Source organism: Pelecanus crispus, chromosome 1, assembly GCF_030463565.1.
Source record: "Pelecanus crispus isolate bPelCri1 chromosome 1, bPelCri1.pri, whole genome shotgun sequence".
Classification (NCBI taxonomy): Eukaryota; Metazoa; Chordata; class Aves; order Pelecaniformes; family Pelecanidae; genus Pelecanus; species Pelecanus crispus.
In genome coordinates, this window is record NC_134643.1 from 77,053,653 (window position 1) to 77,125,741 (window position 72,089).

The following is a 72,089-nucleotide window of genomic DNA, read 5'->3' on the forward strand; positions in this document are numbered from 1 at the left end:
CCGCTTTCCCTATCTTGATATACACACAGATATCATTCCCTTCGTCTATGGCCCATCCCTCTAAAATGTCCATTGAGTTCATTTAGCCCATGACTTTGGGTTCCATCTGTCATCACAGTCTTTCAGAGCAGGAGAGGTGGTGTGCAGTGTTGGACTGTTGCATGCTGAAGTCAGTTCTCATTCCAACACGGTTTCATCAAAGTTCATTTTCATTAAGCTGGGCAATTCTTACTGCAATACCATTGATGTGGCATATAGCAATCATAATATACAGTATTATATACTTAATATTAACCTACTATATTATTACATTAACATGCAGTTAAGAGATAATATACAGTATTATAAAGCAATTAATATCATACAATTCAGTTCATTGGCTATTTTCACCCAAAATCAAATTCCCTTGAGGTACACATTGGGCTTCCCCATCCTTTCGCATCACCCACCAAGTGCACCGAGGTCCTTGAGCAAAAGCAATCCCACGAATGGGTTTGCCTTTGCCAGAGGGGGAAGTAACCCAGACTGTCTTCCCCAGCATATTTTTCATGTGCACTACAGGAACTTTATCTCCTTCTACAGTACGTAGAAGTTTTGATTGGGCAGGGCCAGCTCGATTGGCAGATCCCCTGGTGTTGACTAACCAGGTGGCTTTTGCTAAATGCGTATCCCAATGTTTAAATGTCCCACCACCCATTGCTCTCAGGGTAGTCTTTAACAATCCATTGTATCGCTCAATTTTCCCGGAGGCTGGTGCATGGTAAGGGATGTGATACACCCACTCAATGCCATGCTCTTTGGCCCAGGTGTCTATGAGGTTGTTTCGGAAATGAGTCCTGTTGTCTGACTCAATTCTTTCTGGGGTGCCATGTCGCCACAGGACTTGCTTTTCAAGGCCCAGGATGGTGTTCTGGGCGGTGGCATGGGGCACGGGATATGTTTCCAACCATCCAGTGGTTGCTTCCACCATGGTGAGCACATAGCGCTTGCTTTGGCGGGTCTGTGGGAGCGTGATGTAATCAATCTGCCAGGCCTCCCCATATTTATATTTCAGCCATCGTTCACTATACCCAAGGGGCTTGAACTGCTTGGCTTGCTTGATTGCAGCGCATGTTTCACACTCATGAATAACCTGTGCAATACTGTCCATAGTTAAGTCCACCCCTCGATCACGAGCCCATTTATACGTTGCATCCCTTCCTTGATGGCCTGAGGCGTCATGGGCCCACCGAGCTATAAATAATTCACCCTTATGTTGCCAGTCCAAATCCACCTGAGCCACTTCAATCTTAGCAGCCTGATCTACTTGCTGGTTGTTTTGATGTTCTTCAGTGGCCCGACTCTTAGGTACATGAGCATCTACATGACGAACTTTTACAACCAGGTTCTCTACCCGGGCAGCAATATCTTGCCACAATGCGGCAGCCCAGATTGGTTTGCCTCTGCGCTGCCAGTTGCTCTGCTTCCATTGCTGCAGCCACCCCCACAGGGCATTTGCCACCATCCCTGAGTCAGTATAGAGATAAAGGACTGGCCACTTTTCTCTTTCAGCAATATCTAAAGCCAGCTGGATGGCTTTCATCTCTGCAAACTGACTCGACTCCCCTTCTCCTTCAGCGGTTTCTGCGACTTGTCGTATAGGACTCCATACAGCAGCTTTCCACCTCCGATGCTTTCCCACAAGACGACAGGACCCATCAGTGAACAGGGCATATTGCTTTTCATTTTCTGGCAATTTATTATACAGTGGGGCCTCTTCAGCACGTGTCACCTCCTCCTCTGGTGATATTCGAAGGTTTTTTCCTTCTGGCCAGTCCATGATCACTTCCAAGATTCCTGGGTGACTGGGGTTTCCTATTCGAGCCCGTTGTGTGATCAATGCAACCCACTTACTCCATGTAGCATCAGTTGCATGATGTGTAGAGGGGACCCTCCCTTTGAACATCCAGCCCAACACCGGCAGTTGGGGTGCCAGCAGGAGCTGTGCTTCAGTACCAACCACTTCTGAAGCAGCTCGAACCCCTTCATATGCCGCCAGTATCTCTTTCTCAGTTGGAGTATAGCGGGCTTCGGATCCTCTGTATCCCCGACTCCAAAACCCTAGGGGTAGACCTCGAGTCTCCCCTGGTGCTTTCTGCCAGAGGCTCCAGGTAGGGCCATTCTCCGCGGCTGCAGTGTAGAGCACATTTTTAATATCCTGCCCTGCCCGGACTGGCCCAAGGGCTACTGCATGAACTATCTCACGTTTAATTTGTTCAAAGGCTTGTTGTTGCTCAGGGCCCCATTTGAATTCGTTCTTCTTCTGGGTCACTTGATAGAGAGGGCTTACGATCTGGCTGTAATTTGGAATATGCATTCTCCAAAAACCCACAATGCCTAAGAAAGGCACGGGTGCGTGAGTTGCAAGGAAAAACTATTAGAAAAGGTGGTTCTCCCACGAAAATTGCAGCTCCAGTTTCCAGTGAGCAGTTCCCCAGACAGAGTAAGAGGGCTAATTTTACTTCCGACCTTGATCAGGGGACTTTTGATTCACATTTACAGGAAGTGAACAGCGAATACTGTGACCAGTGTTAGAGGGGCCCTGCCTCCAGCCAGGTGGAGGAAAGGGACAACCGGGTTTACTGGACTGTGTGGATTCGATGGCCTGGAACGTCAGACCCACAGGAGTATAAGGCTCTAGTGGACACTGGTGCACAGTGCACGCTAATGCCATCAAACTATAGAGGGGCAGAACCCATTTGTATTTCTGGAGTGACAGGGGGATCCCAACAGCTAACTGTACTGGAAGCTGAAGTGAGCCTAACTGGGAATGAGTGGCAAAAGCACCCCATTGTGACTGGCCCAGACGCTCCATGCATCCTTGGCATAGACTACCTCAGGAGAGGGTATTTCAAGGACCCAAAAGGATACCGGTGGGCTTTTGGTATAGCTGCTTTGGAGACAGAGGAAATTAAACAGTTGTCCACCTTGCCCGGTCTCTCAGAGGACCCTTCGATTGCAGGGTTGCTGAAGGTTGAGGAACAACAAGTGCCGATTGCTACCACAACTGTGCACAGGCGGCAATATCGCACCAACCGAGACTCCCTGATTCCCATCCATAACCTGATTCGTCGACTGGAGAGCCAGGGAGTGATCAGCAAGACTCGCTCACCCTTTAACAGTCCCATATGGCCAGTGCGAAAGTCTAATGGGGAGTGGAGACTAACAGTGGACTATCGTGGCCTGAACGAAGTTACACCGCCGCTGAGTGCTGCCGTGCCAGACATGCTAGAACTTCAATATGAACTGGAGTCAAAGGCAGCTAAGTGGTATGCCACAATTGATATTGCTAATGCATTTTTCTCCATCCCTTTGGCAGCAGAGTGCAGGCCCCAGTTTGCTTTTACCTGGAGGGGTGTTCAGTACACCTGGAACCGACTGCCCCAGGGGTGGAAGCACAGCCCCACGTTGGGCGCCAAAAAGGACTGTCGTGATTTAGCCCCAGCCAGCAACTAAGCACCACGCAGCTGCTCGCTCACTCCCCCTACCCCGATGGGATGGGGGAGAGAATCGGAGGAGTAAGAGTGAGAAACACTCCTGGGTTGAGATAAGAACAGTTTAATAATTGAAATAAAGTAAAATAGTAATGCTAATAGTAACAGTATAATAATGATAATAGTAATAATGATACACGAAGCAAGCGATGCACAATGCAATTGCTCACCACCCGCCGACCGATACCCAGACAGTTCCCGAGCAGTGATCGCTGCTCCCTGGCCACCCCCCCCCAGTTTATATACTGAGCATGACGTCATATGGTATGGAATAGCCCTTTGGTCAGTTTGGATCAACTATTCTGGCTGTGCCCCCTCCCAGTTTCTTGTGCGCCTGGCAGAGCATGGGAAGCTGAAAGAGTCCTTGACTAGCATAAGCAGTACTCAGCAACAACTAAAAACATCAGCATGTTATCAACATTCTTCTCCTACTAAATCCAAAACACAGCACTATGCCTGCTGCTAGGAAGAAAATTAACTCTATCCCAGCCGAAACCAGGACACCAACACAGGAATAACACATAAGCATGTTTTTATTCTAGCCTGTAGAATAATTTGCACTAGTGATCCTGGCATGATGCTGCAGCCGGGAGAGTGAGGAGAAAGGAGGGGGGGCGGGCAGTTGCTGCTGCGTTGGCTGTGTGTAACGCAGTGTGATGCCTACTCAAATTAATGGGTTTAAGGGACCTCGGGAGCTTCACAGGTCTGACCAAAGGTCTCTGTTAGGCAGCTGGACCTTACAAAGAGGTGCAGGTCCCTTTCAGCGAAGGTGCCACAGTGTGAAGCTCGCCGTTGCCATTCTGCACACGGGAAGGCAGCCAGCAGCGAGGCTGCTGGGGGTTGAAGCAGCCAGTGTTAAAGGTAAGGGAACTCAGCAGTTGTAGAAGACAGGTTACTACGTTATCCATCATCCTTTGGGTAAAGAATGAGCACAGGGGTGTAAAATGGCATCAGGGGCTATCCTGAAGGAGTTAACTCGATCATCTTCCACGACCTGCTGTCTGTTCCCTTTGAGTATCGCATACTCACGGTACCACCACCACTAGTAACTCTCTTTTTAGTGAGCACGTGGCTTACTGTAAAAATTGTGAGTTTAACAGAAGCTAAAAGATCCCTCTAGATGAGCCAGCCTATGGAATAAAGAATTTAATGGCAACATTATATCATAATCACAAAGCAAAAAGTACTTGAAACTTGTGTTTATTGACTTCTATACAGCAATAACAGCCTGGCAAAACAAAAGGGAAGAAAAGCTGACAAACGCAAGGCTACAAATGCAGTGCAAAGCAAAGCACACAGCAAACAGGCATGGCTTTAGTGATGAGAGATGTGCTTTTCCTCCCTGGCTTATAGGTAATTGTATAGCTCCCTCTGTGCTATTGAAATGTAGCAGAGATTTTTTGACTTATCAGTTAAAGCAGCTTCCAAAACTGCGCTTTAAGTATCTCCATAGGTTTTGGGGTAAACCTCACTGTTCCCAGGTCTTTTCCCCTTCTCAGCTGCACATGTGTTAGATGCAGGATTTAAAGGCACTTCTCAAAATCCAGACCAAAAAAGCTGACTTTATTTTTGCAAATAAACAGCAATGAGAAGTTGAGCTCACTGACTCAAGACTGCTGCACTGTCATATCGGCTATAAGAGGCATCGCTTCTGCAGAACTGGGGTGGACAGGCTGTCTGGGAAGGAACAGAGAGCTCACCTGCTGCGCTGGTGCAATCCACACACACAAATTTTGGAGGAAAAACTCCAGAATTCCCTATTCACACATATTGCTCCAATTCACGCCTTAAAGGATCAGAGCAGGTCACCTGAATGGCGCTGCAGGGGTTAATGTTGGGGAAAGATTCAAATGCAGGCGGCCAAGGAGAAAGCTGGACTTCAGAGGCAGGAAATGGGAGTTGTTTTGCCTCCTCCTATATGACTTCAGCTGACTTTCTCCTCACATTTCGGGGTCATCGGTTGAAAGCTTTGAGCTTCTTTGGCTTTGTTGCTGCTATATGGGTCGTTCACTGGAATGTAAAAATCAGTGAGGTCAACAACGCACCTCTGGGGATGCAGACTGCAAGCCCGTGAAAGCTGTCTTCATCCTTCGCCACCGAGGAGAAGCGCAGGCATTTCTCCTGGTAGCATTTCTCCTCGTGGCAGGAGCCATGCACCTCTGTAGCCTCACCTCTGTAGCCTCCTGCTGGGCAACTGTTCTCTGTCACTCATGTAAGGCAGCGATATCAGAATCCAGAGAAGATGCTCAAAGTTAAGGGACTATTTTAATAAAGTCTGTGAAAAAAAAAATCTGTAAAGATCTGCGGAAAGAACTGCAGCAAGTTTTTCTTGCTGACAGCAGGACTGAGGCTGAACCATAGCTTTCCATGTCCAGAGAAAAACTAGGCATTTAGAGCTGGGACTTAAATTTCATAATGAGTGAAATCAAAAGGGCCTTTGGGATTTCAGCACTCCTAGGTTTACAGGGAGCTGGGATCTAAAAAAAATGGCTTCGAAAGCCCTAGACAGGATAAACATATTCCTGGGGACAGATCTGATTAGGTGAGTTCCTTTGAAGGGGAACCGTGATATATACATAGCTGTTATGATTCAGCTAATCTGATCGTTATCTCCCGCTGGCCTCGAGGACACCCCATCTGACCAGCTCTGCCTACCCATCTGAATGTGTGAGCAGCTTCAACGCCAGCGGATGGTTTGCCAGTAGCTTATAAGGCTGAAGCAGAAAGCAAAAGGTGACTGCAGGAGAGAGAGCACACTGCGAAATCTTTTCAATATCCCTTGCTTCTTCAGGCAAAATGGATGTTGCTTCTGAAGAGCTTTAGAGGTAAAATCACTGACCTATGGAGCAACGTTTCTTTCTTTTAAACATTACATACATGCATGTATACATATAAAGTTTGTAAACTTTACACACCTCAGTGTGCATCAGTACAAATATGGAATTACTATGAAATGCTAGTGATAAGAACCATTAAAGTAAACTTTATGGAACATGCCAGTCTGTACCAATAAGGTTGACAGTCTCTGGTGTCACCACAGAGCCAAGTCTCCTCATTTCTTGAAGCAAAAACCTGCACAACTGTTTTGCAAAGGATTTTTTTTTTTAAAAAAAGGCCCAGATAGATAATCTCTTCCTGCTCATGGAAGTGGTGCTGGAAGCTAGAGCAAGCGATGCGTCTGTAGCATGGAGCTGTAAGATGGAGTGACAAAGTACTTCTGGAGAGCAGTGCCAACCGGGGGGAGAGACCCTACATACATCACTCCACCAAAATTAGGCTGCAAGAAAAAAACAAGATCTCTTGTAAGTACTGGCAGTGCATACAGCATTCAATCAATAATTTTTAACGATATCCCTGCTGATTTAGTTTAGCTTTTCTTTCCTCTCAGTAATATAAATGCTCATGAGTGCTTCTGATTATTCAGTATTTGGCAGGTCAAGTGACAACAGAAATATCTCTTGTGCCACTCCTGCTGCCTCGGCCCTGACACCAAGGGTCCAACAAACTGGGGGGTTGGGGCAACCCCCAATATCTATACAGGCTGGGGGATGAAGGGATTGAGAGCAGCCCTGTGGAGAAGGACTTGGGGGTACTGGTGGATGAAAAGCTGGACATGAGCCGGCAATGTGCGCTTGCAGCCCAGAAAGCCAACCGTATCCTGGGCTGCATCAAAAGAAGCGTGGCCAGCAGGTCGAGGGAGGTGATTCTGCCCCTCTACTCCGTTCTGGTGAGACCTCACCTGGAGTACTGCACCCAGCTCTGGGGCCCTCAGCACAAGAAGGACATGGACCTGCTGGAGCGGGTCCAGAGTAGGGCCACCAAAATGATCCGAGGGCTGGAGCACCTCTCCTGTGAGGACAGGCTGAGAGAGTTGGGGTTGTTCAGCCTGGAGAAGAGAAGGCTGCAAGCAGACCTTATTGCAGCCTTTTAGTACTTAAAGGGGGCCTATAGGAGGGATGGGGCAATCTTTTTAGCAAGGCCTTTTGTGACAGGACAAGGAGTAATGGTTTTAAACTAAAGGAGGATAGATTTAGACTGGATATAAGGAAGAAATTTTTTACAGTGAGGGTGGTCAAGCACTGGAACAGGTTGCCCAGAGAGGTGGTAGAGGCCCCATCCCTGGAAACATTCCAGGTCAGGTTGGATGGGGCTCTGAGCAACCTGATCTAGTTAGAGCTGTCCCTGCTCACTGCAGGGGGGTTGGGCTTGATGATCTCTAAAGGTGCCTTCCTACCCAAAGCATTCTATGAGTCTATGAAATGTCCATTCTGTGTCTGGGTCCTTTTCCTGAGACTCCTATGGGGAGGCTCATTGGTGTCAGAGAAGATAGTGGTGTTATTTCCATTTGCATTCGTTCACTATTAACTGGACTGCACACGATTTTATATTTAACACTTCCCTCTCCCAGCTGTAAATTGACTACTACTTGTAAATCACACTGGGAAAAAAGTCATGTTGGGACCCTGGTAGTATAAACATCCCTACCTTCCCCAGTTCTCTGACCCATATTTGCTCTGCCTAGCTCCTTTCTGGAGTTTCATCAGAGCAAAAAATATCAAGCAAAAGGGTAAACTGAGATTTTCCAAGGGTACTTCTGACCATGGAGAATACAGATGGTATTATTGTAACAGGGCCTGGTTTTCAGTGAGTGATGAATATTCATTCACTTCTGGAAACATCAATGGTTTCTCAAGGTGGTCACCTAAATACCAAGGCATTGCAGATCACTGGTTCCTTTCCAGACAGAAGGGACCTGGACTGTTCAAAATAATGACATTCAGAAAATATTCTGAAGCTCAGAAGTTTACATTTTCCACTCTGCAGCTGGAAAAAAACGTGCGGCCCAATTTTAGCCACTGCACCCAAGAACTCATGCCAACAAATTGATAATTTCATTGCCTTGCAATCTTTAACTGTGTTCCTAAGGTCTGGTCAGTATGCAAGCAGCTGAGGAGAATGAGGCATTTTTAGACAGTTGCATAAAGCAGCATGATGGAAATGAAAAATGCAATTCTTGAACCACTGAAATGAGTATGAAGTCATTTCAGTGATGCTATTACTGATAAAGCACTCGAAGTGAAGAGCCAAAATACGGAGTTCATCAAGGTCAATAGGATCTTCCACTGGCTTGTATGGGCTTTTGCACCTGAGCAATACTTTGCTAAGCTATATAGCACTACTTCTTAAAGATGAAAATGCTGTGTTCTTTTTCTAAGTCAGCGGGGTTTCCATAAGGCATTTGTAAGGTTGAAGACAATGTTAAGTCACTGCAAGTCCCAGGTCTCTCTCCTATACTATGTTCAACCCAGCTGGAATTGTCCATTTACTTAGAAGATGAGGTGTAAGGCACAGGTGAGTTGACACATTTGTCAAAAAATCTTGGCCAAGAGTCGCTGGTATGCCAAGTATGATGCGAGATTGCAAGATGATTTTTGATGCTTGTGACGATTGCAGTGCTGTGACTGGAAATTCATAGAGCAGTAAGAAAGAGACTTTACTGTGGAAGGATGTGGGCTAGTGGCTAAAGAAGCAGCGTAGTTTTCAAGAGAAACTCAGAGATTTATCACTGGCAGAACTAGCTATTTACACTGTGACCTTGAAAAGGTTACATTAGGCATCAGTCTAATAATACCTAGGACGTAAGGGTAGTTGAGAGGCTTAATTAATCACAGTCTTGAAGTCTCAAATCTGCAGAAGGGAAGAGAAAAACAGTATTATAATCATTTGGGCCCTCTAGCTGGTTATGTTCAGGATCAGTTACCTAGAGTGATTTAAGAAAAATGTGTTGGCAGGTGCCACCCCTGCAGTTCATCTGTTACAATTCCCTGCAGAGTGGCAGTATTTTTAGCTATAAATGAACCTACAGTATAAATCAAAGGAGCACAAATATTTCCCAGTGTAAGGTTGTCCTGGTTTTGGCTGGGATAGAGTTAATTTTCTTCCTAGTAAGTGGCATAGTGCTGTGTTTTGGATTTAGTATGAGAATAATGTTGATAACACACTGATGTTTTAGCTGTTGCTAAGTAGTGCTTACACCAGTCAAGGACTTTTCAGCTTCCTATGCTCTGCCAGGTGCACAAAAGAACCGGGAGGGGGCACAGCCAGGAGAGTTGATCCAAACCAACCAAAGGGCTATTCCATACCATATGATGTCATTCTCAGGATATAAACTGGGGGAGTTGGCTGGGGGGCAGCGATCGCTGCTCGGGAACTGTCTGGGCATCAGTTGGTGGGTGCTGAGCATTTACAGAATTTGGTTTTCCTGGGTTTTGTTTCTCTCTCTCTCTCTCTCTCATTGTTTTCCTTTTCATTACAATTAATGTTGTTGTTGTTGTTGTTGTTATTATTATTATTATTATTATATTTCAATTATTAAACCATTCTTATCTCAACCCACACATTTTCTTGCTTCTGCCTTTCCGATTCTCTCCCCCATCCCACCGGGGGTGAGGGTGAGCGAGCGGCTGTGCGGTGCTTGGCTGCTGACTGGGGCTAAACCACGGCAAAGGTATAGGGGGCTGATGTTGAATTTAGGAATAGTGCAGTGTTAGTTGCTGGGCAGTGATTCACTTAGTTCAATACCCAGCCACTGAGAGTGGACAGGACCAAAAGTTCCCAGAGAAGAGGAAACCGAGGCAGAAGTGGGAGTTTACGGAGCAGCCTCCCCACAGGATGACTCCTGGGCTCAATTATACCTTGTAGCGAGATCTCATCATTAACCGTACATTGTGGAGGAGGGCCCTCTTTGATCTGTTTTAAATGCTCAGTTTAATTAAATTTCTTTTATTCTGCTTGAGAAGAAAGAATAAGCTGAAGTAAAAAAGCTCCCCTCTCTCTAGTGTTTTTTCTTTTATTTGTCTCTAGATGACAGCTCCAATCTTTTCAATTTCTCTTCCTATGAACACTTTTATCTAGTCTTTTCAACGTCCCATTTCTGGACCTTTCTATTTCCACAAAATACTTTCAAGAAAAAAATAACCAAGAATGAATACAGTATTTCAGATACGCCAATACGCTTGGTTTATAAAGCTGTGCTGTAATATTTACAGAGCCTGTTTTCCATCCTGAGCTGTGTGGTACTCACACAATTTGGGTTTTGGATGACTCTGCATTTTAAGTAGGGATTTTCACTGTCACCAATGATGACCCCCTTTTTTTTCTGAGTAATATTCAGCTTTTAAGAGTAGCTGACATTTGCATTTGTTTCTTTTTTCCCCAAAATCTGATTATTTTGTATTTATTCAAAACAGAAGATTCTGCTTGTTCTCGTATTTCTATCTCACCTTGCTTTCCTAGAGTCTTCTAAAAGTTTTCATAGCCATCCCTAGTCCTCAGTGGCCTTCAACCATTTTGTGTCATCTGCAAAATTTCTTACCTCACTGCTCACTCACTTTTCCAGACCATTAATAAAACCAGCAAAGAATACATCTGACAGTATGGATCATTAAGACACCTGCTGCTAATCCTTTGCCAATGTGAAAATGTATCATTTCTTTCAGATGTTATTTTCTGTCTTATCCAATTTCTAATACTGAGTAGTAATTTAACTGTTGCTTAAGATGTTTACAAGAAACCCAATAAATAACTCTCAGATATGGGCACTGTGAGATTAAATATGAAGCGTTTTGAATAAGAACTGCTGCATGAAAAGTTGTCTCTGATGATTCTTATCATGTTGATATTGCCTATTCTCCTTATGCTCCTAATGTCAAATTGCATTAGTCCTTAAAATGACAATGTCATGGGGGAATATAAAGACAGCCTGCTGATACTTTTGATCTCTATATTTCAATGCAATGTGGTCATCAAAACTGTTCAGATATTTTTTCTTTATTAAAACCTCAGTCTTAAATACATAGCTGGGAAGAATAAGTGTTTTTTGATGGAAAATAAATTCCATTATGTACAATGAGGGAAAACATGATTATCTTTACCTGATAAACCAGGAGATCTATCCTAGGAATAAATCTGCTGGGACTAATATTCTGAACAGATCGTTTCTGTATGTATGTGAAACCACTTTTAAAAACTGTCTGAAAAAAAAAAAAATCTGCTGTATGCTGAGGTTTAGTAAGGCTATAGATTCAAGAGGCTTCGACTACAGTGAATCTTTCTGAAATAATCTGATTTTAAGTATATCACCTCATTTCAAAGTGTTGAATTCCTTGCACGAAAGTAGAAGTAACTATACTAATACATGCAGGAGATGTGTTTGCAAGTAGAAGAAAGAGGGCAGCAAAAGGATACCTCATTCCCATCCACAGGCCCAAGTTAATTTCAGCTCAGGGTTATCTGTAATCAGTATAGACCCATGTGATGCAAAGCTTTTCTGTATGGGATACTGACCAAAATAACTCTCTGTGCTGACGCTGCATGCCACGCAAGAGATGCCTTTGCTCTGGAATAACGAGTGCGTTTCCAAAGCCAGAGTGATTAGTCTGGGATAAAGTCACCATTCTTCTAGAATCGTATTTTCTTGGGGAGGAAGTCTGATATGGCTAGTGATTAAAATGAAAATGTACAAATTCTGACACAACGTTGCATCCTACCTCTGGAAAATGCAGCAGAGGCAGTCGATACTCTGAGCTCTGCCAATGTGACCTACTGACTGTGGGAATATCTGCTGCGCAGTGATTCACTCCGGCAGCAGCGACTGCAGCTAATTGTCCCCAGGCAGACGAGCTTACAGAGCTGCTGAAGAGGTGCAGTAAAACTTCATGAAGTGTCTTTCTCTGAGCCAGAAATGCATCTTCATTCATGAAGGATGGTAATGTAAATGTTTAATGTTAAGAAGTTCCAACTTGCATGATTTATTTCCTCATCAATTTCTCTGTCACTTGCCCCGTTCTTGCACCTGGTATCATCAGAGGGATTAGGTGGTGATCTGAGGGAAACAGCACGGTCCTGGTGGCCTGGGTTACGCCCATATTAAAATGACAGAAATAGCCACTTGGCCTATTCTTCTATATGTGGGATGAATCAAAAAGAAGACATAAACATCAGCCTAATATATGGATCAGCTTAATTATTCTCCTGGCCTAGCAAAGGAGACTACCGATTAATGAGAGCAAAGGGGTTTTTACAGGAGTAATTGCTAAGTAGGACATTTAGAGGGTGGGTCATTCCACTTTAGTTTTAATTACTGATAAAAAGGGAGAAATTAGAGTATTTTTATAAAACTCCAGGTATCGAGAAGTCAGTGCAATAAATCGAATGTAGAAGATATCACTTTATGGTTACAATTTGTCATCTCAGAAGATCCAGTGGGAAACCACATCTTTCAGAGGCTCTGACAAGATCCAAAAACATGCTGCATGATAGCTCAGGTCCCACAAAACAATCGGCATCTCTGGAGTGGAGAGAGATGTCATCTGCACTAAGGCACTTGTGCTCCTTTTCATCCACACGTGCATCACTCAGTGCGTGCTTTATTGCAAGGCCAGCTCTTTTATACAGGGCCTTTTGTAAGAGAAGGTTGGGGCACACAACTGGATGCCAAATTGTAGAAAGACGTGAATGGGCACAGGTCCATTACACAAATTGCATCTACTCCTACTGACTGGGGAACAGGGCTGTGAATTCTGATGACTAGATCTTATCTTTACAACTTGCTTAATGTGACCACTCATGATGTGTTTGGCCCCAAGAAGTCTCAGTTCTGCAATTTATAATATGTGGAGGGTTTTTTGACAATTGATAGAAATCATATAGCTCAGTTCCGTATTTGTCGAACACACCCCCATTTCTCAATGGAGGGCAAAATTGTACCACAGTGCATATAGATATCACATTCCTTTGGTTTTTTTTTTTTTTCCTTGGGAATGAAATTATCTTTACTATCTACTTCTGTCAATTTTGCTACAACCTTATTAGAGCTCTAGCTAGGTCCAAAGCCTTGACTGTAATAGAGAAGCCACAAAGAAGGACTGTAACCAAATACCTTTCAGCACACCTTTCTCAAAATTATGTAGCCATCTAAAAGGCAGGCATCCTGTCCAAGTTAGTTATACTCATTCCCTCGCTGTATGGAGAGAGAAAGATACCTCCAGCCGGAAAATCATCCAGTCAGTCCTAGACACCTATTTTTGGATAGGATGAATCATCTTCTAGAAGCACCTCTCTTCACTGGCTATTGATAGAGCCCAGACTGAGACTAGACATCTAATTTTTTTATGCCTGAGGTTAAATGAAGGAAGTCTTACTCTAAATCACAGTATCATTATGTTTCAGTCCAAACAATTTGTTGTTCTATCTTCATGGTCTAAATCCAACAATTTGTCACACAAAGACAATCAAACAGAGATAATGATCATGATCCTGATAATAAAAAGTGAAGCGCTATTTATTCTAGAAATGCCAATTTAAAAGTAGGACTGATCAAGCTTAGGGCAATCTCAGGAAAACTAGGTGGCAATCTTAAACCTCAGTCAAGAAAGCCAGATGCTAGTGCCGTGCTTTCACTCTCTCCTTGCAAACACAGTGAAAGCTCTGGGTATACTTCATGCATTTCCTTGTTATTCCTCTTGCTTGGTACCTAGTACAGTAAACAAAAATAATCTTTAAGTACAAGATTTAAAGTTCTTAACATGCTGCATTTGTATAAGTTCTTGGTGCCCCTTCAGTATGTTGAATACATCAGTCCTGTGAACTTTTGGCTCCCCTCTGAATTGCCTTCTTATGCAAAAAAATAGAGTCAACATTGAGTTTGAGAGTGTCCCAAACAGGTGTACACAGTGAAGTCAAAGCAAAGCTTTTATAATTGACCACATCACCAGGCAGAAGGCTCTCTGCTCCATGGATACTGTAGCCAGAACAGATATCATCTGTGCATATGAGCACAGAGGGTATGGAAAAAGAAATGGCCTAAGCAGCTAATCACTGCTTGTTAGGGAATGTGTAGGTATCAACACACACAGACCACGCGCCTTGAGCCAGCTTTTAGAAGCTTTCCAAGCTTCTTGGCAGGAGCCCATCTGCACGTAGCCACTACATACCTCTCACCTTGTGGGTGGAGGCTGGTTTTCTGTCTGCAGCGTCTGCTGACTCTCTCTACCTCCCCTCTGAAGCAGCTGCATGAGCTGCCTTAAATCTTTGTATTGCTTCACAATAATACTAGTGCCAATGATTAAATAACCCACAGAAATGAAACAAAACACCTTGGCTCCAATCATTCATTTCACAGCCTCCTTCCCCCTCTTTCTGCCAAGTAAAGGCAACTTCAATGCAGCAGTGTTTTTCTTTCCTCTAAATAAGGTCCTTTCTTGCTGGAGTTCTAGCCACCTCCAGTGACTTCTTCCTGTCTACCTGCTCTTAAACTAATTAAAAAACAGTCTTTGCAAATGCCTTTGGAGGATCACCAAACTTAAAGTGAGTTTTCAAGAGAAGGAATACAGTAAAAAAATGTTCAGTGTATATTCCAGTAACAAATTCCCATTAATTCGGGTCAATTCCTTTGATGGAGTAACGTGGCAAGGTTCCTTTCTAACAACAGAGGTATGCTGGTTTATACCAGCTGAAGGTTTCATCCTGCCTTTGTTTACCAAATGAATGCTGAACTTCCAAAAAATAATGAGGTTAACAGGTCACGCAGCTGCAGCCTTCCGCTCCTGATAGAGAGGCGGAAGGGATGTCAATCCCACTTTCTTCCCTTCCAAAGGGAGTCCTGTCTCACTGGTGGTACAGAGATGGGGATCCTTGGGGAGCCTTCTACACTCATTAGCTTGTCTATAACTGGGGAATCATTAGATTTAAAACAAAAATGGGCAGGTCTTGTTCATTCAGCAGTAATTACACAAAAATAGGGACTGATATATTCATAGAAGATCAGTGCCAATGGTAACAACTCAGTGTTTAATAATACTTATAATGAGAATCGACAGGACTGAAGATAGACGATTTTTCTTCGAAATTAAAGAAACTCTGAAATTTGGACCAGATTAGAGAAAATATCCACCTGTTTCATCCAGATTCTCAAGTAGTCTGCTAAATTCTAGGAGAAAAAGTAAAGAAAGACTATACTGTGATTCCTCTGCTTCTTTTTAATTACATTTGCAAACAGAAGAGGGTCAAATAAGAGTCTAGCCTGTGATTTATTTATCTAGTTGAAACATGAACTCTGCTGCTTTGAAAAACTACTATATACAAGTTTGTTTCTAGCCAAGGATTTCTTTATAGCAGGAGATTCTTGGAATGGGAAGATTTATGTGCTTCACATCTCTTTGTACAATCCCACAGAGACGGAGAACATCTGAGCGTTGGAGAGTGTGTGTATGTGTGTGTATGGATGCAAAATCTCAGAGGATACCCTTTCAGAAGAGCCTAATATACACCATAGCATTAGTATACAACATATCTTGTTATTTTGGTCACAAATTAAAATGGGGACACAGAACTACTCCAGCCAGGTGTAGATATTCGCAGCCTTTGTTTACTACCTACTTGGCAGGAGATATATATGGAACCATCTATAAGACACAAGTAGACTATGCACCACAGTGCTCAATTCAGCCATAAAAATGCTCTAATTTATTGAAATAGTGCAGTTGGATGACACGAAAACTAATCAAGCTAGCGATGCTGTGACTTCCTAGAACAAATCACCCCCATGTTTCATTATACCTCTGTTCAGCCCATTCCTCCATCGTTTAAAAGTAAGCTCTTAAAATGTGCCAGATAAATAGCACTTGAAACTGAAGTTCTCTGTTCTTCCACAGAACAGATCTAACTAAGAAATGGCAACGTGTTCTCATCCTTGCAACGAGACTGTGTGTTATTCCTGCCAACAGAAACACATTACAGTCAACTCTCCCTTTTCTGTGGGCAGCCTATCTGGCACAGACAGGTCGTACCACGGACCCGGTGAAATCCAAGCTGTTTCTGGTTCATTGCAGAGCACAGTCATCATGAATGAAGCTATACTGAATGAAGCTACACTGCTTGCTCTAGAAGAAACACAGCTGTGCCAAGAGCTGAGACTGAGTAGTTTTGTCCCAAGAAACCTGAGCTGGCGTCACCTGGCATTAATGTGGGTGGCTCTGCCTTATGTACTTGGCTGAAGAGGACAGAGAGCAGGTACTGGAATGACCTGGGGACAAGCCCACCTGAGATGAGGAGAGCTCATGCACTAACGTGCAGCATCACTCTGGACAACCTGAGCTGGTTCCCTGCTGTGCTACTTGGGTATCTTTCCACTATGCTCCCCACCATAACCTGTCGTATGTGTAGAACCTCAATTAGTCTATTAGTTGGATCTTCCTAGACGTCCACTATCACAGATAATGAAGAAACAGCTGTCTTTAAATTAAAGTACTGCAGCCCTACAGATTGTTAGTATTATTTTAACAAGGCCTTTCAAGTGCTAGGAGATTCTGGCCATACCCACTGAAATCATGATTTGAAAGCTCCTTTTCCAGCTGCCTGCGCATATGCAGTGTCTTAAAAGGACATCAAACCTGAAAAACTGGACAATTGTAGGCCATTACTTCTGGGTGGAGGGAGGGAGTGGAGGAATGAAAGAAAGATCAGCCACTCTCACTGTAAGCCAGTGGCGTTCTTCTTCTTCTCTTCCAGAGGAGCCCATAGTAAGCACAGGGTATTTTGATCCCCAGATCTTCTCAGTCCTATGACATCTAAATTGTGCCAGCTGTGAGGATGTTTCCTGGCCTCCACCTGCCAACTCATCTCGCAGGGTGGTATCTTCATCATGCACTTCAACTGTAGTAATCAAGGTGAAATAACAGGCCAAGCAACTACTAGCCTTCATTCATTGCCAACCAGAAGCACATTTAAAACTGCTAGCTGGCAGGGCTAGCTGGCCCATGACCTCCACCAAGGCATGTGGTGTTTCAGTTCTGGGTGACCCGGAGTCCACTGCCACCACTTGGGAGGGCAGGAGGGAGCTGCCTAGGTTGCATTTGCAAGGGGGTTTACACTAGGCAGAAGTGCTGCCTATAGACATGTACCTTTAAAAGAGTTTGGGAATAAGCATTTGTAGAAATGTTCTACGGTGTATCCAGTTTAGCATTTCCTTTTGGTGAAACCGGCAGCAATGCCAAAGGGTATGGTTATGACAAAACCAGTGAAATCATGGAGACAATGTCAGTTCCCTGTGGTTTGCGGTTGTAGCAAGTGATGCCATCGTACAATCAGAGCAAACCACAGAGCATGTAATTTAGAGAAATGTGGCACAGTTATAAGGCAAATATATTTGTCGTGCAATAGAAATGGTTGAAACAATCATATGTCTTTTTGTGTGCTCAGGCTTCTTCGCAGCGCAGTACCCTGCTGCTGAATCAATTAACTCTGCGTCTGCAGGTTACTGCAGTAAAACCTCACTTTACAGGATGAACATGACTAGGTGTTTCTCAGTGCTGCACATTACTTTCCCATTTGCAATGTTTTTTTTATAGGCCCAGGCTTTGACTGAGGACACAGTGTTCTGGCCCAAAAGGACGTGCCTTCACAATACATTTAGAGTGAGACTGCATCTGCTCTTCTGGAGAGACACGAGTCTAATAGGCAATCTGCTTGATTTATGCACCATGAAGCATGATTAGAGTATGGGTAAGATTCTCATTCATTACATAATTTCTTTGAAATGATGAACCTGGTGTGTTTGTTATGAGATCCAAAACAAAGAGTAAAAGGACAGTTTCAAGGTTGGCTTTAAGCCTGTATTTAGCAAATCCTTTTTTGTTGTTCCTACAAAATATTTTTTTTCTAAACAAACACCTTTTTCTTCATTACTTAATCCTCTTTGTTTCAGCTACTTTAAAAACATTTAAACTTCTCAAAGGCATTATGCCCTGGATTCAAATGGGTAAACTGAGGCAAATGGGCAGCTAAGCAATTTCCTTGAGAGGCTGAGCTGAATCTACAAGTCCAACGTGTTAACTAGCACATTGCTGATCCTTAAGCATCGCCCATTTGTCTGGAGTGAAAAATCAATGCTGTCATCAAAATATACTATAAGAAAACACAGTATGTTCTTGACACAGACACATTGGCCAGAGATTTCAGTTTTATGAAGTTGCTCTGAAGAAAGGAAAACCAAGGTTTTAAGAGCACAGAGGCATACCTTTAAATAAGTAGTTTCCCAACTGGGGACAATCTTTGTGCAAGGAATGTTTAGGACCTGATCCAAAGTCTACTGAAATTTAACACTGCCTTAAATAAAGCTTGGATCAGGACCTAATCTCTATATTGTGCAGCTATTTCTCAAGTGTGAGAAGTGACAGATCATTCTGTGCACAGCTTAAATGAAAGAATAGGGGCAGCAAAGGGAAATAGTATCTGTAAAAACAGAGCAAGGAAATGGTGGAAGATCATTCAGTTGTCACTTTCCTTTTTAAAAGCAAACTATCAAAGAGGAAGGAGAAAGTAGTAATTGGGAAATGAGGTGCACTCCAGATCTAAAAAGGTAGTGTCCATAAAAGAAGAAAAATCTAATACAATATTAATTGAGAATTACTCTCTCTCACTCTCTCTCCTGCCAATTTCTAAGTATATCTTTATCGATGTAACAATAAATATATGTATTTTTATGCTATCAGGAGTTTTTAAAAAGTTTGACAGCTCCCGTGCAATTACTATTTGAATTTCTGATCTATTTATTAAAAATCTTCAAAATATACTCTACTGGCATCTATGCCTACTCCTCAACTGAAGTAAAACAGCATCTGTCCTCTGAAGCAAGAATGATATCACAGATTTACAAGGGGAAGAGATCTCATTATGTTGGGTTTGAAATGATACTGTGTGTACAGCTGCCGCGCTGTAGCATTCAGAGGTGCTTTAGAGCACAGAGTCAGTGTGCCACTGTCTGAAATACACTGCCCATGAGGAGGGACTGCAGCAACTGGAAAGCATCACGTGGCAAGGGAAGTCAGTGTGTTGTACATCTGGGTGGTCATCGTGGCAATTGCTTGGGACTATGGAAGAGAAAGATTGTAAAGCAGCACACTTTCTTAACTGCTTTCAAATTTTTAAGCCTCCACTGCCAAGATTTACCCAAACTTTTCCCGAAGTTTCAGTAATAAAATCCGAGATCAAGATATCTTCCTTAAAGGGAACATGGTCGATAGAAGCATGCCTTGATAAATGATGCTGCATGCCGTGGGGAGTTCTTTGCTTCTCCTTTAACTGATGCTACAGTCAAGGTCACTGTTTGGTTAGTTTATGGTTGTTTTTTATATATATTGAACATAAGGCAGAATACGTACAATGACAGAAGAAACAGCTTTTTTCAGAGATAGGCTGGAGCTGCTGAATTCAGAGCTCAGAGCCAGACTCCCAGCTGGCACACAGTGTACGTTGAAGTCAGTCTGTTTTCAGCCAAGAAACACAGCCTTGGGTTTTGCTTCCTTCAGGAAAGAGGAGGGGAAAGGAACTATATCTTGGTTTTACCACTACAAAGTATTAGCTATTGAGAATGAGTTTAAACTATCTGGAGGCTGCATGGCTTTATATAGATTATTAATGTAACTTACTATCTGTTGAGCATGGGTACTTACATGGGGAGACATGGAGGGCCATGCTTCCCCAGAAAACATAATTCTACTCTTTCCCCAGGCTTTGCAGGAAAAGCACAAAACGGGCATCAAGAGACCTAAGGTCTAGTTAAGGCGATGGCATACACTGTGCGGGAAGGGTTGCTTCTACTGTGTCTGATAGTGCATTGCTCACCTCATAAAGCGTGCAAGGAAATTGTTTGTTTGTGAATGTACAGTACACTGAGGTTGTCGCATACGATGTGATGTATCTGCTGCTGCCTGATCAGCTGGTCTGCTGCAGCCAACTTCAAATATGAGAAATCAGACTTGGACTGAATGAAACCGAAGTTACACAATTGCTGATGCACTGTTGTGCCTTTGCTCTGGGCTTTTCTTTATCGTATTCTGGCAACTGCACCTTCACACTGCCAGATGCAGAGCAGGATTTACTACACGTTAATACCCACAGAAGTGAGGAGTGGGAGGAGATGAGCTGAAGGTACCTTCTCAAGCTCCCCACCACCCTCCAGACCAGAGCTCAGATAGTACCCAGCTTGCCACCTCTATTTCTGTCCAGTCCCCAGCACTTTATGTTGCCAGTTCCAGCCCCCTGTAGCACCTCAATTCAGCGCTGCTTGCAGGACTGGAAAGCCTCCAGCCATGATTTACAGGGGACTGGGACAAGGCAGGGTCAGGGAGTCTGTCTAAATTACCCTGAGTTTGAATGGCTGCCCTGCAGACTGCAGTATTGCGTGGGCTCCCCAAAGCTTCATCAATGCTCACCACTTTTTATTAAAGGTTCAATCACAGCTTGAAACTCATGAAAAATCTGGGTCCCTAGAGGATAAAGAATAAAAGGGGCAAGCTCACAGACTGTCTATAAATCATACATGGTAATGTACCAGTGCCTTTGTACCGAGTACATTTGTAATATTCTCTTCATAACAAACATTGCAAACTCATCTGTGTGACTGACATATTTGTGAAAATTAGGGCCTGTTCTGAAATCAGCCAAGGCCAAAGTTTATTGGATAATTCACTCAAAACAAATAACTCACCCAGCACTAGGAAAATGTGATGCAATGTGCTTATTTGGTGACCTCTGTGAATGATTAGTTGCCCTTATCCCACTCTTACTGAGATATTGTTTACCCTCAATAAAATTACTACACAGCTGGCATTATTTTTTATCTCTTTTGACACTCTCAGCAGAGGCACTTACAAATGAAAGGGTGCAGAGGCTAAAGTAGCATGAACAGTTTTCAGCACACTGGCAAGACGATGAGGGGAAACTTGTCCTGCCATTTCTCGGGCTTCCTCTGTTTTGTGGATAGAAGTTAAGTCTCAAGGAGGATCAGCTTGGAAACTCTGAGGAGCCCTGGACTTCGCACATACTGAAGTTTAACGAATTTTGCAGATTAGAAAGGCAAACCCCATGATTAAAACAGTTGATGATATTGCACCACCAAAAGAATTTAGTTCATTTATTTTGAATTGTAAGTTTAGGTTTATGTATTGGTAATAACACTTCATAGAGGGCTGTTAAATGTTCTGTAGCAGTGTGTTGCGAAAGCAATGAAATGACAGGAGATCTGACCACAGCACTCTGAATTCATTACTGACTGTCTTTCCAGATGGAAATTATTGGGTCTGCAGAAGAGCTAACTGAGAATAATCAAGATTTTACTGTGGCTAGATGAACTCTGTTTAGATTGTAAGACTCAACATGTGTAAACAATAAACCAAAAAAGAAACCATAAGTGAGAAAAATTAAAGAATATTAAGTGTTATCAATTAAAAAAAAAAAATTCTTTTCAAAACCAGCTCTCAGGCTCTGTTCCTGTGCACAGACAGAGAGCATACTGCATCTCCGTTACGCCTCCTGCCTTGTGTCATGACAGGCTCACTCTGGTTTGCTGCTTGCACCTCTCACTTGTGTTCTTGCAATTCCACAAACTAAAGAAACAGCTGCTCACAATTTATTTAATCGTCATTAGCCATCATGATCACCTCACCACAGTCACCAGGCCAGTGACGCAATGTTGCAGGCTTATAAAGCATCTCCTGCCCTACGTGTCATTTTGAACGTGCACGCATTTACTGATCTTGTACAACTCTGCAAGAACTGTTTCCAAAGCCGAGATAGACTGGACCTATCTTTCCAAAATGTAATTCATAATTAAAGGAAGAAACTACCCTCTGTCTAGTTTCTATGTTGCAGCCGTTTGATATGCTTATATTCAGCGTACACTGTGAAATGGTCCAGCACACGCTACAACAGCTGCAAGGAAGGCAAATGACAACACAGCACCCTTACAACCTAATGTCAGCTAATGAAATAAAGCTATTTACATAGTGTATTTACCTGCCAGCTGTTTCACAGGCTGCAGTTCAGTTACTTTAGGACAAATGGAAACCAAAAATAAAGTTGCGTTATAATGGAAGAAGACACCAATGTAATCCTACTGCAAATGTCTGCTCAAGTCAGATAGAAAAGGCTGCAGACAACAAACAGATGAATACAAATCCCATGTTTTGAAAGTCAAAAGAGGCATGAAAAATAATATACTTCCTGTTGGTTGAGTCATAGTGATCCCCTTCAAGGGACTATGGAAAATAAACTAATAAAGCTTTCGGCAATTAATTTACCAAATCACCATAGAGTTTCAGAGGATTCCTATGTCTTTATCGTTAGCTAGTACAGTGACCTCTCAGTGGTTGCCAGTGACGATTGCAATGCACCTTGCATCATCAGTTTTCTGGGACCACACAGGATCACCAACGCACACACACGTACCGGCCTTGTACACCTTTGCATAAACTGTTTTCAGAGCCAATGCTCGTGAGAAGTGTGATGTAAATCAAAGTATTTTGAAGGCAGAAATTATGACAAAGAGTTGGAAGAGACCGAGATCCACACACTTGGGAAGGAGCCGGTAACTGCCCATAGGAGGATGGAAGGATGGAGTACTTGGATAAAGAGGTGGTAAGAAACAAGGAAGGGGAGCTAACTGGGGAATCTAGGACAGAGGCCAGCTAGCAGAAGTAGGAAGTGTCTGGTCAAAAATACTGGAAAACGTACCTGGACGATACTGGGCCTTGCTAGCAAAAGTTTCAGCCAGACGTAAACCACACAATGCATTGAGAGTAGAACAAGACAGGGTGGAGGGCAAAGCTGTAATTCCTCAGGGATCTAAACTGAGGTTGCACATGACGTCCTAATTCTGGCATTTCTAAGTTTTTGCTCACACAGTTTTGCAACATGAACAGTCTCTTAATGTAACTTTTTCTGTGTAATGTAATTTTTCAGTAAAGTCATGAATAAGATGTCATTTCTCCCTACTGAACTCAAAGGATTTGTTTCCATTTAAGGTTCTTTTACAAGCAGTTTTATGCACTTGCACCTCACTGGCCTAAGTAATGTTCCACTGTAACACTGGGAAGCCCTGGGCTTGCCTGGTGGGATGCATCAGAACATTTTGGCAATATAATCTGAACTGAATCCTTATTTTCCCCCTTAGCCACATCCCACTTAAAAACGCCACTGAAACTTAAAAACGGGCCCTGAGCTGAACAGATGAAGTTGGTAGTGCACTGCAAGCATGTACTTAGTTACAAAATACACGTATGGACTACTGTCAGGATAGTAGGATGACTACTAAACATCCTTTCAGTGTTTATGGCTTGAGCTTTGAAACTGTAGAGATGTACCCAATGACAATTTTTTTTTGGCTTTAAGTTTTGTTATGAAAGTTTCTCTCAGCACTGTGGGGAAGAAAAGGGGATTTGTCAAAAGTACAGCCCTTTCATAAGGTTTTGGGAATGCATTTTCTTTCAGAAAGGTTACAAAGTAGGTTTCTACAGTGTCCCAAGATTCACAGGAACCCCTGTTGACTTTCTAAGCTCTATTACATCTGCTGTCTTTCTAATAACTGTGATATAAATAGCATGTGATTCTACTTTGCTTTCAGAGCTCTATCTAAAGAAAATGTGCAGTGACACATGGACATGTACAAACTCTCTGGGATTACGCACAGTAATATCAACCTACAGACTGGGCAATAAATTTTTAAAACTCATATCAAGTTCATGGAGGAGTTCACTGTGTGTTACAGTGTCTCCTGAATGGAGCATGCAGCAAAAATGTGATCCACCAAGTATTTTAACAGAGAAAGTGGCAAACTAAAAGAAAACAGAGCACTCTCCATCCACCGTGTGTTGCCTGTGCACTCTTGTGACTGTGCAGTTATTCCAGAATGGAGTCGTGTCTGAGCTTCTGTTGTTTGGCACTTGCACTCCTGCAAAATGAAGTGCTTCGAGCCCAAACCCATGGGCAACCATGGCTGGTGCATGTGACATGATATCGGATGTAAGAACTGGTACCCGGATGCTGGGGAGGCCCCTGAACCTGTCTTACTGTGCACACACACCCTTCCATGCAAGAATACAACATCATCCAACAAGCGTATTTGCTAGTGACTTTTTAATACACTCATTTTCCAACCTACTAAAACGTTGTAATGAACAAAGCCAGCTTTCTCCTGTCTCCCATCAAAACAGTTTAGACAGAGCCTGAAATTCACTTCCAAGGGGAATAACTCTATTCTCTTAGCAAGATTCAAAAAACGCAAAATAGCCACTAGGTTCACCTTTTCCTTATTTCTGTCAAGTCCTGTATACAAGCCAGGGGACCTGTTTACAACTTGTCTGATCTCTCCTGAAGTCAGGGTGCAGTTTGTGCACAAACATCGCCTGGGACACCATCAGCTCTGTGCTGCCGTTTCTAAACACCGTGTAAGGAGGCTGACAGGCAGCTATATTGTAACCAGGTCAGATGTGCTGCCTGTAGCTGTAACATATATACATAGGATTAAGAATGAAATCGAGCTCTTCGCATGCTATCAGCTTGTTTTTCAGAACTACTTTTTTTCTCAGTTAATACTTAAGCTTTTTCTGAAACAATCTCCTTTATTGAAGAGTAAGACAGAATACGGAGTGGCCTTGCCCTACATTACCGTGCTGGTTTTGGCTGGGATAGAGTTAATTTTCTTCCTAGTAGCTGGCATAGTGCTGTGTTTTGGATTTAGTAGGAGAATAATGCTGATAACACACTGGTGTTTTAGTTGTTGCTAAGTACTGCTTATGCTAGTCAAGGACATTTTCAGCTTCCCATGCCACGTGCACAGGAAGCTGGGAGGGGGCACAGCCAGAATAGTTGATCCAAACTGACCAAAGGGCTATTCCATACCATATGACGTCATGCTCAGCATATAAACTGGGGGGGGGTGGCCAGGGAGCAGTGATCACTGCTCGGGAACTGTCTGGGTATCGGTCGGCGGGTGGTGAGCAATTGCATTGTGCATCACTTGCTTTGTATATCATTATTATTATTATCATTATTATACTGTTATTATTACTACTACTATTTTACTTTATTTTATTTCAATTATTAAACTGTTCTTATCTCAACCCAGGAGTTTTTCTCTCTCTTACTCCTCTGATTCTCTCCCCCATCCCACTGGGGCAGGGGGAGTGAGGGAATGGTTGCATGGTGCTTAGCTGCTGGCTGGGGCTAAACCACGACAGTCCTTTTTGGTGCCCAACCTGGGGCTCGAAGGGTTTGAGATAATAACAGATTAACCAGAGTGTATTAAGGAATCTTTTAACAGTTGCCGGTCATGATATTAGTTCATCTGATCGGTGCCATGTTCTTTTTTTCGCTGTGCATGTTAAAGCTTGGTATTGGTTTGTGCAGTGTGCTATGCTCTGCAGTGATTAATGATGTTTTGCTTGGGAGATTCCTTATTAGAACACTGACCTTGAGCATTATTTGGTATTTGAGTTTCGTACTTTGGGTATCACCTCATGGAGAGAATTAGCAGTTATACCTCTTCCTCTGAGAGGTTTGTTGTGGAGGAAATACCAAATGGCACTTCGCTACCTTCTTCCATGGTATTTCCTCCTTCATTACAATGACTTTTCAGTATCTTAAACATCCCTGGGCAGTTAAGATACTTCTATTGATACTTCTTGGGGATATTGTTTAGGTTTTGACAAAGGTTAGTAAGCAATTTAAGAATATCATCCAGAGATCTGCCCCAAGGCTGGATAGTTATGAGTGGCAGGGTGTGTGGGATAGTATGGGCAATTACCTAGGACAATTACTTAAATGGGATAAATCTGGATAGAGGATTTCCACACTATGAAAACTGTGAACTGTAGGGAATATGGGGATCAGAGATAAGGTGCAGATTTAATTTCCTTGTTTTGAAATACCCTGGTTTATCCTACAGCATCTAAAGAAGCCTCAGGTGGGTGTGAAGAACTGGATGGGATAACATTACACTAAGCCTATCTTCACAGATCTTTAGAAATGCCTGGGTCTATTTATGGCTGCTTGACACTCACTTAGCTTGTAAAAGAAGCAATATTGCTAACCTCAGAGACTAAACTTCATAAATTCATAAATCCACAACACAGGGTAAGTTGTAGAAAGAGTGCTTTTATGCTACCCATCTAATTTGTCTTAAAACCATCCCACAGGTTTGCTTCTTTTCTATGCCCATGCAGTCTCTGTCTTTGCTGTCAGGATTGCTACTAGCAGCACATAATGCAGTGGCTTCTCTACTACAGACTAAACTGAGACCTACGAACAGGTTGCAATCAGCTTGCGACAACAACTGGGTCATAACAATCCACACTGCTGACACACAGGTGAGAGAGCCTTTGCAATTAAAATCCAGTCATTAGCATCCCCACTGCCAGAGCCATTCAGTCTCAGCACTGAGCATGACTGCAGAGCTACCTAGAGTGCAGTGGAAGAAAACGAGAAAACAAAAGGGTACCAGGAGAGACTGCCTGCTCCATCTTCTCTCTAACAGTAATCTAGAGTGTCACTTGTTCCTGAGCTATTCCAGATGACCTGAAATGCAGTGAGGAGGATATCAACATTAATTCTGCACTAGTATTCTGACAATTGACTGTGTGCCTGCACCCAGCTTGTTTGGACTGTTTCTATTTCGTTGTTTAAAAAAATACCTTGGAACATAACAACAGTTACCACAGAAGAACCAAACCAAAAGGCAAAAGGATTGCTTATCAACTGTAGGATCTTGCTGATTTGAAATCTGGATTTTAAATGTATATGCACCAGTTCGCTAGGACTCCTCATGAGAAAAAATTGTGGAGACCACTACGGTGGAGAAAGGGCCAGGTCAGGTGGCATCTCCTTCTGCCCTGACTCCTGCAGTCCACGTGCAGGGTCACAGATAAGCCAGCCCCTTTTCCAGTCCTCTGGATTCCCACTGAGCCCCACAGAAGAGTTTGGAAGGCAGCCAGCCTTGTCCTCTCTATCCTGCTTTCTCTCACCCACAAAGCAGACACCTGCACTGGGACGGACAGCTACACTTCTGATCTGGCCTTGTCAAGGAATTGAATGTCACTTCTCAGATACCCTAAGCTTTCCCAATGCTTATTTGGTCGGGAAAGGGCCCATTTTCCATCTAGAAAAAAGGCACTTTTTGGTCAATTATCTTCAAGGGTAAACCCTCTTGATTATTGCAATCAGATTTTCCTTACATCAAATGCTATGAAAAACCCAATTCAAGAACAACCAAAATCACTCAGGAAGTGCTTAGTAGCAAAGGCAAAGGAGAAAGGAATGAATATTTTATAGGAATGTAATGCATACCAAGCAGCAGACTCATTTATCTTGGTATGGTTTGTTCTGGGTTTTTTTCTGCTTAGGAAACACCTGAACCAGATTGATGCCTCTTCTCCTGTCTTGAGAAGCTGAAGGTTTGAGGTCCAGCAAGTTACTCCTTTTTAAGCCAACCAGATGCCTTACAAGTTGCCGTGTCTCCTTCCTCCTAACAGCTGGTGACTGGATACCACACCCCAGGAAATCTTACTGTTCACTAGATATGCATTTCCTCCTCCTAGAGAAAAGTAAAATTGTAACACATATTAAGATGTGAATATCTCCCTGAGATGGGCTGAACTGGGGAGGCAGATGGGATCCTCATGTGCACTTTTTCTAAGTGAATTTTTAAAGCCTATGGTCATTGCAAGCTGCCTCACTCTATCCCAACATGGTACTTCCATCTTGCTTCAGAAATGCCTCCTCCTGGAGCCAGAGGGGCCAGATGTTAGTCCTTTCCCACTCCATTTTTTGCTTGTGTACTAAGAGAGCAAACCGAGGAAACACATTTATTATGTTGGCAAATACTGTCCACTGGGAATTGGAAAGAAGCTCATAGGTCCTCTCAATATCAGATAGCACTCAGTACCAACCTGAGATGCATTTTATTGGGAAACCAGGAGCTTAATGTCATTATTAAGTTATCTGAGCTCAGTTCATACTCACAGATATTCCTCTACAATTAATATATAGCAGAGAACATGTTGTCTATAGGATACTTTGTGAAGGTGTTTATTAAAGTGGTGTGTATGGGAAAACCTACAAGTATAGTTATACCACTGAGGTCACAGGGATTTAACTGCCTCTATAGATGTTCCATTCAAAATAAGAGGCATTTTTTTTTCTTGTTTACTTTATGTCATTTTGAAAGTGAAACAGATTAAGCCAGAAAAAGGGCATTCTAGTTTGTAATAAGACTATCTATATAGTACACATTCAGTTATTTGATTTTACCTGCTCCAGTTTCCCACGTGCAACTACCTTTATATGGGGACCAAAACTTTTCAGTCATCAGTCTCTGGTATCTCTCAGAATCGCCTGTCTACTCTGTGGTTTCATGACTGAGAAGTTAGGACTACATGAGCATTATGATTGTTTCAGTAAGAACGCAAGACCATAGCAAGTCAAAAGACCTTAACACCCAAATGTTGTCTTAATAATCATCATTTTTACAGCACTGTAAATGCATATAGCATTTGGGGAAATCATTAATAACTGTCTATAACAATCACTAGCAGTAAAATTTATAATTATCTTTGTTCTATAAGGCAATTAGCATGTGGATTGCTTGTGCATGAGAGGCCACACTGCAAAGCTACACTTGATTACTGTGTCTTCAGGGATACTGTATGCACCCCGCTTTCAGAAGCACATCCCACGGTCCTTTAAACTGCTGTAAACTGAGCTGCTCGATTGTTTCTTACCCTGTGCAAGAACTTCTAGATCTGCACCTCTCTGTCTCAGCTGGTTTGGACACCTCTTCATGGCAAAATGGGCAGCGGCCAGCCCAAATGAGAGCTTCTCTTGGGAGTTAAGCTAGTGCTCTTGACAATCTGGCTTGACTGAAAGCATAACTCTATCAGGTAAAAGGATTTTGTAAGGCATACCTGAATGAAAGCTTGACTTGGCTGTGAAACAGATATATATTTTTAGGGCTTTGCAGCACAGCTGTGACACCAGGGTTTAATGAGTTGCTACAAGTTAGCTACATTAGTGTCAAGCCAAACTTTTAACATACTGTAATCTGAAGTGTTCTTTTAAATGTCTTTTGCTGAAAATAAAGCAAGCATCCTTGTTTTCATTGGCTCTGAGAAAACTGTGTGCACAGAGTTAGTTACTGCTGATAACATTACAGGTCACAGGATGAGCTGTTTTCTGAGCTGTGAAATTTTCACAGTGTGAACCAGCATCAAGCCCATAGTGCTAAGGGCTTCCTCCCCATAAAGCTGTAAAATATCACATAGTTGTCTTTGGCTATTGCAATAGTTCCACTAAACCCTGACTATCATGTAGCAAACCTAGAGATTAGAAAGCAAGTTACTTGGTCATGGTTTTCTTGAGTGTTCAGGTCATTTTAATTCAGCAAGTTTCTCGGGAACTGTGGGATTCGTAATGAAAAAGCATTTAATCTAGTGTCACTGAGAAAAACACTAATTCATTGCACTCTAAAGGACCTCTCATCTAAAGATAGAAAAGCCTTTTTTCAAATACTGCTGACTCACACTGCCCCTGGGAGATACGTGTTATTACTATCATTTTACATAAGGCAAAACTGTAGCACTGATGTATTTATTTGCTTAAGTCTGTAGCTGGGCAAAGAGCCCCACTTCATGTATACAGTGAGCAGATAGGCACAAGCAATAATCCTCCAGTTTCTTTTCTTCTTTATTTCTACCTGATGAAGATAGGCTGACTAGTCTTTTTCTTACTATTACTTTTATATATATAAATGTGTATAGCACTTTGAAGAACCTTAACCATTATAAGTAACATAACATAACAAGGCCAAGGTCCTGCACTTGGCTCACAACAACCCCATGCAATGCTACCGGCTTGGGGAAGAGTGGCTGGAAAGCTGCCTGGCCAAAAAGGACCTGGGGGTGTTGGTTGACAGCCGGCTGAACATGAGCCAGCAGTGTGCCCAGGTGGCCAAGAAGGCCAACAGCATCCTGGCTTGTATCAGGAATACTGTGGCCAGCAGGAGCAGGGAGGTGATTGTCCCCCTGTATTCGGCACTGGTGAGGCCGCACCTGGAATACTGTGTCCAGTTTTGGGCCCCTCAATACAAGAAGGACATTGAGGTGCTGGAGCGTGTCCAGAGAAGGGCAATGAAGCTGGTGAAGGGTCTAGAGAACAAGTCTTATGAGGAGCAGCTGAGAGAACTGGGGTTGTTTAGCCCAGAGAAGAGGAGGCTGAGGGGAGACCTTATTGCTCTCTACAACAGCCTACAAAGGAGGTTGTAGTGAGGTGAGTGTTGGTCTCTTCTCCCACGTAGCTAGCGATAGGATGAGAGGACATGGGCTCAAGCTGTGTCAGGGGAGGTTTAGATTGGATATTAGGAAAAAGTTCTTCATGGAAAGGGTAGTCAAGCATTGGACCAGGCTGCCCAGAGAGGTGGTGGAGTCCCCATCCCTGGAGATGTTAAAAAATCCTGTAGGCATGGCACTTTGGGACATGGTTCAGTAGGCATGGTGGTGTTGGGTTGACGGTTGGACTGATAATCTTAGAGGTCCTTTCCAACCTTAGTCATTCCTAGTTTTACTTTCATTAAAAAATAATCCAGCCACCAAGCCAGGAACATGAAATTAATTATTACTCTACCCTTAACTGGTTTAGTGGTAGACTTGGTAGTGTTATGTTAATGGTTGGACTGGTTGATCTTAAAGGTCTTTTCCAACCTAAATGATTCTATGATTCTATGATAAATACATATTGCACAATTTAATAATTATGGCAATAATAGTAAGTTGTATATACAAGTTGATTGATGGACAAAATCCATCAATTCTTACAGCTTTTGTAACAGAACCTATGAAGTAGAGATAGGAAATTGGAATGATATTCAGCATGTCCGGGTTAGCTCAGTTGGTTAGAACATGGTGCTAATAACGCCAAGTTCACAGGTTCAACCCCTGCTTACTGCAGGGGGGTTGGGCTCGATGATCTCTCAAGGTCCCTTCCAACCCAAAGCATTCTATGATTCTATGATTCTATGTCACCAGACATTTCCAACATCTGCATATCTAACCATTATAACCTTAACCATTATAAGTAACATAACATAACAAGGCCAAGGTCCTGCACTTGGCTCACAACAACCCCATGCAACGCTACCGGCTTGGGGAAGAGTGGCTGGAAAGCTGCCTGGCCAAAAAGGACCTGGGGGTGTTGGTTGACAGCCGGCTGAACATGAGCCAGCAGTGTGCCCAGGTGGCCAAGAAGGCCAACAGCATCCTGGCTTGTATCAGGAATACTGTGGCCAGCAGGAGCAGGGAGGTGATTGTCCCCCAAATTTTTGTAGTACAAATAAAAATATAGAGAAAATATTCCGCATTACAATGAATCATGCATCTGATATTAAGTAAAATCAAACAATCAACTCCCGGGGACGAGTCTAGAAATCAAGAAGCTTGAAAGAGGAACTTGCAACAACTCAAGTTTGAAGGTCTATGTATTTACATATAAGGGCTTCATTACTGACCCCGGATTCTAGGACTTTAGGTAGGGTAGGCAAGCAAGAGAGTCTTCAAATAGATTAAAAAATATGTCTAGGTGTGCACTTACACCTTCTTTTTCCTAGAACAACTAGTGTAAATAGAGTCCAACTTAAAGCAAACCCAAGATGCAAACATAAAGTTCTCTAGACTTGGAAGCATGTAGCTATGATCTAGTTGCAATGCCTGAATCCAGGTGCTTTGTATTTGTGGTCTGGCATAGGTCTTTCTCACAGAAATAAGATAAAGGAATCCAACAAAATAAAGAAATTCTTGTATTCTGAATTGTGAGGGTTTTTTGAAGTCTACTGTTCTTTTCTTTGGGTTTTTTGTTTGTTTACTTTGAAAACTGAATTGTAGCAACTCTACTTACCCCTGCTGACCGAGTAGGCCGACTTCTGCCTTCCCCACTCACACAGCTGGGAACTGAAGGATTTTTCTTCTGCCTAGTTCCTGCATACAGAGTGCCTGTTGATGACAACAGTCATTATTTCCACATAGCTACTTTAAAAAGAAAGTCAGTTTAGGAAACAAGCATGCTAACAACAAAAACCCTCTGTTTCCTCTGACCTTATGGAAAAACATTTTAAATAAAAGTCTATACAATCACATGCAAGGTCACTAGCTGTCACTGAGATACCTTTACTTCAAAGGATCAAACTCTCTCTTGCAGACTTCCAGTTGAATTGTAGTTCAGCAAGCATTGGTTGGCCAAAATCACACTTGTGCTGGCTGTACATGTACTTCTCCAAACCCTTAGCAGCCTCTGAATAGAGATCACGTCATTTTCCTCCTCACTGTCACTTTCCCTCTAGCTGATGCTCTCAGACTATCTGCTTTATAGCATCTCCACAAGTCTCACCGCAAAAATCAGCATGTCTTTGGCTCCCTGTTTTCACTGCCTGCTTTTCTCCATAAATTACTGGCAGGGAGGGAACAACCTTTTTCACTCCTTGACCCTGGACTTCTGTCAGTTCCTTGAGCTGTGTTCAAACCTAATCTCAGCCCTAGACATACTTTTACCATAGAATCAGCTTTTAAGTGACTCCACATTTCTACTGACACGAACACCACCTTTAAGCAAGTTCACTTAGAGATTTCATAAGTGCTGGGTATTGTTATTACATGAGAGCAATTTTCAGAAGTCAATCTCTGGACTTCATTTTATTACTCCATTATATGACTCTGTCACAGACTGTATGCTGTAATGGGCAACAAGAAGATAAAGGCCCATCCTTAGTCATGGTTCCTGAAGGTCAGGTTGTTCTGCCAAAACTATCCAGAAGAGAATTGCTTTTTCACAGGCCAACCTGACACTTGCAAGCATAGTTTCCCCATCGCGATCAGCTTGCAAGAGAAGCAAAGTGTAATAAATGTACTTTTCATTCAGACATCTCTGCTGATATTTCCAGCGGACTTGCGTGCTTAGAAGCATTCACATCTCAAAGGCACTGCTGCTCTCCAGATTTTCCTCTCAGTGGCAACCGGAGTTTGCAAGTGCCAAATGTGTTAGCATATCTCAGCATGGTGACAATGTTTTGTCTGGTAAGTGATGCTAATGAACACCAAGCAGGTCAGCACTACTGACTTTCTGAGGCAGTTCACAGGAGAGCCTGCTACACACACCCTACTGTCACCTCTGGTCACCCACATCAAAAGTGGCAGAGGTATTTGGGTTTCCTGCAGTCTTAAGAAAGCCTCTTATCAAACGCCACCTCTTCTCTCTCAACAGAACCATGGATAAATCTATTTGTTTTCAGTGGTGCTGAAGTATTCGCAATGTAATTTATTTGACCATGATGGAAGAAGGTGAGTTGAAAGAGCTGTACTTGTTGATATTATTTGAAGACGTGGGCAATAATCTTTAATTCCTTTCACAATTTCCATATTTGGCTCCAGAGAATTATTATTTATCCCCTTGCTTTTCCCAAGTTTTTCCCTCCTCCAAAATTCTAGGTCAGAATAACCTGTTGGTTTTTTTCCTGGAGCACCGAAAATACACAAATGCACATTACATCAGTGGCTTTTAAGCTGAAACAACAAATAGATGAGGAAATAATTTTGACAGACTGGTATCCTGCCTGGCAGGTAGGGAAACACAGTGTCAGGTCATAAGATATCAGGGCTGAGAAAGCAGTAATAAAGAAACCAGAATTACTGTGTTTCTCATAAAATGATAGTACAGCATTTGGTACATAATAAATGAAGTCAGGATATTTTGATAGCTTTCTGCCACCAGAGTGGTCTCCTTTACTGGACCATCTTGTTCCTCAGCACCGCAGAACCTTGGAATTCCAGATAAATAATCTGAATCCCCAAGAAACTGAAAAGTTATTGCAAGGTTTTGAAAGCTGCAGAAGAACTTAAGCTGGCAGAAGGCACAATAACGCACGCAAAGGTGCAGACTACCAGAGCACCTGGCTGTCAGCCAGAGTGAATGACACTGTGTTGAGCAAGCTGAGATGCTTCGCTTTGTGTCTTGGTAATGATAGGAACAGTTCATTGATCTGTACGGGTCAATTGATCTACTGGAGAAAGCAGCTGACGCAGTTTCTTACCATGGGATATCACTGTAATATCTTGTTTGACCTCTTTCTACTCAAAAAGTGCATCTATGTGTTTGTATAGCATAATTTATAACAGCCAATTTAATTGCTTGGTCTTGTCCATAATATGTCAGCACCCTATGAGAAAAGAAATGAATCTGCAAACATTTCTCACTGCTAACTGGAAATTACACAGGTAGTCCCATAGGCCACGGAAGTCCTTGGGACAAGTCAAGAGAGCAAATGCATCATGATATGAGTGCATCTCATCTCATTCAACTCTCAGTTTCTGGGATAAAAACCATGAGAACCAGTGGGAAGAACAGAAAGCTAACAGGCTTGATCCACTTGCTACAAGAAGACGGTGGTAGGATTTGGCTCCTTTTCACTGAAAATGTGTGCTAAATATGTTCCTTGTCTGTAGGTCCAATTTGCCACTGAAAGCTTAATTAGCGCTCCTCAGCAACGGGGAAACATTCTGATTGACAAAACTCATTGGCTTTGGCTGAGGCTTCAAAGTGCTCACTTCACAATATGCTCCATGGTTATTTTTAAACTACTTGCAAAATTCACAGCTGAGCATTTTGATTCAGAATGAAATCCAACAACAACAACAAAAAAATGCCATCACCAGAGTGATGCATTTCTGAGGAAAATGGAAGGTAGGAGCTCAGCTTGAACTTTGTGACCTATGGCAGTAGCAGCTTTTCCCCTGCTATCTCTCAGTCTGAGAAGAAAATGGGGATACTTGGGTGAAGAGAAAACCAAACAGACAGTTCAACAATTAATAAAAAAGACTATAAAGTAAAGATAGTGAGAAATGAAGTGAAACCATTTGTAGATAACTTGTGAGGTCTTTTGTTGTCAGCAAAAAAGAAAACTGTTCAGAGAGCTTCAGGAGGGACTCGGAAGGCAAAGTGGAAAAACAGTAAGGTGCCAGTTAAAATTTCATGTGGATGGGCATGTGCTGAAAGGAACAGCCACCACACACCCTACCATTTTCTTATCAACTGCAATGACTCAAAAGTAAAGCCACAGGAGTCACTGGAACTGGGTAGTGAAAATCCTGTTCTGTAGCAGCTAGAAAGGTAAAATGCTGAACTGCATGAGGAGAGGAGAGGCAAACAGTTCTCAAAACACCATCATGCCACTAAACACACTTTGTTCTGTACTGGAATATTACGGACTGCTGCTATTAACATCCCCCCAAAAGACACTGAAAAGATAATGGTTGATTATTATAGAGGGGAGCTAGAAAGGATATAACAGATGTATGAGAAACTAAATACTTGAAGCTAATAAGCAAATACCATCAAAAAATATAATCTGTGTGGCCCACCACTTTGCAGTTTTTTGAGTGGGCCTTTGTACTGCTGAAATATGAGCATATACTAAATTGATTTTGAAAAGCAAAACTAAGTATCTAAGAGGAAAATGCAAAAATACTTTGTATCACTAATTCAATTCAAAGGCATTGACCTAACTTTGCTGTATTATGACATTAGGAAAATAACTATCCATATTTAAAGATAATAGTGATTGAAAGTGTGTTTGCAGAGGAAAACAAATAAGTTAACAGTACTGATTTCTGTAAGTCTCTGACATTATGAAGCATTTATGAACAAGTTGAAAAGTCCTTACTAAATAGGGAAGCTTTCTTGGACCAGGGCCTAAGCAAGACTTCATTTATGCATATTACTGTGGACCCCAGTTGTTCATGTCAGTTATAAGCCTGCTTGTTAAAAATTTTTAAGCAAGGAAAGAAAAATAAAAAGAAAAAAACAAAGTAGTCATACATTTCAAAATCATCATTCCATCATATATTTGAAAATCATCATTCCACCACCGTCAGTAATAATGTCTAGCAGCATACTTGTATAAATCTGCCTAAAGCACTTGTAATCTTTGTATTGTAATAAAATAAGAATGATGCTTACATCTCTCTCTATATTCATTTCTCGAAAAAGCCGGCAGTAATATGTACTACACATGAATATTTATCAGAGGAAAATAATGGTTATACCCATATTTAATTTTTAATCTGAAATCTTGGATATTATTAACTTTCCTGGCAGTATTAAGAGGAATAATTTCATAATTCAGTAGTGAAAAGAACAGCAAATGAACCGTAAGTAAATAGAGCTGAATTATCTTTTGCAAAGATCTGAGAAAGAGAGACGGAGGGTATGCAGGTTGCATGTGAAAATCTACAGAAAATCAGATATATTTAATGCGTGACAGACCACCTTGCTTTTGAGTTCTGCCTTAAGAGTTCCCACACTCTGGAAAGAAATTTGCAGGTAGGCCCTCACTCTGTGCCTGCAGCCCTGGAACAGCATGACTGCATTACAGTCTCAGAGGTGTTTTGGTTTGGTTTCATATTGCTTGCTTTATTGAAAGAGTTTTTAGTCTTAACAGTTGCAAGGAAAAAATCTTGAAAACTGAAACCAAATGTAGCTCATGGCAACAGCACTGACCTCCATCTGCAGAGATGGGACAAAAGATGGGAATGTAGGAAAGAGGACTGCATGCAGGAAACTCCCTTTGGCTTGGGAGAAGTACTAGGGGATGTTCTGCATATGTCCATAGTGCGTTGGGTCCGAAAAGGAGCGCACCCGTAGAGTTGCCATTCCCCCTACTCACTGTGCTCAGGTTCACATCATGGAGCACTATCAAGTGCACAAGCTGGCTTCCTCTTGAATGAAACCAAGATGGAAGATGTCCTCTGGAGTCAAACCTCAAGCACTCGGGCTGCAAGCGGGTATTCAGACAGAAACCACTTTGTGCAGTCCAGTGGTGAGCACGAGTGGGCTACACAGCAGCCCGGGAAGTTACGTACCCAAAACGGACCTACGCCGTGCAGAGGTAGGTGCCCCCTCATGGCCTGTTGTACCAGCCTAGAGCTGGGACAAAGTAAATCACCTCTGAAATGTGTACAGGGTGGCTGTCAGGTCTGCAGTGCCAAGGGGTTTGGTCTACAGACCTGCTCCTATTTGTCCGCAGCGTTTGCTCATGTGAACACAACCTCTGGTGCCACCAGCACCCCCAGTTGGCAGGTGCCGATTCCCTTTCTGTCCTCAGCTTTTCCCTGTCCTGGAAACTAGCAGAACAGATATGGGGGACCCAGCTCTGCAGAAGACCAGAGTGACACAGATAAGACAAACTAAGTTTTAGCAAATTAGACAAACTGGGATTACACAAAATAGACACGCAGTAGCTGATGCTACCAGTGATTAAGACAGAGCAGGAAACAAATCATGAAATTAGGTCTATTACAACTGACTCCATCAGGTTTTAATCTGCTTTGGCTGGATTTAACAGCTGAGAGGGATCTTCCCGACTGCAGGATTACTATTTGGGTGTGTAAAGCTAAGCAGGTGCATAAATGCTTTCCTGGCTCAAGCTGAAAGGTTTTTCCTAGGCTGGCACTCCTAGAAATGGGGAAAAACTCCTGACAACTGCACAGTCACCTATCCACACCAGTCATAAGGTGACCTCCTTAGTATATTCAAATGATTTGACCAGTCTGGTTTTAAATGTTCACTAAAGAACGAACGAGTGTTACAAAGCTGTCTTCAGGAGCTGGATACCTCGTTACTTTAAAATTAATGGCAGCTGAGCACTTAAAACTTGCCAGTGGTTTAAAACACTAAGTGGAGCTATGTGCACAACTGGAAGACTACACTATAGATCATTAAAACTCCTTTTTATTTACATAGTCAACCTAAGCCTTCCTATGTTTCACTTGGTCCTATTCCTTCTAGATCTGTTTCCTGGATCTAAGACTGTCTTGCCAAGATGCTTGAACCCCCTCACACAACAATCACCTTGCTTGTCCCACACACATTTATCTCTTTTTAATCTTCATGAATCAATCTCTTCAGATACTTTTTCACTCTGTCATCCTCCCCTGAACTCTTTCCAGTGTGTCAACAGCTTTCTGGGTTTGACGCACCTGAATTACACACTGACTTTCTCACCACTGCCTGATTAACAATTCACAGCCAATATAAGAGTCTCTTTCTCTTACTGATTCCTAAAATTTTATTTCCTAAATGCATCAGTGTTAATAACAATAGCCTCCTCACATCTTGCCAACATATGCAGTTCCATAGAGCAATGGTCTTCCAGGGAGTACAAGACAATCCATTGGGGTGTGGGAAGAAAATATTTTTGTAATATTAATAAATACAATTAAATTTAAAAATACTTTTAAAATAGTATTTTTTCATCTTTATCTCATCCTTTTAAATTTCCATTCATGTGTATGTTTTATAATGTACATAATATATTATTGCAGTAGTAAATGTATATAATTTACAAATAAATAAATGTACATATATTGGGAGTGCGTGTTCAAAAATTTCTTACTGATAGGGGTGCACAAAAAAGTTTGCAGATCACTGCTATAGAAGTAAGAGGTGGTAACATACATGTATTTTAAGTCCTAAGCTATTTATGTCAGAAAATCCATGCCATCACCACTGTGAATGCTACAGCATACACTGCCTCTGCCGTTGAACTCACCTGGCACGGGGTCCGGCCGTGACGACTGACACCGGGACTGCCTGCACAAACTGCTGCCGTCATTCCCCATGGTTAATGGTCTAACCAGAGAAAAGTGAGGGTGTGTGGGAGAGTTTGGACTTTGGCACCAGGCACTCTGATTAGGGAAAAGGGATGCAGAGGTCTTCTTTTCCCTGTAAACAGAAATTCAATTAAGTTTACTGCGTGTATTTCACACATTTTGCACATGCATGTGTGTGCACAGGATATAAAAATATGTATATTGTATTTATTACTGCATTATTTATTGTATTGCATTATCATATTTATTATTGTATTTTGCATAGATTTACTGTGTTTACTGCACACATACATTAAATTTATGGGACATACCTAACAAACAGCACACACATTTGACACATTTTGCATTTAGCTGGAGATGGAAGAACTGCAACTTCTATACTGTTTGACATATCACATTATAATTTACCATTTGCCATTAGTTATAATTCTGCCAGACTTGAACTCTTTGCACTGAATTTTTACATAATTTCTCCCTGCTTCTGACTTAGTTTCTTTGGAGAGTTTGAGCAAAAGCGATTTAGCCATTTTTAAGAACAAATCTTGCAAAGAACAGCCAGTTTAACTTATGCTGAAAACTGTTTACCTTCTGAACATCTCCAGCCACAGTCTGGAGAAGAAATTTAGAGAAGAGCGATTACCCCAGACATGAGAAGGGTCACCTGCTTTTTTTGTGAAAATATATCCAGATTGGCTAATCTTTTATTTTTTAAATACATCAATTCCTCCGCACATGCTTTCCTGTTGTGAACCTGGCTCAAAAGCCCCTGGAACAAATGTTCTGGAGGGGACTTAAGAAAAAACACCAATATTGCATTCCTTATTCAAAACAGTCAATGGCTCAGCTTAGGGGTTCCTGACTGAGACCTGGGTGCCCAAACTAAACTGTCCACAGCTAGGCCAACGAACCACACTTTTTCATAGTGCTGCCATGTTTAAGTTGATACAAAGGTTAGAAGACAGTTCTGAAGTAATTTAGAAAGCAATGGTTATCAGTCCCTAGCTCAGTTCAAAGTGCAGTGGTCTGAGAGAAGACCGTGTTCAGCCCTTTGTTCTCAAGAAAAAGGTAAATAGTTCTGTGAACATCAACATTTTTGGCTGAAAGCGTTCCAGCTCATGGACTTTGAATGGTGCCATCCAAACACTTGGGGCTGAAAGGATAATATGTAATAATAAATCACATTTTAAGAAAAATTTTACTTGAATTTTACTTTCCACTTAGTCTTGACTGACAATGAATGCACTCCTATCAGGAGTTTTGGGCTGGATTCCTGTTTGAAGGTTAAGGTTAATTCTTATTTTCAAAATTTCAAAGCTTTGCAAAAATTGCTTACCAAGATGCTCATTTAAAAGCATTCAGTTATAGAGTCAGTCTGGCACAATGCTGTAATTACAGAGTACACTCAATGAACATCAGATACCTTTTAATGAAGCTTTGTCTTTTTTTTCCTGTTTGCCCTGGGTCAGCCCTCTTCCACTCTGTATCAGTTATTGTGAATTCCTTTTCCTTTTCCTGTCCCTCTTTATGCTTTGTTGTTGATAAAGTTGGTATAACCATGTTCTCAATGTTTTCACTTTGCTTCTTTGCCACCCATCCTTGCCTTCTGTTCCAGTAGAGAGGAGTGTACCAAGCCACAGCCTGGAAAAAAACAACATATAATTGCTTAATTATATCCTGCATTTTTTCATCAAGATAATCCTTTGTTGTAGACAAATCAGGAAGGGCTAAAAGGGTAGGCACTCATATACATATACACTCAAATACACAGTGTATTTCTGAGTCATCTATCATTTGAAAGAAATACTAATGGTAACCACCAAATTCCAGATTTTTTTCTTCAGTCTTTAAAATACACTTCCAGTCTTCAAATATATTTAGGGTAGATACATCATCTAAGAGCCTTGACATTCCATTGTTCCAATTAAGTCAACCAGACAAAGAAGGAGAGAAAAGAGGACATGACAATTCTGCAACTATGTCAAAGGCCGCTGAAGAAAGAAAAAGCAATCTGCTCTCCATGTCCACAGTGGATAGGACAAGAAGGAAAGGACTGAAACTGATGCAGAAAAAGTTCAATTTAGGCACTAGGAAAGCTTTTCTAAGCATACAGAGAGTGAGGCACTAAAGCAGATTGCCTGGGGACATGACGGAGTCTCCATTACTGAAGGTCTTCCAGAACTACCTAGGCAAGCCACAGCCAGGAGCAATCCTGGCAGAGGTAATCACATCTCAAGTTCCCTTTCAGCCTCTGATTCCCTGGCACTGATGTAATAGCAAATATGGCCAAACTGAGCTAGAAGGGGAGTAAATGTGAAAAGGTGAGACCAAAAGTCAACATTCACTTAACAGTTTGTAAGGTGTAAATTATGCTGTCTTGGGGAAGCTGTTTAACTTAACACTATTTATGAAAATCACAGGTCTTTTCCATATTATCACTAGCTTGACTTTGTCTAGCTAAAAATGACCAAAACCATAGTTGCCGTAAAAAATTATCTTGCACTCTTTCTCATCCCCAAGCCAACAGAAGTTTGCCTAAAAATATTCAAGACAGTTGCCAAGTCGATGGCAGTTACTAATGGGCAGCCATGGGCTGAATACCCCTAGGCATAGCTGGATCTTTCATGGCTGAAACACAGTGGAAGAGGACAGTGGGCTGGCAATTCACACTTGTGGAGCCCGTGCTTCAATGGCTGTAAGGATGTTAGCCTTTCATTCAAAAAGTGGTGTCATCAATCTGCTGTTTTTCTTCAGTCCTTCAGATCCTAATAATTAACATCCCCACCGAAGCAAGGTTAACAGAGAGAGATCATAGCTTTGCTGTGTTTGGCTTGCTTGTGCCTGATTCTACAAGGACTTTAACAATATGATCCTAAATCTCTGAAGGAAGTTCAGCGATAGAGCTGTCTGGGTAAGGAAATGTGGTGATTTTGCTCAGGGCACTCACTTGACCGCCAGGCTCACAGAGAATGGTAGCACAGTCAAGGCTTGTCCTAAACCTCTCCAGGTCCTTCCAAAGAAAATCTGAGGGAGGTTTGTGAAGCACCGTAGCATCTGCTGCCCAAACCTGCAAAGATCAAGCAGCCATTAGATTAAAGACAAAATGGCTCCTGGATATTTATACAATATAAGAACTCAGTAAAAACATCAGGTTTTCCTTTTCCTTTTTGATTTTTGTAACACTGGTCACTATTTGATCTGTGAAATCAAAGCTGAAAGAACTATATTTCAAGACTCGCAGCTTAGTTATAGTGATTATTTTCAAGTACTTCTGTGGATTAACAGAGATTACCAAAGGCACATTTTTCAAGGTGTGACAGTAAATCCTGGGGTTTTTGGTCTGGCTTGCTGAGAGTAAGATTAAAAATAGGCAGTTTCTTTTATTTTCTGAATTACCAGGGGCATTGGAAGAGATCTGTAATATCAGCTTTAAAATTCCAGTCTCTGCTTGATTCCAGATTCCTTCTGTTCAGGGAGAAGCTGTCTCTACTGGAGACTAGAAATTTTTTGTACTTTTATCCTTATACAAAAGATTTAACAATGTTGTGCTTTATAAAGTGAACACAATTATCTGTGACCTTTATCGCTGACGCAGTAGCAAGAGGACCTGTTATGAAAACATTTGTCTCACATAAGACAACCACAACATGCTTTTGCAAATGGTGTTCGTAAAGGATTTTGCATTTGCCATCTGTGAGAAAATGGCTTCAACCATTTCCTGGGAGCCAAAACAATTCTCATTCAATTTTAAAGGAGAAGTATGTTGAAAAAAATAAAATGCTTCCTTCCAAAAGTGCTCACCATACGGCACTCTGCCAAGGTGTATTTGTGGCTTTTTCACACATACACCAGAAGACAGCATTGACTGTGGCTCTTCTGGGCCCCCACCAGCGTGCATTTCCAGCTTTCTTGTAAGAGAAAGGGCTGCATTGACCTGCACTGAGCTTGGTGATGAACATGGTCTTTGCCTCCTTTTATTCTGCGAGGCCTCAATTTTCATGTCAGAAAAAGAAACAAGCACGGGTGGTAAAAGAGGCTGCAGGCCATATTCCAACCGTCTACATTGGCATCTAAGTTGAGCATTTTGCCTTGGTTCATCTGTTGCTCTCACAGGCCGCTGGGGCCTGGAAGTCCTCCCTAGCTGGCTGTCTGACACAGACACTATCATACATGAATTTTAGATACAAGAGTTGGCAGCCTGAATATGACCCTTTGAAATTAATAAACCAGCAGAAATCTTCTGCTTGCGTATGCTGAAACAGAAGCTGTGGTGGATCTTCTACCTCAAGTCAGTTGTTCACCCAAGAGCCTTTTAATGATAATGGGAACAGCAAGTTTGTCAATGACTTCAGCACTGATCAGAGCACTTCAGAAAGGACTACTTTTGGGGTGGGTGGGAATGGTTGGTGCGTCAAAGCCAACTAAGAGGAAACCATTTCTGGGGAGACCTGCAAGGTGTCTTGCAGCCAGCATCTTTACCCAGTACAGAAAAGGCTGTGCCTGCTCTGAGTGTGGGTACATCCCAGAGGTTGCTGGAGGCCATGTGCAGACACCAGCAGACGTTCCTCAGCTACACCTACAACTGAGCCTTGGTCACATGTAGTTCACACATTCAAGCCTTTTTCATTACCATGGATATCAGATGCATATATTTGTTGTTTTCTATTTAAAGCTTTTCTGGGGTATGATGAAGTCATCTGACTCTGCATCTTAGACCTTACCTACCTCTCTAACTCTTATTTGAAATGGCAAAAAGATACATCTGAACTAGCTGGAGGGGAAGTAATTTTTGAAGAGCAGCAGCCCATGCACTGTATTTTTAATGTATAGTTCTGGCATGACAGCAAAGGAGAATACATCATTACCTTCCTTTCACAGAACAGGAAACTAAGGCACAGAGTGTCATCATTTTGCCTAAACTCATCCAAGGCAAAGCCAGGAACAGAGCCCCATTGTCAGAACCATGGTTTATGGCTTTCTCTGCTGGATAACAGCTGTCCTCAGATAGCGTGCACAGTCTAGAAAGCAACATCATTTTTCTTTTTCTTTTCAGTTGAGACCCTACTATAGGGATACCTCAGACTATACACAAAACCATATTGACTGCTTCAGTAGCAACACACAAAACTCATTTCCTTTCCAGTTCTATTATTTGTGTGTTTCCAATCCAAGGTTCACACCCACTGTTGGCAAACACTGGCACAACTCAATATTCTGACACTATGGGGGGCTTTTTATGGAAGCAATGGTTGGAAAAGGGAATGTATCAAACAAGGACTTTCCAGGATAGCTTCCCATTGCTGGGCAACATGAAATGCTGGACGTGTCATGCAAATGCCAGGCTTGTACTGATGATGGACATTCGCAGCTTCTTCTGAATTCATCATTATTGTTAAGTGTTAAGCATTTCTGAAAATACAGACTTAAGTTTGACTCTATGCCATCAGGCTAAGAGTGCACCCTAGTCTGCCAGCTGAGAAAAGGCACTCAGACCCCCCCCACTCACTGTCACAGTGGAGCTGGGCCCCATCCTCGTCTCAGGGGGAAACTGAAATACAGCCACTGGTTGACCTTGGACATCCTGCTTCAAGAGATAATCTCCAATGCTTTCCTCTTTTTCAGGGTCACAGTTCAGGATCTTTACAAAATGACCGCCTGGATCAACTTCAGCAATTTTTAAATTTCCAATAGCACTGAAAGAAAAGAAGTTGATTTGAAAGTGTAAAAACATTGCTTAATTGAAAAAATACATGTATTTCCTTATAACTAGCCTAGATGTCAGTAATTAATGGTAAGTAAAGGTACCACAGGCAGCATACTACTTCTTATGCAGCACCTTTCATCTGAAAAAAATCCATTTGCATTAAAATGAATATATTCTATTTCTCTTTCACACTTAGGTAGCATCCATTACCACTAGAAGTGAAAAGATTTTTTTGTGGGGCAAAAAGTCATCAGTATACCATTTGAATTTGTTTTTGTCTATATCTATATAGGCTACAACCTCTAATGCTGCCTTAGGTATTTAGCCTAGTATGATTAGAGGGAATTGTGTTGCTGACTCCCTTCTTAAGTTTAGAAAATTCCTCCCGTCCATCAGTATACCTTTCTCCTCCTGCCTCTCATTGTTTTTTACTTCCTGGAGAAAGACAAATCTTCATTATTAACACTTCATTATTAACTCAGAGAGACTCCATGCTACAAGATTGAGATTTCATCCCTCCCTTGTTTCAGAATCACAGCAAAGCAGGGTCTGTTTGGCATCTGCAGTAAGATCAGGGACTTCTTGCACAAGCAGGGGAACACTCCATCTCCCTTAAGCACTGGAAAACAAATTTATCACTTGAGTGTTCCTTTAAGTAGTGCACATGTCAAGGGAGCACTTTTAAACACTCAGTCCCAGACTGTAATAGTCTTCATAGGTCTTATTCGACAGGTTGTGAATGAAGTCTAAGAATCATTCAGCTTTTGATGCGGCATCTACTGCAATAAATTTCATTATTTAGCGCTGGTGCAGTGTCTTGTCTGTCTTCTGTGCGTGCAATGCTTTTGCCCTTGCCACATTTATCTTGTTCCAGTAAGTTTACATCATAGACCTCTGTGTATATAGTAAAGGTTGACCCAACAGCCCAGACAGCCTATGTGCTTGCTTAGCATAGCCAAATCCTCATTGACAGTGTGACAAATACTGCCCACCCACCCCAAATAATTCAGCTGTGTGGTGTAGCAGTGAGTCACACTTGCTCATGACAGTCAAGCTGCCTCCAGGCTGCCATTGGCATTGATAGATTTGGAAGCAGAGCTGCGTGTAACTGCCCCCTCCCTGGCCAGAGAAGACACGCATAGCAAATGTAACACTTGGCTGCCTCTCCTCTGTCTTCCTGCAAACTTTGGGAACTCCAGAGCGTCCCTCCTTCGACTTGGTCCCAGTCTATTTGTGCTTCACGTCAGCAAGGAGACGCCTGGAGACAGCTTACCAGAGATGCGGAGCCTCGGAGGGGCTTTGGCAGCACAGCCAGGCTGAGGGGCTCTTCACCTTCAGACTCTCCCCCTCTTCTGGCTGCTTGCTTTCACCTGGCTGCCACAGTTTAGCATGTTTCTCCTTCCCCCCTGCTCACAGGACCACACTCTAAGCTGGATTGCTGAAATAACACAGTGTAAAAGGTTTTGGGGGGACATTATTTTAACTTGAGCTTTTTTGACAGCCTCTGCAAGCTGCTGTATCAGTGCAGCTGAAGGGATGGACAGCTGTGCTTAAAAACTTTGCAGACTGGTGATGCAGAGAATGATCCTTTGGCATCCCTCTGTTTGTAAGTTATCATTTACACATGGCGTACACACGCAGATGTAAAATGCTGCAACTCAAATCCACAGTTGCTTTCTACATCATTACAGTCCCAGAGCTCCAGCAGTAGCCTAGGACTCTGCTGGGCTCTAACAACAGAATGACACCTGCAACAAAGAGAAATCCCTGACATTTTTACCCTCTGGAATGGTGTAGAGCCAGTTAAGTCAATGGGAGAAGACTTTTAAACTGTGCAGAATGCAAAGATCTTCCTGATCTCCCATTTCTCTCTATCTGTGCAAGGAAAATGAAGAAAAGTTTTGGGTGCCAAAATGTATCTAGGAGGAGGACAGGAAAAAGCAGATGGGGAAAGAGACCTGCTAAAATGGTCTTAAAAGGTCATTTTCATGATGCAACATTGTAAACAGCAGAATCCTGGTTGATAATGGAGTGAATAATGAGGGTCTAGTGTAGTGTGACTTTCCCTAAACAAGACCTCAGGTTGAATCTAGTGAAGCCAGGGAGAGCTGGGAACATAAAATGGGGCTGACAGGAGTTTTTGATAGAACACGCAGGACTGGTAAAAGAGCAAATGATAGGACACGGGGATTTGGTGTTGGAAGTTGCTAAAGCACGCAACGTGTTGCTGCCAGCTTGCATCCAGGCAATCCACTGCCTCACAGCCATGCTGGCTCAAGGAAAAGATCAGATCCAAAGCTGCAAGGGTTAAACAGCAAGGTTAGCTCAACCATGCCTAAGGATGAATCAGGCAAGAGCTGTTAGTGATAAAGAAGAGTTAATGGGCTTGATCCTTCTTCAGTCTCAAATGCTTCTGAATCAGTGGGGCAGCCTCCTGTGCCAGCTCAGAAAGCACAGTACTTTTGATGGATGTGGGATGGGAATGCATCACCATGCAATTCCCCTTCCAGGCATGAAAATACATCCTCCTTCTGTGGCCAACTCCCAGTACATAGAAGGGCCTAGGAGGAGCTGTTAGCTCTTGACAATCCTGCTCTGGGTGGGATTTCCAAGATAATGGCACTCTGACATCTCCCTTTTGTTCGCAGGAGAAGTCATCATCCACCGCTCCCCTGACTCAACCCGGGATTAACAACAATCTTTATTCCCTGCCTGTACTGCCCAAACAGAGCATCTAAGTCAAGAGTCCCTTTTGTGTTAACACATGTAAATCTAAAAAACTCCTTAAGAATTAATGTCAAGTTTTCATATAGGCATGGGGTCTGCACATAGCAAAAGAGAGAAGTGGAAGAAAAGAAGAAATGAAGGAGAGCACGCAGGTCTAAACCTGACACCAGGGACCCTGACTCCACTCACCACAAAACTTAAACGCAGGTGTAATTCTCCTCACTTTACTTATAAGAGAAAGTGAAGTGCTCTTACACACAAACGAACTCCCTCACGCTCTTTCCTGCTCTTTTCCTCAGACACTTCTCTCTTTAGTCAGTGATCCTTGCCGTACATTTCTTTAAATTGTAATTGGATAATCTTCCAGATTTTGGGAGAACCTTTTGTCAGAGGAATTTCTGGGGATATAGCCTCTATTTGATGAAACTGAGAGTGACTAAATTAACAAAGGACTGACTAAAGATAAGATTATGTGTTTGTACTGGAAATCTTGTTTTACCAGCAACTATTTTTAAGGAATCCTGTAACAAAATACTTATGCTTTGTACATTAATGTTCTGGTATATTATTTTCTGCCAAACAAGATTTATGAATATCATGACCTATATGTATGTCTTATTGGGAATTTGCACCTTAGCCTGCACACTTCCTACCCTCAACCTTAAAAATCCCAAATGTATAGGCATCATTTGAACTAATTCCCCCAAACCCATTTGTTCTTTGTACTCTAAGTGTACACATGGTTCTTAGTTCCATGCAAAAGCCCGACATGTAACATGAGGGAGGGAGCCAGCGAGACCTGCAGGACTTCTCTAAAAATTTGTACAGCCAGTTGGCTGCTGGATGGCAACAGACTTTTGTGAGTTTAAATGAGGGAATAACATCTCTAAGGAGACATTCACTGAAGCCTTCAAAGCTTTTTTTAGCAAGTTAGTTTACCTTTCAAAATATTGGACCAGCTCCTGTGAGACAGGAGCTAAAGTGCTGAAGTGCATGGAGGAGAGGTTGGTGTGCATTGATGCTGTAGTTTCTTCTGCTATGTGCCAATATTCACTGGTGGAACAGAATCCAAATTTTTCTATAAAGTATGTAACGCTGAGGGGAGAAAAAATGTCAGTGCTCTTGGGAGCACAGGGTGCATCAGCCATGGAGCTGTCACCTGCCAGTAGGACACCATTTGAACTGCTCCTCTCTGAGCTGGTAGAGGTAGAAACAGGGCATTTTAACTAGAAAACATGCCAAGAATTCAAGTCTTTCTAAGCTCTTCAGTCTTAAAGGAAGTCACAGATTGATACTATTGTTATGTTGGAAAAGGCTTATCTCCAGAAGTACAAATCTGTTTATTTTTATGCCAACAGATTTAACTATACTAGAGGGATAGGAAAGGAAAAGTCCTGGGAGAAGGCTCAGATCTTTCTTTGTGAGAGGCTGAGAAGTGTTGCATACGTAGTAGCTGCATGCAACTATAGGCCTGAAATGCCAAAGTTCAGCTGAGATCCCAAGTGCTTTACAGATCAGGGGTTAAACTTCACTCATCCTCAGTATGTAGAGCACTTGCACTTAGCACAAAATAGATATTGAGGATTTTCAATAGCCGTGCACAAAATTTCAATTTTCTTGTTTTCTGCAAAAACAGTCACCCCAAAATACAGCAGATTTAACACTGCTCATGTGCAAAAGTCAGGGAAAGGTTTAGGGCGACATTCACATTGAACACACAAAATGGCTGTCTCTAAGCATCAGTGCCAGGACACATGTGACAATACTGTCACCCTCCTTGCACACAGCTGATAGCTGAAAATCCTGATGCAGCAAATCCTGATTTAGCTGAAAATCCTGATGTCTCAACTCCCATGTGTGTACTCTCTGTATGACATTCATCAACAATCTAATTAAACATACAACCTTCAAGGTGCTTTAAGTACGTTCATATATTCTCAAAAGCAAATGAATGTAAATTAAACTCAATTATAAACAACCCCCCCCAAACAGCCTAGTTGGCTGAAACCATGTTATTTCTACTGTTTGTGTATACTTGTACTGTGGCTTCACAACAGATCAGATTAAGTCATACTACTCATCCACTTTCTATAGAAGTATTACTAAACTATATGTTCACACTGCATACACTCAAAGGATGTTGTATAATGCAACACCAAATTAAAATGTTAGGTATTATGTACTCAGTGTAGTTTTATTTACTTAACATGTAAAACAAGAACAGGTATACTTTAAGTTCAAATTGAGTGAAGTAAAAAAAAAAGTTCTAGTGTGTTGGCATGGTGGAATAGCATAATAGTAATTAATCAAATTAGAATTAAAAGAATTGCTTAATTTATGCATTTAACAAGTTTAACCACAGACAAAGCAAACTGTCATCGCATTTTACTCTTTATCTTCAACAATTAGCAGAGCTAATGACTTCTTTTGCTTTCTGTACGAGATAAGATGTGATTCAGTCCCCACTGGAAAACAGTTCACACAATACAAGGAAATGCATAAAGGGGAAGGTGATGTCTTTTATCTCCTAATGTTTATCTAAAGTTATTATCCCCAAGCCCAGTCAAACAGTATGGCATATCTCATTATTTGGCAACAGTTTTAGAGCTCTGAACACAACTGGAGCTTTCACGCTGGCTTTCAAAGGTATCTTTTCATGGCTTTCCCTATAATGTCCCAAGAATTATACAGATCTCTTTATGGAAACATATACAAGGAGCACCATGGGTTTACAAAGACTAAGTCCATGAGAAAAATGCCTATAAAGTCGACAGAACTACAAAATGAATGAGAGCAGGGAGAGCAGCAGGCATCAAAGGGCTGGGAGTCAGGAAAGCATTTGATAAAGTGCCTCTCAAAATATTATCTCCCATTGGCTTAGACATAAATACTGTCACAGGAACTGTCTGAAGGACTGCAAACAAGGAATAATAATAGGCAAGGGGGTTGTGTCTCATGTTCCCTATAGGGACAACGGGTAGCTCTCATTTCACTGAGCATCTCCACTTGTGATGTGCAAGGGGGAATAGAACAGCTGGTTAATAAAATATGTAGATAACATTAAGTTGAGAGGAGAGGGTAGGGGAACACAGATGAGAGCAAGAGAAAGAATACAAAGAGCTCTAGCAAGCTTAGAAATACGGGCAGGAAATGTGAGATGCAGCTCTTGGAAAACGGTACGCTAATTTATCGGGGGGAAATAGCATTCACTGGAGGGAAAAGTATGGAGAACAATAATGCTGAAAGACGTCTAAGAGAAAGCCAATGATGCATTTGCAATTTGACAGAACACAAAAGGCTGTTACAACTTTATGGCACTGTCCTTGCAGAGTAGGGAGCAGGGAGTGGAAGATGCCCTTTGTGCAGCTGTGGAGAGGGGAAGCTGGAAATACTCATCCAGATGTTCACATGCACCAGTGCCTGGTGTGACCGGCTTTCACTGACTATAAGAAAATTCCTTCTAGTTTCTCCTAGGAGTAAATGCAGGTAAATAGAGTTCTCCCACTTCTAATACAGGCAACATAGAGTTCATCCACTACTCACATTTTGGCCTGAGGCACCAAACATGCAGCCTCATCCATGATGCTTTAAGTACTACTCTTCTGGAAACTCTGAATTTAGGCTGGCATGAGACCAGAATAAAATGTATTGGGTTCATTTTAGGATGTCTCATCACCAGAAAAATATTGACAATTAACAAGGCATTATGGAAAGGTATAAAAATGATGAGGGATCCAGGGGCTAATTTGTGGGGGGAAAAAAAAAGTAAAAGAACTAAAATGCTTGTCTTCAACAGATAATCACAGGGACGTGTGATACCAGAATGGGTATGGCAGGTGGGTGGAAAATTCCCAAAAGGCAAAGGCTGTATGCAGCTGAACTATCACCAGTGAAATATTACTGTAAAAGGAGAATTGTAGGTTGAGTATTGTGAAAGCAATCTTAGTAATAAGCATGTGCAGGCCTGTCCACTGAACAGCATGGTAGGAAATAGCCTGTAGGAGACAGTGTCCACACAGGGGCTAGCCTTAAAACTGCAGATGTCAATTGTCATCATTTCCCTGAAGGAGACAGATCCAAGGTAACTGAAAATAGCTGAGGATCTGTTTTGACAGTTCTTTCCCACCTTTAGTATATGTGAAGCTAAATTAAAGACGGTAAATACCTTTTTGGGACAACTAGCTTCTCCAGGAGACAATACTTTATTTTTTTAATGGGATTTCTAGGTGGGTGTAAACCCCGTACAGCCCAGTTCACTCCTTTGGCTGCCTGTCACTGCCTCAAATAGCTTCATGCAGCCCATATGGTGGGACCCTCTGAAGTCCCCTGCATTATCAGTTCTACCCTTAGATGCAAAACTGAGTGCGATCAGTTGAAGACAAGGAAAAACCAGCCATGAGATACAGTGTTTCTGCTCCTTTTTTGGACTGCCTTCACAAGGGAGCTATCTTTAAAGCCTTAAGCAGAATATATTAACAAACATTGAAAGGGACATGGTGAATGAAGGGTGATTTACCCTTTCTGAGGGTGAAGTCCAATTTGGGGGCAGTTGTCCCTAAAGCAAAAAGTGAGATCGTTACATTTCAAAGCCTCTGATGTTCTCCAGCACCCTCCTGGATAATCACTCAGCCTCTTATGAAGGGTTTGCTTGTGTTTCGCAGCTCCTCTAAAGGAGATACTGCAGCAAACACCATTCCCAACAAAAATAACCTGAAGGAAAGCCCCAACTGTGCCTGTACCTGGATGCAGACTTTTGGTAGTCCTCATAAGCAGTACGTGTCCTTCCATAATTCTCCATGTATCCAAGGCTCTGGGCAATCTTCCTTGAGTCAGTAAACAAAGGGCTGAAACAGTCCTGGAGCTGTCCTGACACCATCACTGAAAGGCTAAGGTTTCTCGATGGAGCAGAGTTACAGTTTGGTATTTCAATACCTTGAGCTGATGAGCAAGCAAAAGACAAAGTCACTGAGTTATGCAATATTAACAGAAAGACAACTTATGAGAAACAAATCTTTTTTCTGGTAACAAAAATGGAACATTTAATTTCCTCTTTGCCTCTAATTGCAAAGTGATGCTTAGCAAACGCTCCTCTCAAAGTGTTAAACCCATGGCTATAAAATACAGCACAGCTGGTAAACTGAGTATTTTCTTACTGACATGTAGATTTATTACCTCATTGGAATTACCTTGGGTAATGAAAAAACAATAAATTATGCCATCAGTGGTATAATTGTCATCCTGCAATTTCAGTGCTGTTAGACAGCATAGCATCAGCTGTGAGCAGATAATGAATATATTAAGGCTCCCTTCTATTTACAAAATGAAAGTGATAACATTCCCTAATCCCCTTTTTGTCCCCCTTTTCAAATATAAGTGTCCAAGGGGGACTGTGTGGGACTCCCCGCCCCGCCAAAGGCGGGGAGAACCAGAGAGAGGGAACAAGCTCCACGAACGTCTCTTTCACCAGGAAGACTTCGCTCATCTCCCACATCAAAGTCTTCCCAACAAACTAAATCCTTTTTAATGCCTATTTCTCAGACTATACATTTGAGATTTCCTTCAATATTTTATGCTGAGTATTGTATGAGACTCACTACACCAGGCAATCTATCTCTAACCAGATCTGGTGGGGCAGCCCAAATTTTGGGGAGGGAGATGCATCCCTCAGCTCATCTTAGCTCTGAAATGACTGGAGCACAAATCAGCCTCGCTTGGATGAGCGTCTGGGTCAGACAGCATCACTGCAATGCAGATTAGCTTCACCAGCTCCCCAAGAGCATTATCTACAGTGTTATTTTTTTCCATACGAGTTGCAAAAAACAGGCTGTTAGAAATTCTGTAGTCCCTTCTCCCTGTGCATTTCATCGTCTCATGGTGGTGGCAGAGCATCAGACACTCTTGAGCATCATTTGTAATCCCCTCCCTTGGGATACCCAGGGAAGCACCGCTCCAGCCCTGGGACAGCGGTGCTGGTTCACCTGCCTGTATTAAACATGCAGTTAGCGGCAGCCAAGCGTAATAACACAGGGGTAATAAGGGGGTGAAACACTACAGCGCAAGCAGTCTAAAGAGGAAGCTACAGCTAGCATACAGCTTAATGGAATGTGACTTTGGTTGAGGATGAACTGACTAGGAAACATTAAAGAATGGCATTTGGGCTTTTGGTAGCGAAGAAACAACACAAGGGGCAATGAGCTCCCTAAGCTGGGAACTAGAAAAGATGGACTTTGTTTTTCTGGGCTGGAGCCTTTGCTAGATCAAACACTCAAGAGTGGCAGTCGAACTGGCAGCTGCAGGGTGAACAGACTGTGTTGAAGCTGCTTTTCACTGATGTGTCAACAAGCCAGTCTGTTCCTGAGATCAGACTGATGGTTGCTTTTGCAGTTACTAGGATCTGGCATCCTTAAAAGGGGCTTTTGGGGACCCTCCAGGAGGGGCCCTGACACTGTTGAAATTCAGTGGGATCAAATGACAAATTCCCTTATGCTCCTTTGGAAACTACTGTCTAAACTGTGGTAGTGCTCCACAAACAGCAGGGAAAAATGCTGTAGGGGAAGCCTCCAGGAGACCATCTCTTGGGCAGACAAAGCTGCCTGTAGCACCCTGAACTCTGAGACACCCCACCTCCATCAGTCACTAAGCTGCCTTAAGTAGCTCCCACAGGGACACCAGCTCTGCCCTGTAGGCTCTCCTTTCCTTTTTTCTTGTGGCATGTTGCTGTGTCATGCCACAGCAAGGGATTTCTATACCTCAAAATTTGTAGTGGAGTGCTTAGAAAGCTCTCCTATGAGAAAGGAGGCTCTGAGGTCAAACTCATCCTATCTGAATGACAGGGCAATGATTTTAATCAGATTTACACTTAGGGGGCTAGGTAACGGGCAATGGTGTGGAGGGGAGAAGGGGTCTGTCAACAAATCCTGCTGTCTAACACGCTTCGTTGTTCACCATTACACGTATGGGAAGAGGAGTGAAGGACTTGAGGCTAGTGGCTAGCTCACACTCCAAAGGGTGGAACAGCAGAGGCCCACTGCTTTCCACATATCTACCCCATATTGTATGTATAAACATGCCCAAATTTGTTTGAAGTGGATCATTAACTAAAGACACAACTGGGAGGACAGACAGACAAACATGAGCGCGCGCACACACACACACACACACACACACAGAGGCAGGTCACATGAACCTCTTTTCCCTAGAAAACCAGGCCATTAATACATTTTCACAACTTCTTTTTCCCTTCAGACAGCTGTTTATGGCAGGAGGACATACACTTCTTTCGGGCAGCAGTCAGATTGAGGTCTTTCATTGTTTTTTAATACCTGGGGTGAAATCCATCTTAATTCATCAATATGTTGGAGATGATCAACACTGCACCTTTGGAAAAGGAATGTCGCCCTCTCCCAACCCTGGGGCAGACAAGTACTGCTAGAACAAGCTGCAGCTGCTCCCTCCCAAACTCTTCATTAGGGCGCTTCACCAAAGCTAAGTGTTTTGATTTGGTTCAATAGGCAGGAATGAAACATTTAAGCAGAAGAATGTCCAAGCATGTTGTTTAGGTCAAATGAAACATCTCAACCTTTCCAAACACGCTGTTCCCTAAGCAGCTGAATTAATGAAGCCTGGTTTCTAATGCCTTTTTCCCTTCATTCTGCTCCCCTATCCTCCTGCCCTGGCATCATGTGGGTTCTCTGATGGCTAATAAATGGGAAGGCAGGAAGGACGTATCAACCTTTTCTTCAATAGGAGCACTAACAGTGTCTCTCACGCCTGACCATCAATTTTCAGAAAACCTGTAGGACCTCATCCCTGAGGACACTATCCCCATGCCAACCTGGGAGGGAGAAACTGATGCGTGTATTCCAAAGTTATTAAGGTTAGGAAAATGGGTGTATATGCACACAGACCATAGCTAGCTACCAGAAGAATAAAAAAATCCAATTTTTTTTGTTTGCCCCAAAATGTCAGTGTTTCCATTTTTATCATTGTGCAGGTCCAAACCATATGCCAAAATACCAGAATTGCCCACTGACTAGAAACTGTAGTCATAACTGTGTTTCAAGAACTGTGCTGCATCCCCTTTTTTGCAGGATGTTGTGCAAACCCCCTAATATGATTGGCATCGTTGCTCTGGTCTATGTTGAAGTAACTGAAGAGCATTTAAAAATCTACGGGGACAAATACGCTCTGCTTCACTGCAGAGGTATGTAACAGATTTGTCCTCCTTCTCTCGTGAGCCTCCCTCGCACAGAGCAGCACTCACACAAATCCCCACCCAGCACCAGTTTCTTCTTGGACTTTCCGTGTCTTTCTGTGGGAACCAGAAAGATCTATGGCCAAGTGCAAAGCTTGGGCCTTTGACCCATCAGCAGCACCCTGCTGCAAGACCACTGCTGTCACTGCCCTCTGTCTCACAATGCAACGCTGAAGAAAATGACAGGGAGAGGGAAGCAGAGGGTGCAGAACCTCTGCTGGCATCAGGGCTGCTCTCAGCCATGGCTGTAATTTGGAAACAACCACAACCCCTGCAACAGGGAAGAGCTGGATGCTCACTGTTCAGCAGCTTATTCTGGGCCAGTGACGGCTCCCAGAACATGTACACACAGCTTTCCACAAACCTCCTCCAGGCATCTACACGCTGCTTGGAGTACAGCTGCAGATTTTTCTGCATGGGAAAGCTAAGCCTACTATAACATAAGGCATGAAAATAAAAGGTTCTTTTTACATATGGAGTCCTTATTGCAGCTATGTCCATTGTGAAACACAAGGAAATAACAACACTTAGTCCAGGGAACGCAGGCATATTCTCTACCACCTGAGGCCTCACCTGCCACCCCCATGTTTGGAGACTTGATCAGTCCCAGCCAGAGACTGAGATGTGAAATGGGACGTGGGCTACTCCATTCCATTAGCTGAAATATAACCAAAGCCCCCTCTCAAGCTATAGGGTTGCATTTTCATACTGAGTGCATATGGACAAATAAAGGGCTGTGTTTTTCTATCCCAAATACAAAGCAGTTAAGTCTCCAGAGGCTTACCTATAGCTTTCCTTTGCAAAGACTGAGTTAGGCCAGAAGATTGTGCCAGACTGGGCATCTCTGTGGTCCTCATGACAGAGGCAGGATGACATAAACCCACAAAGGACAAGTCTGAAGAATATGTTGACCCATCTATGGTGGAGCTTGGAGTGATGGAGCCTGTGACCGATAGCTCCAAAGACAGCTGGGAGGATGTCATCTCTGTGCTGTATGAAAAAATGACCCTTTAGTAATTTGTCAAGAAAATTATCTTTAAAACCAGACCAAAGCATACACTGGTCTCTCTGTCTACTAAATAAGTGACAGCAGGATCTTATATGGGGACAAGTCATATCAATGTTAACCCAGAGAATGATATCCCGACCTCTTCCTCATTTTAAAGTGGACACAGTCCCAGCTGAGCAATACTGTATCGCGATACAGCCAACAAACCTTTCAGCTCTGAGCAATATGCTTGTACCCTCTAATGTGCCTGCATGCTGGGTTGACTATTTGTCACATCCTGCCATCTGAGCATGTCCATATCTGTAACAAGATCTTTGCATTCTTATAGGCTACCAAAGCTGCCAGGCTGTGGTGGCTTTTGGCTGAAATCTATAACTCTAATTCTCTTCTGCATGCTACCATGGGCAGGAGCAGACAAGAGCTGAGCATGTAGTGCCTGCTCCCTGGGCCAGATGAACCTAAGCCAGTTCCCATCTGGAGGCCAGCTTGCCAAGTCAGCACAGCACCACGTCCTAACTAATATACTTGCTTATCATAACACAGCTATGCAGGTTTTGGACCAGAGTTGGCTTATATCCATCCTCCTGGGAGCACAGACAGAGGGATTTGGATTGGTCTGCACTTTTTTCTAACCTAGACATGCTTCTAGGTGCCAACTGTGTGCACTGCTCCCTTAGAAAGATGACTAGACAGTGGTTCGAGAGGCTCCTGATAATTTGCCAGTGTAGCTAGCCTACAGGGCCACAGGGTTGCAAACATCTTCCACCATGATCTTACAGGAATTGCTGAGTTCCCCATATTAAGTCCTTCAGAAGAAAGTCTTTGTCCTTCTCTTGAAGTTAAGTAATTACATGGTTCATTTTATGTCACTTGAGAACCTTGCAGAATTCCCTGTGGCACTGAGAGTTGCTGCTGCAGAGTCAGGACAGCAAGAGAGGTTCAGGGAAGGGAGGAGGTGAAGCATGGTGTTGTCCCTCATCCAGCCTTGCCTCATGGGACAGGATGTGGGGGCTCTTCCAACAGCCTAAAAAGGGGTGTGAGTCGCATGTCTTGTGAGGACAGTATGCTGCCCAAGCAGGAGTTACTGTTTCTCTGTTCCACTCAAGGCATCAGTCCTTTGCATTGCCTCTGATGGGCTATGCCATTGCAACTCCATGAGCTCTATGCGGCCATTGAAAACATGAAGGCATTTAACTATCAGAGACAGGTAAGTTAACTTACGCGCTTTTTGAAGGAACATATGTGATTAAAGACAATGTGCCTGTAAATGCAGAGGCACCCCTCTGCACACATACAGCAACTGGCACTCTCAGGACTTCCCTGGTTCTACACTATGAAACAGGATAGCAGAAAAAGCACCACAGTTCATATGATACTGACACGCGTAGGCCTTTTTTAAATTAGAAAACTCAAAGTTTAGCAGCATCTGTTGAAAACCTCAAAGGAAGAAAAAGTGTGTGTGTATTCATCCTTGTAAATATTCCCAAGAACACTATTTTTGGTCATGACAACACAGCTGAGGCTGACCGTATACAAGCTGGCGGCTTTTAGGCCACATTGGCAGGAAAAGAGTTTCCTTCCCAAGCATCTGGCTTTCATCTGGGCGGATACACTTGGTCAGGCCGTTTATTTTATGAACTCCACCTGCATGTATGTACCTATGCCTCTCTGTCTGTGTGGGCGGGTAGAGCTGAGTGTTTGCTGTACATTGAAGAATTTCAAAATTAACTTAATTACCTCCTGCTTCCAGCTACGGTGGTACAAGTCCAGAGCAATTTCAACAACTTCAGTGAAATTACTTGTGGGTTTATACAGGTGTCAGTGAGAGCACAGCTGAGCTCAGAACAAGGCTCTTCTAAGTGCCAGCTCACAGAAAACATCCACAGAGACTGGCAACCTGATTCTAATACCTAAGAAAACCCCTGCTTGTGCAATGGATGTCATCCACAAGCATTGTCCATTAAGCTATACTATAAATTCTAAAATATGGTTGAATTTGTTGTGGTCTTCATACTGGATAGAACAAGAGGATGTTAAAATGTCCACCCCACCCTGCCATTGCTTAGAATACAAAGCTCAATGCCTGTACTACATGTTGTGATTAAACAGAGGAGTGGACCAAAATCTCCCTGCATTAGAGGAGGCAGCTAATGACAGCAGTAGTACTGGGGATGACACATCACAACCAAAACCACTCAAATTTGTTTTCCACATAAATCTCTGCAGTTTCCAGTCAGACAGGCAAAAGATGAGCCTATGTTGATTAAAAAGGCTGGGCAGCTCTTTAGTTTATCCTAGCAAATGGCTCCAGCAGACAGAAAAGCATAAGCTATATGGCTTGCTTTATATAATACATAAATTATATTTATAAGATGTTATGTTGATTATATTATGTTATGCTACACTACATTATGTTATATTATCTATTTTATTTTATGATTTTATGTGTGTATGCATACAGATACTTACATAGATATATGTCTGTGAACAAATGAATGGTCAGCAAGATTCAGCAGGCCATGCATTGCTGCATGAAATCAACAAATTATGTCAGTGTAAAGCACACCATTTGTGACAGGGAGATCAGATCACTGAAGCAGGTTTATATTTGAGAATTTTCTCCTTGATTCTCTAGACTTGCTAATCAAGAGATCAGATGGGCCTATGTTTACTGATGTATATGCAGCCCTTACATTTTCCTTCAAATTACCCATTCCTTCAACAGGACATTTAATTTTTGGGGTTTGGCACCACAGCTGGTTAGTGAACCCCCTTCCCACCACTCAAGTTTGCAGATCTCAAGCACATGCAGTTTTGAACTACAGGGAGCAACGAGAGGAGAACTGCACCAGTGAAACTCATTCCTACCCCGGGAACCTGCAACATAGTTCAGCTACTGACTTGCTAGGTGGAACATGAGCAAACAGTTCTTGTTTAGTGGATACAGAAAGCGGAATGAATATTGCCATGGTAATTTCAGTACTTTCTCTCACAACTGTTCTTCCTCTGCCTTTTCCAGGGATAGCCCTTCTAGGAGGTGCTTGTGGCTGTCTTGCTTAACTCTAAGAGAAGGAAGCAGTTGTCTTGAACGTTGTATGTACAGGGAACAAAATAAGGTGATATGGACCAGGGTTAGGAGGCTGGGTATCAGCTTCAGCAGTGCCAGGTGACAGTACCCACTCTCAGAGTCTACCTGGGGAGGTAAAAGGCTCCTTCAGTTCAGTCAGGAGTAGCTCAGAGACAGATGGGGTGAGGTTGAGTTGGCAAGTCTACGTAGGCTGTTTTGCCTTGGGCGAGTCTCTGTGCCTCCCAAACAAAGGATTTCTGGTAATTCAGCATGCAGGGGACTGGAAGTTGGCTTGGAAGAATACAAGGAAGAAGTGAGGAGAGGGCTGGTTGGAGCCTTTCTGGGCTTTACAAAACTAATTCCCCCACAGGGAACAGGTATTAACAAAGGTCCCACAAAACGGAGCCTGTTGACCTGAGCAGAAGAGGGAAGCTGAGAACATGGCAAAGAGTAACAGTAAGAGTACGCATAGTACTGGAATTAAAATTGCTAGACTCAGGCAGGTTGGAAGCCTGAGAAAACTGGAGATCCAATGAAAGCTCTACCACGTAGGCTCATGGGTACTTCTGAAATAAACGGACAAAAGATCCAACAGCATGTGAACACTACACTCTGCTCTGGGAGGTTACATGGAATAATAACGGGGCTCTCCAGAGAGGGAGAACTGCTGGGAACTTGGGAGGCAAAAGCATGTCTAGCACTTGTAGGTTTCAGTGGTTTTTCGAACAACATGGCAAAGAAATGCTATATCGTCTTCTTTAAGTTATGTCTTTACAAACCTGATATTCTTTTTCCTGAGATAAAGGACTAATTAGTTGGAGAGGTGGTGGCACAGACCTTTCTTTGTCTACTCTAAAACAAAGAAATCTGGCATCTGCATATTCAACTATAGTTTTAAAAGAGATGTACAGCAAAACAGGAAATAAGATAAACAGTGATTGATTTTTTCAGTTAACTTGCCCACCTATTTCCTCCTCCAGGCACATCTCTGGGTGACTTGATTTCACTTTCCAGGAAGACGTAATTCTCCTGAACATCCTTCAGTGCTTCCTTCTTGGCAAGCAGATCTTGCACCTCCTAAGAAAACAATCACATGAAATCAGAGGGAAAACAGTTTTGAAGTGTGTGATCGTCACACCAGCTAGCCTAACATGGACTTCAGATCTGAAAAACAAAAACTTCATTCGTATTTTGATCATTGTGCCAAAGGAACTCCAAATGTTTTATAAGTTTGGCTACCTATAATATTGATTTTATGAGCCGAACAGGATGGTGTCCCTGTGAATTGCAATCTTTCAAAAGTGGTCCTATACTCATTAAATCTTAAAGTTCAGCCATTTGCCATTAGTTTCTCAGGTAAACACGTGTCCGTATTTGTCATTTAAGTAATGGCAAGATTATTTATAATCAACAGTCACTGTAGTTAAACACAGTGCAAAGAAGATAAATAGAGCTAACGTTTTGGGTCTGACTTGATTGTACCAGGCTAGAAGTTCTCTCGTACCTACATACACACAGAAAGGAAGCTCCTAAAATAACCATAGAGTGGTGTGCACTTTAAAGACAAAACAGAAAAACAGCAACTCCGTATCCTACCAACACAAACTGACCTCTCAACTCTCAGCCAGGAAAAAGCTGGAAGAAGTGACATCTCCGCACACATAACAGTTATGGCACTCTGCCTGAAGATGCTCCCCACAGGACAGTGGGGGTCCGGTACGCCATCTCAAACGCACACACAAACATGCATTGTGTGTTGCACTGAACAACCGGACAAAACGTGTTATAGAAATGTATAGACCTCTCGCAATGACTTATGCACTGGCCACTTCTGAAGAAGGTTAATACAAGTGCTCTTAGTGGGTAGCAATGCAAATCCAGGCATCCACAATTGCACTGGGAAAAGAAGTTGTTCAGGCTCCTGGGAAGTTACTGCTCTGTGTTACTGAGCAGGGAGAGCAGCACAAGGCAGTCTCTGCGCAGCACGCAACACACGGCAAGTTGGGAAGCTGTCCACCTCTCCCCAGGCAGGGCCAATAAATCTCTGGGTCACCTGGGACAGTGGGCAATAGGTGTGAATCTGAAAATACACCACAGAGCTTTGCCATGGACAAGACTCCAGAAGCCACAACAACCATTACCCCAGAGTATCATTTGACATGCAGGAATAATTTGCTCACTGAGTGTTTTGACCTTCTTTAGTCCCTGTACAGAAGGCAATATTCTCATAATCTGCAAGCGAACTGAGCTGCTACTTAGCTTGAGTGGGACACGTCAGTGCCCCATTGCTGAGCATCACACTTCCAGAATCATCATTTTTCTTTTACCATGAGAAAAACTTCCAGAAGTTTATCACAGTGGCATGTTAGATGATTTGTGCAATCAGTAACGTAAACTATGGTTTCAAAGATTAAGAGACTCCATATTAATTACATACACAGAGTACACGGAGTTTGAAACATTTCTGGAAAACAAATCTTAAATCAGACTTGTTTGTATAGCCCCTGGAGATCTTGTCCTTCTCCAGAATAAATGAGTAGGTCTACTGACATCTATGTGGTATAATCACTGCCAAATCAGTACATGTGAGAAGTGAACTTGTGCCTGCTACACTACACTAAATTTGGGAGCACAAGCTTTGCAATATAAATATTTTGAAAAAAGAACAACCATCTCAATGCTAAAATAGTATCACTTTGGTCAGGGTTGAGGAATTAATAAAGGGAATTTTGCAACATAAAATCCAATAGTGCCACAATATGCTAAAACAGAACTAGTCTGGTTAAAAGACATATCCCAAATGCTAAACAAATACTTCTTCACATATAAACAGGGACAAGAATTAAATGTAGGGAGTCACGATTTCACTTCGAGGAAAGATGATCTAGCTAGCTAATGTAAAGCAAGCGTTGCCTTTGCTCTGATTGGCACAATGCCATTTATGATCTCATTTAAAAAGAAAAAATCTAGACTATTGTTCATACGTTTCTGAGTCATGGAGATAAACCAAATGAAGTTAACCAGGGTAGCCTTTAGAAGAGCCAAACCTGAGCATGTCTCTGGCTTTTCCTTCCCCAGAGGTTTTCCTGATGCTCCTTCTGCAAAATAACGACAGTAATCTGCAAAGGCCCGGCTGAAACACTGCTGCCACTGCGCCAATCTCTGCTCCCGGTGGGAGGAGTGGTTCAGGGCCAGAGCTGGCTCGCTGCTCACGTTCAGACAAGCAAGCCCTGTTGACAGCCGTCTCTGCTGCAGGGACCTGGAGGAGTTTCCAGCCTGCCTGCTCTGCTGCCTGCCAGACTTCTCCTTGCACGTGCTTATTCATTTGCTTGACCAGCGAGACACATTTCCATTTGGGTTTAAAAGTGCTGTACGGAGGAAGCGAACGAATTTGTTTAGAAGAGCGTGCCCTTCTCCATCTATGCGGCCACTGAACATTTTGTGGGAGCAATGGCAGAACTGGAAACATGGGTGCCCACCAGCTCCTGCCACCAAGCCTTGAGTGATCAGAGGAAACTCTATTTTGGGGAAACTGCTGTCCCTGTCACCTGGCTGCAGCCAGGTGCTCAGTAGTGCGAGTACTACAAAAAATCAATCAGTGTTTATCTTATGTCCTGTTTTGCTGTACATCTCTTTTAAAACTATACTTGAATATGCAGAGTAGAGTAGCGGTGCTCAGCTCAGTGACTTCAGTTCAGCCCATGCCTCCGCTGCTGCTTAGCTGAAGGGTGGGCAAAGCCACAGCCCCCCTGAGCCGCACCACTCATACATGACAGCCAGAAAGCTGGTGAAGACACCAAGTCCACCACTCCTACACAGAGGGGAAAGTGACCTTTGGCTGCCGCACCACCCAGTGCCACCAGCCTCCAAGGACTGTCCCCAGGATATGGGGCAGGTGCTGTTGATGGCAGGGATGGGGAGTGAAGAAATCCTTAAGCCCACCTATCTTTCCCTTCCTCCTCCAGACCTGGACTGGGGACTCCATAGCAATATTCATGGGTCTGCACAGTTTCCCCATTCATAAAAGGCACCCTCAAAATCAAACTCAAAGGTTTTGATTTCTTCATTCTACACTGCAAACTAACAAAGGGGATGATAATAATTAACCCTGCCTCCTAAATGTTAATTACAAAGGCTTTTGTTTGATATTAAAAAGTTCATTTCTAGTGAACCTTAATTAACCTGAAAGCTTAGTCTTATTTTACTTTAAGACCTCTTACTAGACAATAGAAAAAAATTTGATATTTGGATTTGAAACACAAATGTAATCTAAGGACAGATGAGTTGCAAGGTAAAGGAGTCATCTGATGCAAAAATATTTTACTTGAATACGCAGTTATCTCACTTTTATTTAGTATATTTGAGTTATTATTATTTACTAATTTTGCTAATACTTTATTACATACAGGACAGCTCTTGGGAGCATCATACATGATGAGACTATCATATATATATTTAAATCCCATGTATATGCCTTCACCTAGGGGACAGCTCAGGTTAATCGAATGCTGATTGAGTGTTCAGTTTGGCTGAATGCTCCAGACGGGTCTACATTCATCATTTTCAGGGTAAAAATTCATCTTGGTCTCACTAGTTGTCTCCTAATCAACTGACTGCTCAATTCACTTGATTGCTCCCTCTGACCATACTATGGCTGGCTGCTTCCTTTGCCCCCCAATCACACTAATTGACCTCTTAGTCAAAAATATTCCATGTTTCAGTGCTCTGCTCACAGCTAATTGCACCCTAACAGATAATTTTGGCTGAGCATTCAATGTGTACTTCCAATATAGGCACAGTATCTTAGGAGGCATTTTGATTAGAGTGTTAGTGGAAATAATCTGTATGAAAGCACTGTGTGTGGTCACACAATCACACACTAGCTAGCTAGACAGGCACGACAATTTACTTAGGGGTCTATCCAAGAGTTTGGGCAGGGGGTGCAATTTGGTCCATATAGATAATCACAGTAGCTCAAATAGCACCTTATCAACCCAGTTCTGTGCTGTCCTGTGCCAAACTAGCATCCATCCATGGAAAATTGTTGACCTCTTGAGCCACCTCTCCCAGTTACCAAAATTAGGTTCTGTTAGAAAAACTCCACCACGTTCCCTGTGGCTGGTGGAGAGATGTTAAATCCAACCCCTTGTCTGACCACTGCTGCATGACATTCACACAGGGACACGCACTCTTCAGAGCTGCCGTCCAAAATGAGAGTTATTAGGAGCCAATAAGATCTGGATTAGGCTAAAATTTAAAAATCGGAGTATCAAGTAGTCACTCAGCTGCCATTAAATATTAAAATAATACCGTGTGTACAATTTGCACAAACAGCAGGAAGCAATTTGAATAGTGCTCGGAAACTCATCTTTGTCAAGGAAAGTATGTGTTGTCAGAAGACAGGAATTAATTTGGAAAAGTGCATTCTAGTCAACACTTTGTTTCCATTATATGCTGCTAGAGTAAATTAAGCAACATATAAAGTTTAGCCAAGATTGTTACAGGCTTGCTTGCTACCAAGAAATTAGTTTCTTAAGACTAGCCATCTCTGAAAAATCAAGGAAATTCAGCATGTAAAAATAGCAAGCAGTTTGCTTACTTAAAAAAGGTAATGTCCACTATATTTAGAGATTTATCTAGGGTTTTGTTACAGATCTATTTTTAAAGGCATACAGTTTTGCGTATATGATCTTATCTCCAGAACTGTGAAGCACATCAGACTGTGCTTAGGAAGCATGAAAACTCAAAATCTGAAAAGCATTCTTTCTGCAGAGCTTTCCCAAGAGATTGCCTTGTAGTATTCTGCACCTAGTGTAAGCCCAGAGACTCCACCTGCATACTCAAAAGATGGAGCTAGCTGAACCCCTCCCTGCAACGCAATGCATTCCCTGGGGCAGGCAGCCATGCAGCCAGCCCTGTGCAAGAAGAGCCAACACCTCTCTGCAAATCCAGGGAAACACAACAGAGGGCTGAAAAGGATCTGTGCTGTGCATGCTTCTGCAAATGCAAAGGTTTGGGCCCTTGGGTTTGCTAGATAAGATTGATATGAACTTCAACTTGTGTGCGGGGTCCCTTCATCAGCTATAAACAGGGCTCTGTACTCCCTGATAAATGGGACTTCAAATCCTCAGCAAGGATCCTTTGTTTCTATAGCTCTTTCATGAAATGCAATGGTAATACTGCAGGGGCTTGAATTACATTTAAAAAATGATGCTTTTGTTGATTCTTCTGTTAGGGCAGAGGCAGAGCTCGGTGGGGCTGCCAGTTTGAAGAGAGATGCGACAGCAATACTGTACCAGTGTGTACCATTCTGTGCATGTCCTTTTGGGAAACATTTGCAAGGAAAAGCAGCATCTGATACCTTCATTCTGATTCAGCTATTAAACTGTACAGCAATCAGCTTTCAGTGACATTCCCTAACATCCAGCAATCAAGTTTAGATACAAAACTGAGATTTGGTTCAGACTGATTTCTAACAAAGAATACTATTTTGGTTTAGAATATTTCTTCTTTTCTTAGTTTTCATATAATCATTAAATTAATATCAGTAATAATAATAATAACAGTAACATTCTGATACTATGTCTTCACAGAGTTTGAAGGGACAGCAGAGGGCATATGTGGCCTTACTACCAATACGTATTTGATAGAGCAAGTTTTCAGAAGTATAAACTTTCGATCTTCTTCTGTGATATTAGCATTGGGAGAAAAGAGCTATTCTTGCCTGTTCAATTATACCTTGGCAACAACGGTGGGACAGCCTTTAAAGATGCTATTAGAAACTGAATGGACAAACCAGCTTTATAAAACCATGTGTCAACAGATCAAAAGCAATATATTAATTTGAAGCCTCATCATTATAATTTAAAACTCAGCTAACAACCCTCAGTGACACCTTGTCTCATCTAACATGAGGTCTTGTGCTCAGCCAGAGGCTTTGCCCCAGGAGATGGGGTCCTTGGCTGAAAGAGACAGATGAGAGCCCCGACACGCACTGGTGATCAGCCCTGTTGACGGCCGATGAAGCCTTAGGCTCTTGGAGCAGAGTTTGGGTCAAGAAACACATACATTTAAAGCTTCCCCCTGTTGCTGGTATCTTCAGAGACAGGCTGTAGCATCCCGACATTTCAGGCATGCCTCCTCCCATTTCCAGACTGCCGTCATTTAGACCTGTGAAATGCTTTAGGCTCAGATGCTTTGCTAAGCTGAAGACTTAAGCACAAAGGAAAAGGACATCAGCCAAGCTTGCACAAAGGAAAGGGACCAACCAAACTTGAGTGTGGAAAAGCATTCGGGACTGAAATAATAACTTTTTTTTTTTTTTTTTCTAACTCTGATGAATTTTCTCATCAGGAAAGTGCTGTAGGAGTATCTTCAGCATCCAGAGTACAAGTGGAAGTAGTGGCAGCTTTGAGAGCGCGTTTATCACGCAGCCTCCATATTTATCCCATGTCTCTAGGTAGAAGTGCAGGTCCTGTTGAGCGCCATGTTGCTATGGCTACTCCTGTAGCACTACCTGAGCCCGCTGTACACAAAAGACAGCCCGGGAGATGTCTATGCAAATCGCAGTCAGCGCAATTAATGCAAGGCAGACCTGTTCTGAGTCATGATCGAATGGCGACTGCAAACACTCTTTGGGAAGGTTATGATCTGGGACTTGCAGTCCCACAAGCACCTCTTGGGAGAAGAAAGCTGCAAGATTCAGTTCACTTTTCTTCCAGTTCAATTTCAGGCAGTACAAAGAGCCAGCTCTGGGTTGAATGCAGATACCATGCTGGGGGAGGCAAAAATTAATGTACCAGGAGGATCATTAATAACGTGGGTTATAACACCTGGTTGCATGTGCATTTTCTACTACCCACACTCCTTTTTTAACTTCTGTGGTTTAGAGTTGGCTTACTATCACCATGCACTGCCTGAGCTGTTTTGGTTTTAGTTGTCCATGGGCATTCAAAAATTAAAACAATAGCTTTATATTTGAAACCTATAAAGCTTGAGGTCAGACTGAAAACAAACACTCTTTTCAGGTTGTGAGAACACTGTTTTCAATACTCAGGTTGTCAGGACAAATATGGTCACATGCACATATCTGAGTAAAAGCAAGAGTTAACCTTCAAGACATTTTGGTTTTCTGTTTTTAAGTAATCCAGAGCACAAAGGTAATACTTAAAACTCAGAGGGCAAAATAGGGGTTTTCATCACAACAGCAAAATGTACTATTTAAGTCCAAACTTTAAAGCCTCTTCCGTAGACCATTTCTGCCTCCCTCAAGCAGACAGCCTCCCTTCAGCACTAATTCTCACAAGCAAGGAGTAAAAATTGGCTGAGCATCTGGAGTGATGCTTGCTTCATGATCCAAACCATCTTTTATGTACCATTTTGTTGCAGGGGTAGAACTTTACATTGCTCCATACTTATGAGTGTATTATGGCCTTGGAGAGGCAAGAATGACCTCAGGACCCATGGCTTGCAGACTGACTAAGAGCTAGGACTGAAAACATGACAGCTCATACTGTTAGAGTTTCCTGTTGCAACATCAGCACAAACTGCTTTGTGGTTAAGCACACAACTCAGGATGCACAGAACAATTATTTTTCAGAACAAAAAAACCCAAATTTAAAAAATATTGTTAAAAGGTAATATGCAGATAAAGCCATTATGTAAAGCAGTCATTGAAATATATATACACAAATAAATAAATGGGAAAGCTATGGATTGTGCCATGAATCTGTGTTCCTGTTACTCAAGCCAGTCAAGAAATTACTAAAAGTGCTGAGAAAAATTTTGTTTGTTTGTTTGTTTTTTCTTTGAAAACCACTAAGTGAAAAAAAATATTATCCTGACCAAAACTGTTGACTGGAAATCCCAAACTAGCATTCACAAACATTCACAAAGACAACTTTCTCCTGAGATCAGTGGGAACTTCTCTGGTCTCCTGTAGATATAAACACATGACAACAACTCCTACTTTTCAGAACAGAACAAGATGGCTGACATTTTTGAAGTACATCCCTACCTCCCCCTTCCCTGCCCAATTGCCACAACGTTTTCCTTGGATGTGTAATCATTTACATGGGCTCCCCTCTCCTAAAATGTATTCTTCTATCTGATGTTGCTGTTTATATTTTATTAGTTATTTCTCTGATGCAATGAAAAAAATCACATTATAGTGCTGTAGAAAGCTATTACAGTGTTAATGTCTTTATACTGTGTTTGGTTACACTGTGGCAAGCATATTTTAAAAGATGAGAAACTTCTAGTGCATTATTGCTCGGAAGATAACCATTATTATTATTTGTGTTACATCTATTCCTAGAAGCCCTGCTGAGATTGTACTAGCAGTTTTGAAATCCACAAGATGAGACTAGTGACAGACATTTTTCCCATCCTAACACATGAAGCAAACAAAGGCAGAGAGACAACTTAGGCACAGAAACTAATGTACCTTCCCCAAGGGTGGTACCTATAGGAGTAAAAACACGTCCCGACTCAGGTACAGTCCTCATTCAATAAAGGGTGAATCATCTCTGCTTCTGCTCTATAGCTTGAATTACTTTTGATAACTTTACCGAGAAAACATTTATCAGTCCTTTCGGGTTAAATCAAATAGCATGCGGGGTACAGGTCTGTACCATTGGAACATCATGCTTATTTAGTCATCAAAGGTTGCAAAAATTTTCAAAGAGGCATCAGTTCAGTCACTAGAGGGGAGATGAAGAGAAATATGTGTGCATGAAATAAATCTACACAGGAAAAGTCTTGTGGGTGTTTGCAAGTTTGCATGTTTCAGTGCTACCTGGTTCATTGCTCTTTCCTGGTGCAAGCCAAGTTCTCAGCATAACCTGAAATGAGGTAGGCAAATTTGAATGTTCCCATGCCCACCAACAGGCTTGATGATGATTTGAATGAAGCCACTTTGTTAATATTCACAATGCAATATTCACCAAAGCAAAAATCCGATTTCAGGAGTGATTTAGATTACACAGGAACCTAAACTCTCCTGGAGGTCAATGGATACAGGTTTCTGATTCGCAGCAACATCCATTTCTGAGGGACTCTTATGTCCCTGTGTCTGCATATCCTCGCCTGTAAAACAACAGCAATGTCCTTGCACATTGCTGTAAAGCACCTAACAATCTATGAAAGAATTATCTAAATGCAAGCTCAATGCGGAAAATCGGGCAGTTTTTGAACAGATGCACCTATGTCTCTAGTAAGTTCATGTGCACGAGCGCAAGGACGTGTGTGTTTCAGCAGCCACCTTGGTGCATTTTGATGGGTGGCAAAGTATAATTTCAACTGGCCTTTTATTGAACAGGAAAAAAAAAAAGACATTTGCAAGGCATTTTTTCTTGGCTTAAGGATGTACTTTTCACTTTGTGTGTATGTAAGTATTATTATTAACCATGTGGAAGCTGCTCAGCTGAACAGAAAGATAGGTTAGATGGAGAAGTTGACAGAAGAGGAAAATATTTTTCTTCAAAGATTAATCAGACTTTAAAATAAGTGATGAAAGTAAAAGGAGCATGTGGAAAAGATCAGAATAAGTACATTCTTTATCTTCAAAGAGTCTCCAAAAGTAATAAGTGAAGTTCCTGCTCTCCTGGAAGGGGAACAAGCTCAAATGTGTGTTACAGGAAGAATGGGATTTCCAGAAGATTTCATGGGTGGCCCAACGCCTCTTCCACTGAGGACTGACCTGAGTGAGACCAGATGGGGTCCCATGCACAGCATGGGAAATGCCCACAACAGGCTCTTGTGCTGAGGAGTAGCTGCCATAGACACAGATGTGAGGGTCAGAGCAGAAGATTTTGCAGCCTAGAAGATCATGCTGCAAAAACTCGCTGCTCCTCAACTCTTTCCTCTCATGGATGTGTCTCCTTGCACCAGTTCCACGGGCCCTGCCTACTTCTTGGAGCCAGAAAGGATGGGACAGGTACGTTGCAGAGAGCCAATATCCTCTTCTGCTTTGTCAGCTTCTGTTTCTCGCCATCCTGCATGAGGCAATTTACTCCCCCTGTTATAGCAATCCCTTTCTGTTTAATATTTATAGCAATCTCTTTCTGCTTAATTCATAGTATGGACCCTGAGAACGTAACTGTCTTCTCCCAGATGCTTGCATAGCCAGAACTCTTGGGACTTTCTCTAGGAGATGGTCGCAACCAAAAACATATGAGAATACACAATTTCTTGTGTGCTGAAAGAGGTTATTATCAGTCCTCTTCAGTAACCAGCACAGGCAGTGCCTCTCCAGCTCTGTTCCTTACCCAGCATATCAGCGCCTGTCTCCCTTCTCTGACAAACACTGTTAATCTGACTAACACCAGTACACTACAGTGATGCAGATTAAGACTGAGCATACATTTCCACATGCCCATCATTTAGCATCCAGTAAAAAAAGTGTTCAGAAGTACTTATTAAAATTACTTGTACATTTAATAAAATATCTGTATCAATTAATTGCTAATAAGTAGTTCAAAGCTGACTCAGAACTGAATTAATAATTTAACACTAATAACTTATTCAATTAATTTAGCCTCTTTGCCTTCTTCTGGAATGACTTCTCAAGAGCTATCCTCTTTCTGTGTCCAGGCAAGGATCTTCAAATCTGTCTTTGAAATTACTTTAATTCTTTCCCTCTCTTGAGATGTTATTACTTCACAAGACTGATCTTATACAATTTATTACAAGTATTTCATACTAAAAATTCAAGTACTGTTGAGAATTATGATGAGTGAATTTTTTTTTCCTGTTCCCTCATTCACGGTCGTTCTTTTCATTTTAAGGAATGTTTAAAAAAAGCCCTCTGAAACTCTGCATTTTTTGGGGACAGACAGCAGGGAGAGCAGAGGAAGCAGGTAATTGGTTATTGGAATTTGGGAATGTATCACAGATTTTCCTCTCTGACACAAAGGACTGGCTGAGACAGCATCACATTGGAAAAAACAGGTGACTGTGAGATTACTGCATTTGCAAAAAGATACACACAGCATTTTAGATACCACAGGTTTTTTTTTTTTTTTTTTCTTTCTCACTGCAGGAAAATAATGGCACAATGAAAAATATGCTGAAATCACTGAAAACTTTTGAGTCTTTCAGTTGACTTTAGAGAGCTATTTATGTCATCTGAGATGCCAATACATAGAATTGCTTGGTGAACATTGACATTTTAAGGACAGACACTATATAAATGTTGAGTACTATACATGTACCCAGCTTCACATTGAAGAATTAAAAATGTTTTTTCCTTCTGTAGCTGGT

General features: G+C 42.3%; 1 protein-coding gene across 1 annotated transcript; it reads right to left on the minus strand.

Moving 5' to 3' along the window:
* Window positions 1-27,939: 27,939 nt before the first annotated feature.
* On the minus strand, window positions 27,940-56,594 carry LMNTD1 (lamin tail domain containing 1). Its single transcript, XM_075727848.1, has 8 exons — window positions 56,537-56,594; window positions 52,238-52,436; window positions 44,574-44,760; window positions 42,015-42,134; window positions 40,491-40,708; window positions 39,010-39,182; window positions 32,310-32,404; window positions 27,940-27,960 (listed from the first exon to the last, which is right to left on the minus strand). Exons 1-8 carry the CDS (start codon window positions 56,592-56,594, stop codon window positions 27,940-27,942), a joined length of 1,071 nt encoding a protein of 356 aa, XP_075583963.1.
* Window positions 56,595-72,089: the final 15,495 nt, after the last annotated feature.

Excerpts from the sequence above, each read along its gene's own strand:
- LMNTD1 (XM_075727848.1), bottom strand. The coding sequence starts at position 56,594 with ATGCCCAGTCTGGCACAATCTTCTGGCCTAACTCAGTCTTTGCAAAGG. Across the intron at positions 39,183-40,490 it reads AGACAAAGCTTCATTAAAAG|GGAAAAGAAGACCTCTGCAT; the intron begins GTATCTGATGTT and ends TTCTGTTTACAG. Across the intron at positions 32,405-39,009 it reads ACGGCCGGACCCCGTGCCAG|GCACTCTGTATGCAGGAACT; the intron begins GTGAGTTCAACG and ends TGTCATCAACAG.